The 72,089-nt window shown below is 41.1% G+C and overlaps 1 protein-coding gene across 1 annotated transcript; it reads right to left on the reverse strand.

Moving 5' to 3' along the window:
* Positions 1 to 19,986: 19,986 nt before the first annotated feature.
* ERCC4 (ERCC excision repair 4, endonuclease catalytic subunit) lies at positions 19,987 to 44,453 on the reverse strand. Its single transcript, XM_054042831.1, has 11 exons — positions 44,277 to 44,453; positions 42,333 to 42,513; positions 40,090 to 40,285; positions 38,534 to 38,741; positions 34,502 to 34,682; positions 34,002 to 34,130; positions 32,859 to 32,969; positions 29,441 to 30,029; positions 26,822 to 26,914; positions 25,945 to 26,057; positions 19,987 to 22,889 (listed from the first exon to the last, which is right to left on the reverse strand). The coding sequence occupies exons 1-11, from the start codon at positions 44,448 to 44,450 to the stop codon at positions 22,156 to 22,158; spliced, it is 2,709 nt and encodes a 902-aa protein (XP_053898806.1). The 5' UTR covers positions 44,451 to 44,453; the 3' UTR covers positions 19,987 to 22,155.
* Between the last annotated feature and the right edge of the window lie 27,636 nt (positions 44,454 to 72,089).

Genomic DNA, 72,089 nt, shown 5'->3' on the forward strand with positions numbered 1-72,089 from the left:
GCTAGGGACACCATCCATGCCCATCCTGGCTAATAGCCATTGATGGACCTATGCTCTATGAATTTATCTAGTTCTTTTTTGAACCCTGTTATAGTCTTGGCCTTCACAACATCCTCTGGCAAAGAGTTCCACAGGTTGACTGTGTGTTGTGTGAAGAAATACTTCCTTTTCTTTGTTTTAAACCTGCTGCCTATTAATTTAATTTGGTGACCCCTATTTCTTGTGTTATGAGAAGGCGTATATAACACTTCCTTATTTACTTTCTCCACACCAGTCATGATTTTATAGACTTCTATCATATACCCCCTCAGTCGTCTCTTTTCCAAGCTGAAAAGTCCCAGTCTTATTAATCTCTCCTCATACAGAAGCTGTTCCATACCCCTAATAATTTTTGTTGCCCTTTTCTGAGAAGTACTTTGCCACAGAAGCAGAGCGAGAGAAATGGGCTTCAATCCTGAAGGATGCAGCCCATTGATTGCAAAGAGTGTTGTAACACTCAGGGATAGCTCAGTGGTTTGAGCATTGGCCTACTAAACCCACGGTTGTGAGCTCAATCCTTGAGGGGGCCATTTAGGGATCTGGGGCAAAAATTTGTCTGGGGATGGGCTCTGCTTTGAGCAGGGGGTTAGACTAGATGACCTCCTGAGGTCCCTTCCAACACTGGTATTCTATGATTTGCATCTTGAGCTACTTATTTATCCTCTTGCAATAATTCAGTTTTCCACAGTTACCAATAATGGATTTCAATTTCAATTCAGGATTTCAATTTTGCCATTTTGCATAAGAGTTGTGTTATCTTTTAATGATTGTGAACATTTATAACTTAAAATGTTGCTTACATGCTAGGCTGAACAAGGGTCACTCTGAAGGTCAAATGTATTGTCTCCCTCTCTCTTTCTGCAGCAGGAATAAAAGGCTTCCAATGGCTAACATATTGTAGGGGACTTTTGCCTTCTATATTGCAAACAAAAATCATGTATTTCTCATTCATTTTTAATTTTCCTCTTAACAGTTACTGTCATTGAGACTTTAAAAGATCAGAGGATATAGCTATTTAAGTTTTTTTTAACTCTTTTGTATAAGTATTTTAATACAGTTTCTCAAACCTCACATCTATAAAAACTTAAAATGAATATTAGTGAATTCATAACTTACTGATTATACCTGGCTGCAACAACAGAGACTCCTCAAATTAAGTTTCCAGCAACTGCAATGGGGAGGAAAGCTCAGACCACTACCCCAAATGACCCTTGTGTACATGATGCCGTCTTATATCCAAAACTGCTTCAGGGCTAAAGGCTAGCTAAACAATTGGTTCTTTCACTTTGACCCGCACATCAGTAAACATAGGCTGTGATCAAACCACCATAGGAGCAAATCGTAAAGACATGCAAACTCTACCAAAAATGTCCTGCTCCGTAATATCCCAGAATTAAAATCTTGGGGCTGCCAATAAAAGCACCTCAGCTGATGACAGTCTGTCAGAGGCAGTCTCAAAGGTAGCCACATAGATTTTTACAAACCAAAGCCAAAAGTTAGAAATAGACTTGGAAGCATACTATTTTTGGGTGGTTTACACCTTGTTGCTGTCTGTCAGCCATAACGGTCACGTTACATTCAAGATAAATGTAAAGAAGCTGTTGAAATCAGGTGGCTGAAAGGGTTAAGTGGCCTCCACCACCACAAAAACCAGTCCACATCTCTAGCCAAAATAGAGGCACATCCAAGACCACTCAGGCATTTGACTATGTGGGCAGAGGCTTAGCTAGGTGACTCTTTTGGGGTAAGAGGGTAGCATGTGTTAATGAGATGCAAGCCAGAGAGACAGAAGCAAAAAGAAAGCCAAGCAGAAACAGCCTGAAAACACGATGTGTGGTTGGGGTGCCAGCTGAAAGAGGTTTGGACCTGTGAACAAGGACACAGTCTCCCATTGTTTAATTCCTCCTGCATTCAGGGGAAAACAGGGACTTTGTACATTCTTGCTAAATAAACAAAATTACACCAAAGAAATACCTGACTCACCAATTTCTCCTCCTAATTGGAACAACCTTCAACCCCTCAAAGCAGACACAATTCCACCAAATTTCCTATCAAATACTCTTACAAAGGACCACCTGTCTTGTCTAGATTTAACTTCAGTCAACTCATCTTTCTTTATGTCTCTGTTTTAATCAGTTTCTGAGAAAATAGATGACTACATTACAGTAACTCCTTTCTTAACACTGTAGTTCTGTTCCTGAAAAATGTGACTTTAAGCGAAACCACGTTAAGCAAATCCAGTTTCCCCATAAGAATTAATGTAAATGGGGGAGGGGTTAGACTCCAGGGAAATTTTTTTTTTTGCCAGATAAAAGGCATTATATAAATTTTAAACAATTTTAAACAAGCAATTTAATACATGTATTAAACAGGTGGACAGCCCCCCCTCAGCTCCCCTATGCCCCCCCTCAGCGCCTCCCACCTGGCAGTAGACCCTGCGGATCAGCGCCTTCCCCCTGCTCCCCCCCCCGCCTCCTGCCTTCAGCAATCAGCTGGCTTGTGGTGTTCAGGAATCTAGGGGAGGAGTGAGGACGCAGTGCGCAACCTCCCTCCTGCCCGCGGCCATCAGCTGGTTTGCGGTGTTCAGGAGGCAGGGGAGGGAGGGGAGAGGCTGTGCGCCGCATCCTCGCTCCTCCCCCCAGCCTCCTGAATGCCGCAAGACAGCTGATTGCTGCGGGCAGGAGGCGGGGGGGGGGGCGGAGCAGGAGGAAGGCGCTGATCCGTGGGGTCCGCCGGCAGGTGGGAGGCACTGGGGGGGTAGGGGGGTGTAGGTGAGCTGATAGTGGGACTGCCAGCCGTGGACAAAGCAGGCAGTCAAACAACGTTATAGGGGAGCATTGCACAACTTTAAACAAGCATGTTCTGTAATGGAGCAGGGCCGTAACATCGAAACAACGTTACGTGAGAGAACGTTAAGTGAGGAGTTACTGTATTTGGGTATGATGGAAAAGATACAGAGACAAGTCTCATCAGCTTAATGGTGGCAGTGGATGTCCTCAAATCCCTGGACATCCAATGGTAGAGTTAACCACCTCCATTTACAATAAACTAACATTCTGGGCCCAGTTTTCAAATATTAATACATTATAGGGAGGGGATAAAGTAAGAACAGAGCAGAGGTGGTGAGAGGCACTACCCCCCTCTTCTCTGCTGAAAGAAGTGGGAGAGCTTCCCTTCTTCTTCCTGTCTTGCGTAAGCAGCTTTCCCCCAGGGCTGGCTCTGGCTTTTTTGCCCTAGGCAAAAAAAAGCCACCCGCCGCCCCCTCCCCCCTCCAGCAGGGCAGGGGAGGGCGCCAAGCCTGGCCGCGGGCCCCCCAATCCCCAACCGGCTGAAGCGCCGGGGGCAGGGCAGAGAGCCCCCGGCGGCCAGAGTGCCGGGGGGGAGGACAGCGAGCCCGGCCGAGGCTCTCCCCTCTCCCCGGCGGCCACAGCGCCGGGGGGAGGGCGGCGAGCCCGTTGCGGCTCTCCACTCTCCCCAACCGGCCGGAGCACCGGGGGGAGGGCGGCGAGTCCGGCTGAGGCCCCCTTCTCCCCGACCGGCCGGAGGGCGGGGAGCCCGCTGCAGCTCCGCTCTCCCCGACAGCTGGAGCGCCACGGGGAGGGCAGCGAGCCCAGTCGGGGCCCCACTCTCGGGCCGGAGCACCCCGCCGCGCCGCCCCCCTCCAGGCGCTGCCCCAAGCACATGCTTGGTGGGCTGGTGCCTGGAGCCGGCCCTGCTTTCCCCTACAGGTCCCCCTCCTCCTTAGCTGGTGATGAGAGCTCCCACTCTTTTTCCAGTCTACTTTAAACCCTGCTTATAGGATATCCAGATTCCTAATTTGTTACGTAGATTAATTTAAAAATAATTCATTATGTACCTAACCGCTGATCTGAGTATCCAAATTAAGGGGTTTCCACTTATTTGAAAGTTAAGCATTACATATTAAAATCCCTATGTCAGCTCTGGAAGTTGAGTTTATAATCAAGTAAGACACTTTAAAATTGACGAGATAATTGCATTCTCTCTTCCTCATTGGGTTAAATCTTTATGTCCTTGCCCAGTTTTAATACATTCTTTATTCAAGCAAATCATCCATTGTAGTCAATGGGCATTTTAGCTAAGGACTGAGTCAGAACTGAAGTACTTAGGCCTGCTTTGGGATCTGCCAGCTCACACCCCTACAGAGTTCCATTGATCTCAATGGGGCTCCACAAGGATACGTGGGTTTGTGCTGGTGGATCTTGATGAAGTATTGGAGCCTTAGTAAAACTAAGATTTAGCCCTGTAGCTGGCAATAAAGCACAGTACCCTCAAAATAAGGAATCGGATGCGGGGACAGGAAAGATGGGTTTTTGATTAAGATACAGAACCAGGAGTCAGTATCTAGGTTCTGTTTCAGGCTTTGTCACTGACTTGCTGTGTCACGTTGGGCATGCCACTTTACCTCTCAGTTCTTCAGATGAGCCATCTGTGAGAAAGAGAAAAGAATACAGGGGTGTTTGAGACTGACTTCATTACTGTGTGTAAAACACTGAGATTTTTAGCTGGAAGATGCTATAGAACTACAAAGAATTATTGCATTACATCCATTGCACAACACTACATTTCTGAATAGGTTTTCTAAAGAATTTCCAATGGTCATAAGTATTTCAGGTAAAATAAATTTGATACCTTCAATCATTGAGACTTACAAAAATATGAACAAGAACTTGTTAGCTTGTTAAAGCTTTTACACATATATTGTTCTAAAGATTAGAGTGTCTTAATTGCAATCCAGCATTCCCATGATGAGATTTTCTACAACCTAACCTGGAGGATTTCCACGAAAATTATGTTTTATAAATGGAGAGGCCTAAATTTATTTAGCCAACTAAAGTTCTAACCTGTGCAATTTTATGGTACAAGGCATATTTCTAGTATCTGCATTTCAGAGACATAAAACACCAAACCAATGTGTCCAAATGGAAACTTCAATTACATTCACCATTAGTAACACTGAGACAATATGTAAAGAGGTTTGAAGGACTGCCCAGAGAAATGAGTCCACACTCCTTATATGACTGTTGTAAATAAAGTCTAAAGATAGAATCTCCTTCAAGCTCATTACAATTGTCTTTCAAAAAATATTTGTAAAAGAAAACAATCAAATTTGGTTGCACAAGTCAACAAGCTTCACAAATGTGCAATCAAGTTACATTTAATTAAAATTAAAATTAGGATTAAAGGGACATATTAGATCCTAGCCAGAAAAAGTCATAAATATGTTTATGAAGGGAAAAATAGAGAACTTAACTATCCAATGTCTAATTAAGTTTGCAAAAATTACTGTCTTGATGAAAAATATCAACATGATATAAAGTGAACAACCAGACTGTCTACTTTTTGCAAGATAATTAATTTGTCTTCAAAGAACTGGTTTATGAAATGTATTTTTAGATTAAAATAAAATCTAAATTAATCCACAATGTTCTCAAACTTACCCTTCATTTCCACTATATGGGTGGATTCTCACAGACTTTAAAGCCAAAAGAGACCATCATGATCATCTAGTCTGATTTCCTGCACATTGCAGGCCACAAAAATTCACCCACCCACTCTTGTAAAAGATGAGTTTAGAAAGGTTTGGACATCATGGTTGCCAGGTCCAAAATTGTATCTGTCTCAGAAATGGTATTACTCTCCTTTGAAGATGCATCTAATACTTTGCATGACTTTAACTATGGTGTACAGCCTGCAGGTAACAAGTCAAAGATCTGTATTGATCACAGACATATGAATGAACATGCATTGCAAAGTGCTCTTTTGGATCCCTTCTTCTGAGCAAGCAGGCCAAGTAAAACCTGCAAGGAATTTGCACTTTAGACGTCTTGAAAATTATGAGTCCTGTAACCTTCCAAACCTATTATTTTAATAACATATTTGCATTCTACTAATCTGTTACCTCAGTGAAAACCTTTTTGGCTTGTGTAACTTCCAGCATATGCCGTGTAACAAAAGTGTAAACACTAAATAGTAATAGGCAGCAAAAGAAATACAGATATTGTACATATAGGGACCTTTCTGATGTATACTTTTTTGTCATGTGCTAAAGTCTACAGCAGTTTTAAAAGTGTGTGTGTGTGTGGGAGAGATGGGGAGTCAGAATCTGAGGTTGCTGGTGGTACCGCTTTTCTTTTTCCCACCCTCTGCAATGAAGTGGCTAGTGGCAGCTTCCTTGCAGAACCTCACTGATTGTAAAGGAATGCTTACTCACTCTGGACCCAATTCTGCTGCTCACACAGGCGTTGATTTTATTTTTCCCAGTTGGGGTTCCATTCCAGCTCTGCGGCCGCACTTCCACTCAGCCTCTTCCTCGGAGGCCCTGCTCTCGCCCCACCTCTTCCCCAGACTCCTCCTCCTTCCTCTCCCCCAAATGCCTCCCACCAGTCCCAGGGGCCACCGAATAGCTGATTGGTGGCCAGCCGTGTGGGCTGCCAGAACCACTATGGCTGGTGGGTGCTGAGCACCCCCTATTTTTTTTTATGTGGGTGCCCACCCCTGATCTAGTCTGACCTCAAGTACAACACAGACTATAGAACTTCCCTAAAATAACTCCTAAAGCATACCTGTTAGAAAAACATACAATCTTGATTTTAAAATGTTCAGTGATAGCGAATACTCCATGACCCTTGCTAAATTGTTCCAATTGTTAATTACTCTGACTTAAAAAGGTATGCCTTATTTCCAGTCTGAATTTGTCTAGCTTTAGCTTCCAGTCATTGGATCATGTTATACCTTTCTCTACTAGAGTGAAGAGTCCATTATTAAATATTTGTTCCCCATGCAGACACCTATAGACAATAATCAAGACACCCCATAAGCTTCTCTTTATTAAGCTAAATAAATTGAGTTCCTTTAGTCTATTACTATAAGGCATGTTTCCCAATTCTCTAATGATTCTTGAGGCTCTTCTCTGAGCCCTCTCCAGTTTATCAGGAACTCTCTTGAATTGTAGGAACCAGAATTGGACACAGTATGCCAGCAGCAGTCACACCAGTGCCAAATAAGAGATTTCCTAGTTTACTCATCCCAGGATTGCATTAGCTCTTTTGGCCATAGTGGTTCACTGGGAGCTCATGTTCAGCTGATTATCCATCAGAACTCCCCAATCATTTTTAGAGTCACTGTTTCACAGGATAGAGTCCCACTCCCATAAGTATGGTCTATATTCTAATATAGGCAACAGAAAGCTCTTCCTAGAGAACTGGCAGTGAAGGTGAGCTACTCACCTTTTCATAGAATCATAGAATATCAAGGTTGAAAGGGACCTCAAGAGGTCATCTAGTCCAACCCCTTGCTCAAAGCAGGACCAATCCCCAACTAAATCATACCAGCCAGGGCTTTGTCAAGCCTGACCTTAAAAACCTCTAAGGAAGGAGATTCCACCACCTCCCTAGGTAACCCATTCCAGTGCTTCACCACCCTCCTAATGAAAAAGTTTTTCCTAATATCCAACCTAAACCTCCCCCACTGCAACTTGAGACCATTACTCCTTGTTCTATAATCTGGTACCACTGAGAACAGTCTAGATCCATCCTCTTTGGAACCCCCATTTCAGATGCTTGAAAGCAGCTATCAAATCCCTCCTCATTCTTCTCTTCTGCAGACTAAACAATCCCAGTTCCCTCAGCCTCTCCTCATAAGTCAGGGCTTCATGCAACATATCTTTAAGGACAGAACAAATTAGAAAGCTATCAGTAGATGACTATTACAGAGCCATAATTTGGCTCCTGTTCCTCCTCTAAGTCAATATATACTTTGGACAGACAGGATTAAAAGTATCAGTAAGGGCTGACATGGGACTTCAGGAACTGGTTGGCAGTGTGTAAATTCAAAGTTAAGAAACTATGAAGTGGTGGTCCTTTGTATCTGTGTGTGTCTGTAATAAATGGACTACTTCCTATAGCCAATCAAATTTGCTTATATATTTACTTTACAGTAAGTAATGGTGCATTTTGAGAAAAGGTTGAGTGGGAAGAGTCACATGCTCCTGGCCTGGCTATTTGAGTGATAGAGACAACTCTACAGTCCTAGCCAGGGCCAGATTCTTGCTGAATACAAAGAATACATTTCTTCAGGCTTTTACAGATTACTGGCGGTTGGGGCTGACTTTGGTCCTGATTTAGCAAAGTACTTAAGCATGTGCTTTACTGTAAGCACATGGAGTAGTTCTACTGAGTCTTGCTTACTCAAGGAGTCTCACTGACTTCAGTGGGATTGAAGGTGCTTAAGCATGCCAAGTGAATAGTGCCTTTCCCCTTGAGGGGTCTGATTGAAGTCAGTAGATCTACTTGTAGAATAAGGTGCTACTTAAACGAGGGGCATCAGAATCTAGTCCTCCAGCCTGGCCTATGCACAGTTTTGTACTGGTATAACTGTCAGTTAGGAGAGTGATTTTTTACTGATATGGTACAACTCCTAGGGTGGGCGCAATTATACTGAAATAAAGGTACTTTATATTGATATAACTTATTACCTTTCCTGTATGGTAATAAACTAAACCTATATACGCAGATTTATACTGGTATAACTATGTCCATGCTATGGGGGTTGTACTGCTTTAAATATACCAGCGTTGTTTTGACATGAGTGGCTAGTCGAATTTTGGGGCCCTGGGGATGTTCCAGGTAGAAGCAGAATATTGATGGAGTCTGGTATTTTCTTTGATGCCATCTTGTTTATTTACAAATAATGTACAGAATCCTGTCTCTCTGAATGCAGAAGGAACCAAGAACAAAAGGACCAGTTTCTTAGCTTACAGCCCCCAAGCCTCTTTAGCCAACACCCAGCCTAAATACACTCTCTCTCTCTACTTTATTTCCAGGGTCACACTGTGCTTACAGGCTCTTGCTTGGATTTCTTGCCTCTCCTTCTTGCTCAGTTCTCAGCTTCCGTGTGATCTCTTTCCCCATCTGCCCTCCCCCCCCCCCCCAACAAAGCAATAAGACAACAAAAACTCCTGGGCAGTTTCACACACACAACTTATCTCTTATGCAGGGGCTTATGCTTACAGTTATGTTAATTGAAGGTCAATCTCAATGGGGTTATAACTCAACCCTTAACAAGGTTTCACCCAGCTCATTACACCAACATATTTAAAGAGATACAACTTTTGTGTGCATGCAAGTCATCACTGTCTAGGAAGATTTTTAATTAAAACAGATTCAGATGGGAGAATGCAGCTGTCCTGTTCTGTGGATAGAGAACTTGAGTCTCTATGGCTGCCAATCCAATATCATTCAACACCAATAAACTCACATAAGAAAAAGTTGTATAACAAGCCTTATATAAAAAAAGGACAGTACATGATGAAGTTATGAAACTGTGCTATCACTTCACATCCCACCTCCCTTTCTATATATGCCTAAAGTATCTAAAAAGAAGTCGGTTGTAAAGATACAGTAATTAATTTTAATTAGTTTGGTAAGCGGTTGGGGGAGTTAGGGGGTTCCTTTCTGGAATGGTAGTATGTTATGGTTCAGTAACTTGAGCAAAGGATTAGAAGCCATGTTCTCCTGAGTTCCAATGCTTGATAAGCTCTGATACTAACTCCGTGTCTTGGGCAAATCGCTTAGTGTGATTAAGGAGTGGCAGAACTGGCCCCTAAATAGCCCCCAAGGATGACTACTCATTTGAGCAGGGACTACTCAATGTACCAGTTGCAGAATCAGGGTCTTAATACCTCTGTTTTAATTTCCCCATATGTAAAATGGGATCATCAGGATTCGTTTATGTTTGTAAAACGTATTAAAAGTCAAATTCTGCTCTCAGCAACACCTGGGTAATTTGGTTAAATTATGTCACTGAGAGGAGATTTTATACCAATCACTGTGAAGTACCATTATTTAGTCTCTTAAAATTAATTTTTTATCATCAGGACATTAGAAAACTTCCAATCAAATAAAAAAATAACCCCAACACAGGTTTTTGAGTGACCTACTCAATGCTGCTCTGCAGTGGAGTTATCTAATAAGTCTCCCTGAGCTACGCACAATCCTGATGAGATCATCTTTTCTGCTTGTGTACAGACCAAGACAAACAAAAAGAAAACCATATAAATGTCTGATATATTAGCTGGAACACAGCAAAATACCACAGAGCAAAGTCAGGAGGGAAAGACCTTTTATCATCAAGCCCCTAATGGGCTATTGCAGCCAATGAAAAGTAAACAGAATAATTCTAAGTGATAAAAGGGATTTGACTGTGCCCAAATAAATCTTTTTGTCAGGCTTACTATGTAAATAATGACATGGCTTATCAGATTTCTAATTCAAATAAGTCTTCAGTTCTAACTGTAGTCACATAAAATAAACATATGTACAGTACCTTGAGAAAAATCTGACTGCAGGTTCCACTAATTGATTGAGAATACCTGAAAGAAAGTATGTTTTTCTCTTCTGTATGGAAGGAACTTCTTGTTCAATGTGGTTTGAATCCTGAATCTGGCCTTAGTATTTCAATGTTACCATGTTTTACATTCAATAAACAAAGCATTCAGGAGGACCTTTATATGCACAATGTTTTCCCTCATGCTTCTTCCCTGAAATACTATACTATTCCTAAACTTACATTCTACTTTGGACAATTAAACTACTTCTAAAAACAAAGGAAAAAAGATGGCTCTGATTTGCAGGAACAGTCATAAGCTGACTGTTCTGGGATCATCTTCAGAATTACCTCATTATTTATTCTTGGTGCAGTCCACAAATTAAACAAACAGTTTCTATATATAAAATGGGGATGGGCTTAGTTTACATTATCAGGGGTAGCTTTCACAGAGACAGATGCTGAAAACACACAGGCTCAAGTTACCCAGCACAGCAGATTGTGTGTTTGTGTGTGTACTCTTGTGAATTATTTGGTAAAGTAAAACAAAGTAAAGGTTGATAAATAAAGGGAAGTCAAAGAGCCTGCTGGATATGAGTTAGAACTCATGGGTCTGTGACAACCGTGCGTCTACTTTTGTAGACTTACAAACCCAAACCACTTGAATTATCTGTCAGATCAGTGGAAAACTAAAAAAAAAAAAATTCCCACCACTTTAAACTTCTATTGAACTTTGTGTGTCAGCATCTCAAATCCCTTTACGAACTTTAAACCTTACAAATATTTGTTTAAGGTAAAGTATTATTGTTACATACAGAAAGAAAAGGCTGGCTCTGACTGGCCACCTTAAAGAAGAATTTCTGGACAATTGCACCATGAAACCAAGGATATACTCAAGATGCATCAATGATATTTTCATCCTTTGGACGGACGACTTAAACTCCCTCACAGATTTCCACCACATATTCAGCAACCACCACCCATCCATTAAACTTTCTCTGGGGAATAGGTGCCGAGTTTTATTTTTCCTAGGGGGGTGCTACACCCCCTCTCTGCCCTAAGGCCCGGCCTCCACCCTGCCCTTTCCCCCGAAGCCCCACCCTTGCTCCACCTCTTCCGACCCACTCTGCCCCCTTCCTCAAGGCCCCTCCCCTGCTCCCCCGCAGGCCTTCCACTCACCGCTCGCTGCTCTCCGCCCTCCCCGAGTGCCTCCCACCAGCTGCCAAACAGCTGATTGACGGCCCCAACAAACAGTTGTGACTGGTGGGTACTGAGCACCCCCTATTTTTTTTCTGTGGGTGCTTGAGTCCCAGAGCACCCCTGGAGTTGGTACCTATGCTCTGGGACACTCCCACACTAGCATCAACTTCTTGAACACCACGATTAGCTTCAGCAATGGAACCCTACAGACAACTATATACAAGGAACCCTTGGATCATCACACCTACCATCATAGATCCAATAACCACCCCAAAAGCATAAAGAAATCTGTTATATACAGCCAGGCACTCAGATACCACAGAATATGCTCCAAGGAGAAAGTCTGGGATAGACACCTTAACACACTCAAAACAAGTACATTCCACCAGAGAAGTAGATCACATCATGAAATGGGCCACCCAAATACCTCGACAGAACCTGCTTCGATACAGAAATAAACCCTCCTCTGACTGCACATCCCTACTTGTCATCTGCCACCTCACACTGGAACCCATATGGGGTATCATCGAACAACTACAACCCACACTTTATGGGGACCCCATCCTGTAACAAATGTTTCCCAACTCCTCTCCACCCCTTTCTGGCCTTCAAACAATCCCCCAACCAACTTCTCCAAGCTCTTCATCAGAAGCAAGTGCCTCACAGACCAGGATACACCAACTCAAAGCAGCATCAGACCCTGCCAGAACAACACCTGCAGACATCTCTCCACTGCTACAATGATCAACATCACAGGAACCGACTTCCTTCTTTATCCAGAGGTGCTCAACCCCCACTCCACCCCTTTTCTCAAGTCCCCACCCCCACCCTGCCTCTTCCCATCCAGTTCTGACCCCTCCCCCAAGCGCACGCCATCCCTGCTTCTCCCCCTTTCCCCAGCGCCTCCTGCAAGCCGCGGAACAGCTGATCGTAGCAGGCGCTGGGGGGGAGGAGGAGGAGTTGATTGGCAGGAGGCACTGTCGGGGGAGCTGGCTGCCGGTGGGTGCTAAGCACCCACTAAATTTTTTTCTTGGGCGCTCCAGCACAACATCCACCACAACACAGCTATCAAGAGCCATGAGTCCTCCTACACTTGCCTATTACAACATGTGGTGTACCTCATTCAGTGCACTAAATGCCCCAATAATCACTATGTTAGTGAAACCAGACAATCACTATGCTCTCAAATGAACTCACACAGGAAAATTATAAAAGACAAAACCACCACACTACCTGTGGGTGAACACTTTGCACAAAGTGATCACTCTATATCTTATCTCTCAGTCCCCATCCTCATAGGGAACCTGCACAACACTTTCAAAAGATGATCCTGGGAGCTTAAATTTACAATTTTGCTAGACACTAAAAATCATGGTCTTAATTACAACAATCTGTAATCCACTAATCTCCCTTTTTGTCCTATGACTACAGGGATGTTAACGGGACATTTCACCTTAGAATATGTGCTAACTACTTATGCTAAACTATCTGTTCCATCTTGTATTTAGCTATGACAGTGACTGCCTTTCCCAGATCTGAGGAAAAGCTCTGTGTAGCTCGAAAGCTTCGCTCTCACCCCAACAGAAATTAGTTCAATAAAAGATATTACCTCATCCACCTTATCTGGCTGAAAACTGCCATGTCACCAGTTTCTACTATTTACCACTTCTGTATGGGTTCCCCATTGGCTCAGATGCCCTGCTGCCCTCTGTAGGCATTTCCCCAAACCTATTCATACATTGTGCCAAAATGAGCTATCATGTAATAAATTGTTCATAATACGATCCTCTCTCTTCTATCTTGCATGCTTTGAGGAGCAGTGAAATAGTTAATGATATTGACACTTAAAATATCGAAGTATTAATTTCAATAAATGAATGGAATAGGTCAGACCTCTCATAAGTATTGTTTCAAGTTCTGCAAATGCATGCAGCTCTCACTGCATCACTTACCCTCAAAAAACATGAACAAAGTGTATCTTAGCAACAAAAACAGCTAGAGACTAATTTAAAACACAAAAAGCAAACTTAGATTTTGGAGAACAAGGTGGCAGTATAACTGAAGTAATGCTAGTATGCTGTACCACCACATACCAGCCTAGTCAGTGTGCTGAAATAATTTTTTATATAAATTTATAAAGGAATACTTCTTACTGCTGACATTGAAAACTGGTTTATGCTATCATATTGCTCCAGTGCATTAAATGTGAAATAGATCCCCAGAACTTTGTTATACGTAGAAGAATGCTTTGAAGGTTTGATTATTTCTAGGGCTCTGAATACTTTATACAGTTGATTGTAATTCCATTATATCCAAGGTCAGTCTGGTTTCACTCTATTTTCAAAATAAAAAAAATCAGAAGTACAGTTTGCAAGAATTGCCAACTTGCTGTTGTGTTCTCTCTATGTCAATTTTCCCCACTGTGATTAGTCTCAGGACTATGAATTAAGTGAAAATGAAGCATAATACATTTTTGATCCATGCCTCAAGATGCTAAATACTGGAGACAGCTCTATTGAGGCTGAACCCCGTCTGTGAGTGCTTGTAGGAAGCAGTTTGCACTTCGCAAGATCAGCCAGTTTGACTTTTGAATTTCTAAACACTGTTCTATGATGGCTAATTGGCTGCTTTATGTGTGGATTTATCATACTGCTTACAGTGGAATAACGTGGACATAGAAGAGGGAGAATTTGGGGCAGCACACCATCTCCATGATTCCTTACAAAAGTTCCTTTCAAGACCTTCTGATGGAACCTATAGTTAAGCACTGAGCTCAGTAGCTGCCATTCCACTTTAAACATTTTGCTCCTTCAGCACATGGTGAAAGAGTTTTCTAGAGATCACAGCAATGCAGAAGCAGCATTACTAAGGGGAGACAACGGGACAAGGAAACAGGCCTTGCATCAGGACTGAACAGAAAAATTGGGATTATGGCACACAAAAGTAAAAATGTAAGAAAGATGAACAAAGTTTAGGAAGAACATAAGCAGAGTCATCAGATATAAGTACTATTAGAGAAACTGTAAAATATTACTTCATTCAGTGCTAAAAGATGTTCCAGGGTGTGACACACAGCAGGCCGCCAGTGCAGCTGCTGCATCCTGTTACTATGGATCCTTGTGACATTCCATTAATCTAAGTGGACATTCTGTAGAAAACAGCTGACAGAACATATATGTCCCCTGTGGGAGAATCAAAAGGACTGAATAGGAAAAGTAGAGCTGAACAAAAAATTAGAATAATTTATTTAAAAATTTTTGCTTTTTGGGGCCAAAGGTTGATGCACAAAAGTGCCTGCACAAACATTATAGTATTTTCAAATTTAGTCATCGTTTGCCTATTTCTTCAGTATGCAAATAATTCAGTACAGATTGTGGCATACATTTGAAATTTGAATCCATGTGTGTTACAAAAGACACATACGATACGATTTCTGTTCCTTGACAGGAAGATGCATCAGTATGTCACTAAGAAAGCCTGGATCAGAATTATACAATTAAAGATACAAAATGAAATTCACTTTTTATTCTTACTAGTCAAGTTCTACAGGACTGAAATACGTGCTTAAGTGCTTTGCTGAATTGGGGTTTATGAAAACAGAAAAGTGATTAAAATATAGTTATTGATGAAAAATTTTAGACCTTGAGGAACTGTACCTTTTTAAAACTAGTTTTACAGAACATTTACATGAGATGCATTTGGTGTTACGGTAGGATTTTTAAAATCTCTCACAGCACTGGCCGAAACTCTGCTCCCGTCAAGTGCTTTTGAAAAGCTTACTTTAAAGACTGAGGTGTAAAATTTGATTTCATGTAGAGATATCATCTAAAAAGGCTGTACCTTCTTCTTTCCAAAACTTGCTTCACTGGTTTTGGAACTAATCCTTGCTAAATATAACCATTTACTAAACAGAAAGGACATGAATGATTTTCTTTTGAATAACTATAAACAGAGTAGTGCATGCACTACTAAGATACTGTGGCTTACTATACAGACACCTATTTGTTTATAGTGAGCGACAACAAAAGCCATCTTTTTAAAAAAAGTTTTCAAGCAAGAACCAGTTGCAGATCTTTTCCCTCTCCCTACTGCCCCCGCCCCCACCTCCAGACACCACACTTCCACCTAATTCGCTGTCTCAAATTCTAATTCTTCACTTGTGTATATTTAGTTCTGGGAGAAGAGGTTGCATTGCTGGGTAACAATCCCATTTGCAAAGTAAAGAGCAGCAGGAATGAGTTAGGGAGGGGTCTATTTCTCCTTGACTAGAAGGACAGTAGGTAGTATATTTCAAATGCTGAGGAAAAAGATGATATTCAGTGAGAGGACCCTATAAGGGAAACTTAAACTTGCAAATCCAGATGGGAAACTCTTACAGATGGGACCATTGCCAAATGAATATAGGTCAAATTTGCAACCTAAATACCAGTGTCCTTTTAAACACAATTTTAGATAATAAAAAAAGCTGCTAAATTAGTAGCGCTGGGTGTTGAAAGGGTACCTTTGCCATGTTTGAGTCACAGTAAAATTAACATATATACTGCCTATTTTGATACATTGCAGCACCATTTTCTGTTTAGACAATAACAAATCACCATAGCAGCGCAGTAGCCCTGGTTACCGTAAGATCAGTACAACGAAAGAAGAACACTCTTGGTTGAGGATTGGCTGGCTAAACTGCTGAACATTTGCTCTCAGTTTCCAAGACAACATTGCTGAGCACATTTTTTTACCTCATAAATTTATTGCAGAGAAGCTTGTAAAATGCAGATCAAAACTGAAATGGAGATGGTTAGTCTGCTCATTAGAACCAACTTATATCAAGGACTCAAGAGCTTCAAAACAAAATTCAGCGCTGAAGCTTTAAAATGCATTTGAATATTCCCTCATACAATTTTACCATATCACAGCTGTCAATGTATACAGCTCTCTCTCTGTTTGCCATTCTACTTTAAGTGCAATTAACTTAGAAGAACATATCTTTTGCAGACACCTCTATTAGATGGTATTAATATAGCAAATAAAAAAAAGGAGACAATAATGCTAAGCAGCTTAATTTCAGAAGAGTTCCTCTCTATTTATTTAGCACCAGCTTCTTTCATACATATCAGCCAAGTTAACTGCAGTAAATTAGTGAAAACACATTAAACTTCCATTGCCTTATGCAAACACTAGCCCACAAGCAAAGACAGTGTGTTTTTAATCATCCCTAAAAAAGCCAAATAGCCAAACGGTCCTTTCCTTTTTCCTTGTGAGAGCCCCACAGAGCTTTACACTAGGAAATAAACAAATTAAGAGGTCCACTTGTGTTCCCATTGAAGCCAATAAGAAGATAACTAGGCCTAAACTCACAGCTGACTTATCAGTCAATTAAATTGCTCCTGGAGCCACAGGTAGTCTCAGTAGGTTTCTGGGTGAAATTTCATGGAGTGCCTGAGCTCCCTAACTCATCCCCTCCCTCTTTGGTCTTGGGGTACATCTACACTACATGTCAGCGGACTCACAGCCATTGGGCTTCAAGGATGTAAAACTGCAGTGTAGGCATTCAGGCCCAGAGTCCAGGCTCCAGCTCGAGCCCAAATGTTAACACTGCAATATAGCCCCACAGCCCAAATCAGCTGATATGACCCACCCATGGGTGTTTAATTACAGTGTAGACATACCCTTATTTAGAGGCCAGAAACAATAACTTGGGATCTTCTTCCAATATTTGGGGATTTTGCCAGTCTGTTTTCTTTCATATTGTAAAGTATGTGACACTTGATAATTTATAAATTTTCACATTTAATCTTGACAAAATATCATTACTGCTTACAGGAGTTACCTAATTATTCTATGCTACTAGCCTTACAAGACTTACCTTTAACACTGTGTCAAGCTGTCATATTTATTAGTTTAACAGATGAAAAGCTAAGAGGTGACTCAGGTTTAACTTTTCCCTCCCCTCATAGTCGAAGAGAAAGGCTTCCTGTCAATGAAATTTGAAACCAAAAAGGAAACAGAAGTAAAACATTAGAAATTAGAAAGGCCATTGCCAGGGATAGTGAATGTCCTCTGTGTTTTATTCCCGGCTTTTTCATTAACCAACTGTGTGGGAGGGTAATGGGTTCACGATTTAAGCTGTGTAGCTTCAGTATAAATGTTTGTAAAATAATTTGAGATACAAGAATAAAAAGTGTTCTACAATTGCTAATTATGAAAATATGTTCCATACCTAGACAAATTAGATTTTCATTGTGAAACACACAGCTCACAGCTATTTAACATCTGGAATTTATATGAAAGAGAAAGTGATTTAATTCAATTTGGGATCATGTTGGCAATCATCCAAATTATGGCCACAGTGACTGGAGTATAAACGGGGCAGCATAATTACCTTTTATTTTACACTACTGAGTTCTAAAGGACATCATGGCCTCAGGACCTTGCAAAATTTTCTAAAGTTGAATATTGTGCAAACCCATATTAATCAATTAAAATTAATTTAGGCTCAGACTATGCATCCAGCTTTTTATAACAGCACTTAACAGAATTATTATGAAAGGGTCAGAATTTTCTTTATAAACCTTGCTATTAATGATTTTACACTTAACTGTAAAAAAATTAGGTCTGAAGACAGGCACTGGGAGGTAAGAATGGTCATACTGGCTCAGACCAATGGTCCATCTAGCCCAGTATCCTGTCTTCTGACAGTGGCCAATGCCAGGAGCTTCAGAGGGAATGAACAGAACAGGCAATATCAAGTCATCCACCCCCTGTCATCCACTCCCAGCTTCTGGCAAACTGAGGCTAGGGACACTCTTCTAGGAACTTATCTAGTTCTTTTTTGAACCCAGTCATAGTTTTGGCCTTCACAACATCCCCTGGCAAAGAATATGAGCATACAGGCAAATTCTCTAACAGTCCTCTATTACTTTTGCTTACACAATGTTTTTATTTAACACATGGAGAATGTATTCTTTTAATATCCCTATTTCTTTAACAGATATTTGATTTATGGCCCACCTTATAGTCAAAGAACTGGAATTCTGCATGACTGAAGTAGTTTGGCGAGACAAACTCCTCTAAAAAGATCTACTTAGCTTTTGTTTATACTATTCTGTTTAAAACAAGATCTTGAATCAGACAAAGGGGAACACCTTTATATTTGAACTTCCTATTCTTTTTCTCTTTGGCAATGTCACTCCCTATGCAGCTAGGAGGTGACTGCATATTGGTAACTAAAGGCAAAATATTAAACAAATAATATTAAGCTTCAGACCAAGGTCTGGTCTGCACTTAAAATTTTTGCCAATATAGCTGTCAGCTAGAAATGGGGCAGGGAAAAATGACACCTCTAGAGCCCTGCGTGGACGCAAAATTTGCATCTGCATCCTATCCGCAAGAATGATCTGTTGACGCAGATATCCATGGATATAAAGTGGATATCCACAGATTTGCAGGACTCTAGATTCAAAATTTGTATTTGCATCTGATCTGCAAAAATGGCCCATGGATATCTACAGCTATAAAGTGGATATCCGTGGATTTGCAGAGCTCTAGACACTGCTAACCAGCACAAGTCCTAATGTAGACACAGCTATACCAGGAAAAAAAAGTTCTTTTGCCAGTATAGCTCATTTGGGGAAATAGAATAAGTTATACTGCAACCCTCTCAACCTCAAGGCAGGGGCTTTGTCTGGACAGGAGAAAGGGTAGTGGGCTCCTTTAAGAACTCCCCCTCCTTACAGACTAGGAGGTGATGGCTGGGAGTGGGTGGAAAGTATCACTGGGGGCAGGGGGGCACTAAGCCATTGGCCTCTGCACAGCTGGGGGAGGTTATATAAACCTTATTCCTCAGCCTGAGCCCCTCTAAAACCTATACTGACTAGGTACTTATTCCATAGGGTTTCTAGTTCCCTGATAAACTGGATAGGAACCAGCTGCGGAGGCCAGGGGTGGGCAGCTGATAGCAGGAAATGAAGAATCATTGAAAAGCACTGTATGAGTTGTTGCCAGATGAGTTAAATTAATAAAGCTGCAGTGTAATTAAACCTTGCATCTTGTCTTTTTTCCTGAATGTCCAGGACAATGGCAAAAGAACTCACTGGTATAAGCTGTGTCTTCACTAGAAAGATTTGCTAGTATAGCTTACCAGCAAACCCCTTCTAGAGACAAATCCTAAATCAGACTGTAGAAATAAGATTACAACAGCCAGTTAATAGCTCATCTCCAATTGACATATTCTTTTAGAAACGTGTTATACATTATCACCACTTCTAGATATATATAGTCTTCAAAAATGTGGAGAGTTAGAACTCAGAGATCCCCAAACTAAAGGTAAGTTTGACCATTGTAAATGCACAACATAAATAGAAAGAAAAAAAAAGTCAGGCACTGGTAAGAACAACTGCACCAAATTAATTCCTTTAAATGAACACATTTAATTAATTTGTGGGGAAATTACAGAATAAGATCTTCAGGGCAGGGAACATGTCCTAAGGATATATCTAGACCTTAATACAATTGGGCCTTGTATGGGATCTTTGGGCGTAACTATGTTACAAATAATAATGCTGTATCAATACTAAATGCTATTTTTCCTTAAAAAACACAGAAGTCCAGTATAAAGTAATGCTAAATTTACTCTATAGAAACAAAAAGCAACTTAAATATTATACTTGATTTACTTATACCACCTTTATTGTATCACTGTCAAAGTCACATTTTCATGCCCTTCACTTTCACCATGTGCAATTCTGAGAAACGTATGAGGGAGCTGATCCAGCTGACAGGCAGTACAACTAAAATGACAGTTCTTGTACTCCTTAGTGATCCAAACACCAGAAGATACAGATGTGCATCCTGGATTTGTTCCACTGTTTACTTTTCTGAAGGAGTCTGCAGGATAAACGTTCATGACAGCCATAATCTTTATAAGAAGATTAATAGACATGATTTTTCTTCTCTTCTTACAATCACTTGTGTGATTTATGATACTTAACAGCAGCTACTTATGATTTCTGGCCTAAAAGCTTTACATTTAGCCATGAAGCAATACTTTTTTATACAAAGGGGAAAAGAGTTAGACTGTTAGGGTTCTAAAAAGCTGAGAAAAGCAAGGAAACGGAGGATCACATTCCACACTTTCAAAAATCCTGCAGACCTCTGTAATAACTAGTCAAATGGGGTGACAGAAGCACAGCATTACAGCTGTAACTGCAAAGCTTTTGTTTTTGGTCTATTTCACCTAGAACCAAAACATATTGAATTTGGTTTCTGCAGAATAAAATTTTCTATTTGAAGGCCTGCCATAAATAGTACACTTAGATGAGTCCCTGAATGAAGCATTTAATGACAAATTCATAGGTAATTTAAATACTTATGTATGTACAGTAAACACTAAAAGACAGTGCACAGTAAAAATCATGAGGCCAAAAATGTCAAACTCAAATACAGCAAATATATACATTTTTTCTGTACTGTAGTACATGCAGGTTTCAAATCAGTGAATTGCTAAAATACGTATTACTCTTAACTGGTACATAGTCAAGACTTTGTAAATGTCAAGTGTTAATCCATTAGTGCTTAGTGACTGGAAGCTGCATTTATCCCCATTGGCAAAAGCAGGCTCTGAGAGGCAACTGTCCTTTCAAAGTTCTGCACAAAACGTACCTTTTATAACAAGTGACAGAAATTATTGCAGAGAAATTAGATTTCTACTCCTATTCTGTGCTACCTAAAAATGCTAAAAGTCAGCTCTCAGGTGAAAAGAAGCAGCAGCACTGAATCTATGTATGTATCTTCCATTCAAGGCACTCAAGTGTCAAGTATTAAGACATTTAATAGATTTCAGGTTTTAAAAACTCTTCACTTTTCAAGAAAACTTCACTTTTGCACAATAATTTTATATGCTAGAAAAAAATCCTTTCATACAACAGAAAGACCAACAAACCCAAGAGGGTGCCACTTTTATGTAGTCATATTTCTGACCAAAACAAAAACTTCTGATAGGAAGGAGGATTGTCAAGTTAATGAGTCATCCACAGTTATTTTTCTTTAAACAGAGGCAAAGAATTATGAGCATTTTAACAGCTGCCCCACTGTCAATGGAAGAGCTGTAATTTAGGGAATTCATATCATGTTGACAGAAAGGGTGGTTTATGGATATTAAGGGCAAAAGCAACATATTATGCAAAATGGCACCCGTATTCCACCAATCTGAAATTTAACACATCTTCACTTATACAAGACAGTGTACATGTCTATAGCCAGTTTCTCTTCTTTTAAGAGATTCTTCTTCATCCTTTAGCACCTGATTTTGGTAGGTCCTAAGACACCCTTCATTTAAAGCTGAACTACTCCAGAGATGGCAAAGACACTAGGAAGAATAAAATGATGCACTAATTAATGCTGTTTAAAGACAACTTGTCTTTTGTACACAAAACTTGTTTTCAACAATAAAGACCTTGGAAATGTTGAAATATGGTGGAATGACATTAATAGGACACAACTGTCTATACCAAGAGAAAATTAATATCTAATAAACTTTACCAAAGTACTATTTAAGGCACATTAATATGGCCTAATTAATCATCTTTTGGTTTTCGCTTGAGAAATGGCCTCTGCATAGGATATGTGAATGAAGTCATAAAGCTGCTTAGCATTGACAGCATTGCCCAGAATTTCCGAGAGTTTGTCCTGTGACAGAGTTACCAGCTCTGAAATGCTCTTAACATGGCTCATTAAGACACGGCAATTTTTGGCATTTACACCTGGTATTTTTAATAAGAAGTCCTGTGGGCCAGGGTTATACTTGTCTGACTCAGGAACGATTTCAGAATCTGCTGTAATGGCCATTGCTATTGCTGCATCAGGCTGTGGCCTGTTCTGTTTCAACTCCTCAAACAACTCAGCAGTGGCATGGGGAGACGGACACCACAGAATACGTAACCTTGGGAAATGAAGAGTAAGAAGCGTGAGTTTAGAAGTAACATCGTTACTGGAAATCTCTTGATGTAGAGAGCCTCGTGAAGTGAGAGAGAAAGATTTGCTAGGGTCGAATTCAATCAGAAGAATTGGTCGCTTATAATAACGAGACATAGAAATGCATTGGGAATAGAGCCTCCCATTATTTAAGGAACCGATCAAATCGCTGATACTCTTCCGCTCTATGCAGATATCAGGGGTGAGAATGTAATCTCCAACTTCCAAAGTAACAGGTTCAATGTCAATGCCACGACGATGAATCAGAGATGGAAGCTCACTGCGAAATTCTCGCATATCCACTATTATAGTTTGTTGAACGCTCTTCTGTTCCTGTCCACCTAATGAATAAACAATTTATAGTGAATCTCTTTCATATGAGTGACCGCTGTATTTTGCATAAGACCACACATTTAAAATTCTGCAAATACTTTTCTAAAATCTCAATGTTCAGGGTTGGTCATTTAATTAATGAATTAGAAAAATCCTATAACCCAATATGTAGTATAGTTTGAATATTAGGGCACTAACATCACATCCAGAGTGTTGGGTTTTTTTTAAAACCTCAAATTGAAAAAACACCTTAAAGATATTTTCATTGCTTTCATAATGGATGCATACCACCCCTTCACCCCAGAGAGCCTTAGTATGGGATTTACTATACCATTGAATCAGCCTATCACTAATTAAAAAACAAACAAACTAGCATGCACCTACTAGACAAAATTTTAAAATGCGGCTGTATTGAGCATATATAAGAATTTACTAAAAAGGCTTTGCAAGATCTGTGAGCCTTGTGAGAGGAATTTAAACTATAGTAAATGGCTATTGAGTAATTATGATTCAACTGCTGATCATGAGAATTTTAATCCATTTGCAGACAAAAATCTATTTAAACACATTGGGCAAATGTAGGCAAAAAAAGTTGTACTCAAAGAAAATTATGCTTACCTTAAACTCTAAAAAGCAAGGAACACTGACAATTTGGTATGAAGCTGTTCATATTTACTACCAACCGTCCGCCACCCAAATGGGATAGTTTATCATATTATTGATGTATCTGGGCCTTTATATATTTGCAGGACAAGATTCCACCCTTGAATATAAACAAGTTTGGCTCAAGAGCTGGTATAGATGGGGCTGGGAAAGATATAAGTGATGGAAAGCTAAGTGAAAGTAGCAAGTTTTAAGGAGGGATTTAAAATATAAAAGCAATTTAATTTGTCACACAAACTAAAGTTCCAGGTGTGGGTGGAGGGTGGTCAGTATTAAACTGAAAGTGGGAGGAGACAAATGGAGCATAATGGAGAACAGATTAGGTAGAGCATATGGCAAGAGAGGAATGCTGAAGGAAATGAGAGCCAAGATGTAGGCAGGGGCAGAACTGTGAAGATGATGGCAGGGGCAAAGATGAGAACAAGGAGTTTGAATTTCTAAGGAAAGGAGAGAAAAAACTGTGAAGAGACTGAAATAAGGACAAACATTGTCAGAGTACAGCAAAAAAAAGATGATTTTTTTTCTGCAGTGTTTTGGATAGAAAGCTTAGAAGAGACACGTATTGAGGATGTATTATGTATCTCTTCTCTGCTTTGTATCCAAAACACTGCAGCAAAAATCTTCTTCCTTTTGCAACCACTCTGACAATATTTCCCCCTTATTTCAATCCCTTCACTGGCTTCTTCTCTCCTTTGAAGAAACTATTTGTGGAATACCCAAAATTAATGAATACATTTGCTTTTGAGGTTGAAAACTAAACCTTAATCTTCCATCAACAGAGCTGTCTGTTGGCTGTATTTGCACATTTGTTAGGTATTGGCTGAATTCTGTTTACCATAAGAACAGTCCTTTCTATCAAGTTTTTGGATATTCATATTAGTTTTCCAATATATGTTTATCTTTCTACCTTCTAAGTAGTATATTCTGTGTTCAGTTTGCAAATGAAACCTATTCACTCTATAAGTCAATGGGAATTTTGCACATCTATCAAAGGAACAGAAGGCCCTGATGGCCCAACTTTTCTGCTTTAAAAGGACTGCATCACTTTAAACTCTCCCCCTTCTTAAGTCTTCACACAGCAGGCACCATTCACTCTGGCTGAGAAGAAATAAACAGGCCTCCTTACAGAGTCAGTTAATACAGCTACTTTATGAGTCAGAGGAGTTGGCAGTGTGTGCTGCACAGTACTGCTTCCTGCCACCTTCCAAAGCTTATAGCACCGCTTCTGCAGCACTTCCAAACATTACTGGCCTAGGCAACTAGACTTTCAGTCAAAAGAGATTTTTTTATAAGGCAGTGCAGGACATTTAAGCCACAGTCCTGGCTTTGCATGCAAATTTGACCAAATTTAGTCCCAGAGCAAGTGATTTCAGCTCCCAATGAAGATAATGGGAATTGCACCCACTGCCAACAGAGCTGATTTTTGCCCTATGTATTTTTAAATGCTCTGACAGGTATCTTGGAGCATTATGTCAGGCTCTGTACGAAATCCTTTTAAATTGCACCCAAAGGTGTGCTAAGCACAAAATAAGACAGATTCTTGTCCTGAAATGCATGTGGTCTAAGTAGATAACACATTCACACAGGTGTTCAGAGAAAGGATATGACACAAGATGACTATAAGCAAGAATTTAGTTATACTTTAATCATATTCTAACTTGTTCCTTTTTTATCCTTATTAGCTGATCTTTTAGACAGTTAACGCCTGCATGTCTTTTATAAATTTGAGCCTTTGATTAGTACCCTAACCTTCTTCCTACTGCTAAAAAAAAAGCCAGCCACTTTCCCTCTTACTGCAGCACATGTAGCCTTACCCTGAGGAGTCCACCCCTAGACCTCTTTGTGTTCACTCTCCTCTATACCTTGACTTATATAAAACAGTTGCATCTTGCTCTTGTGGAAAGATATTGCTGTCACTCCCATTCTCTTTCTGCCTTAAAATCTCATAATGAGAGAGAAGGGACAAGTTCTTTTGCCATTGAAATCAATTGGAGTTTTATTATTACTTTAACAGGTGAATGATTGAGCTCTTATCAATCAATTTGAAACATTAAACCAATACACTGCAAGCCATGACATCTTCCCTCTAATCCAGGAGTGTAGGATATGACTCTCTACAATACTCAGCCGCAAAGATGGTTAGATTTACTACATGACATTTCTACAGTGATCCAAGGTGCTCCATTTTCACCTCTAAAGGGCAGGGTGCACTGATTCTGTAGCACTTCCTAGACTCTGAGGACAGAGATCTGAACTCAAATGCCAACGTGCTACTGCTAGACCATTAAGAGCATGCATGACAGATTTCTGAAATAACAATATGCTAGATATTTCTGTCAAACACTTCTCATTATATAACCCAAAGCCCTACAAGTAGCTCCAGGAATTGCTAAAACTCACCTGCTTTGCGTGTGTCAGTAGAAACAGTTGCAGAAGTAGAATCTCTTACGAGATCCAAGTTTGTTTCATCTCTGCCTTCTCTTTCCTCAGGGATAACCATGCTGGCCTTCTCTCTAAAGAATTATTACCAGAGGAACAGAAGCATTTGGAATTACTTGCATTATATTTCGTAGCTATTTAGGCCTGGGTTTTCAAGGATGAAAGTATGACAAATACTACAAAATATTTTTTATCTGGCTAAACAGCAACAAAGAACTCACATAGATTAGTATATTGCCTGCAAATCTGATCAGAATTACAATTTATTTTATCTTCCAGATCATTAAGGACCAGATTCTGCTATCCTTATTCATTATGTACTTTACTCTGTGAAGGAGACTCATGTGATTTGTGTGGGATTCCTCCTGAAATAAGGGACTAAACACATGACATTAGCATAATCTAGCCCTAAATATCAGCACAAACACTGAACTCTGTGGTGCCATCCCAAAATTTAATGCTCTCTCCCTCCCATGAAACTACTATATAAAGCCATTAAAACCCACACAAGTTGCTCGGTATCTTGCAAAACTTACTATTCTGGAAACCAAGAACAAAATTTAAGCTAGTTTCCCATACAATATTGGTACACAGCTGTGAATATCATCCAAAAGGCTGCTTGAGCCTGTCAAATTTCTGACTTTTTGGGCAAACAGATGTTTCAGAAGAGGACTGTGGAAGACTCTCTGATTAATGTTGAAAAACTAGTAAAACTGGAAGCTTACACAGACATTTTACATAAATAAGAAAAAACCTATATTTAAGAAGTGGACATTAAAAAACAACAACCATGAAACAGTTGATATACTAGAAAGCTGGCAAGCCCACTTTAAATTACCGAATGAGTTTTTCAAAAGCTTCTTTTTCTTTTCTCAGCACAGTGAGATAGCGCTGTTCTTCTGTCGAACCTCCATATATAAGGAAATAAACCCTGTAGGTCAGGAAACAATATACTTCAGGTCACAACACACACAATTTTATCCTGAAACCAACATAAACATCAGTATTTGAGATAAGCAGCTTTAAGTGCTTGAAAAATAAATATTTGACTAAAAATAGACTCCATTATTTACACTTCTACTAAAGTTAAACTGATCAAAATTCATCTGTTAGAGTTCTTCTATCCAAACTACTTCCATTTTTCCAAAAGAAGGATAAGTATTAAACTCTGGAATGCAACTGGAGTGGATGAGACAGTTTCCTACTCAGAGCTGGTTTACAAGACAAGCTAGTCCTTTTACAAAAAGCAAGGAGGAAATAAAAATTGAGAGGTCATGTCTTCCTTGCAGTTACATCCAGTCTTCACAGAATGATTTTTATAAAATAAATGAAGAAGTGGGACTACTTTAAAGAAAGCACTATGAAAGAACATAAGTTATGAGAAAAACAACAACTGAGATTTAGTATAACTTCTCTGTAAAGGGAATCATCGGGTCCCCTTTTGCAGGTAAGTATCACATTCACCACAGCCATCATGTATTTTGCATAAACATACACATGTGGACAAGTTAAGTTTCTATTCTATAAACATGCACATAAACAACTCATATGGATTCTACTGGGATACCTGTAATTAGTTTAAAATATTAATAAAACTATCAACAAATGTCTTCAGCATGTCTTCAGCAGAACCGTGTTCAATTTTTGCTGTATCAAAATGTCAGACAATTATGTCAGTTGATATTCTTCTGCACCTCTTCCAAAAATGTGTGGGAAAAGCTATCGGTTCTTTCGCCCATGTGATATTTACTGCATCTGGCTTTCCTGCCCTCTCCTAAAGGATTGGGGTTGACATTATTTGACTGCATGCAACTCCACAAACAGGTGCAATAAATTGGATACTTAAAAATAAGATCCATCAACTAATGGTCCAGCAGCTACACATTTAAAATATCTTGTGATTGCTGCAATTTTAGATACACTTTTAACCCCATCCTCCCCAGTTGGACCTTAACTCAGTATTAGATATAGATTACTTTCTCTATAAAACTGTTCTTTCAACTGCAAGGTGTACACATATTTATACTTGTATACCGATTTGAAAATTACAAGCTATACTGCTAGCTTTACAAATACAAGGTGAAAACTGAATTTTTACATAGCTGAAAAGTGTTTTTTCCAGCTAAATATATAATTATAATCAATTACACAGAATATTTATCCTAAATCAAATTAATGACACCACATTGATAGCAATGTATTTATAGAAATTAATGTTGTAATTTCATTGTAATCCCTTATACATGCCAGTATATAATGCTAGTGACTGTGCTACTGTACTTCTTCTCTAGTATGTAATGTACATTTAATGATTTAAGTGATTCTCATGCACTGCTATACATAGAAGAAAACCTGTGAATCTAAGGGCTTGTCTACATCGGGAGTTCTGGAATAGCTATTTCTGATTAACTATTCCTGATTAATTTGGAAGTGGATTAAGCTAATTTTGAATACGCCACTCTCACTCTAGAATAAGTGTGTTATGGAGTTAATCAGAAAAAGTAAATCCTCTTTAAAAATCACACTCTACCTTATTGTAGATTAACTTCCAGTAAATCATAGCCTAACCTTGCATGTGAGAAGTCAAGCAGTCATGCAAGTCAAGACTATTGCACTAGTTCAAGGGGGCAGAGAGTTAGCACTGTGTTCAATTTTAACTTTTGCATTTCCTGATATTTTTGCATTTAAGTTTGTATCCTTTATGCTGCAATAAATGCAAGATTTGTATTTTATCAATTTATCCAGAGTGAACAACTTACATGGAGCTATTTCCACCATCTCTCCCCACCATGTTCAAGATATATCCAAGTGTTGTTTTCTTGATGACATATTTGAAGTGTCATTAACATTAGAAAACTTGAAGCAGAATGATCCTAATTTTCTAATCATGTTTTCCTGTACCTGCCCTAACAATATGTTTCAGAATAATCTGTCCAACAGCAGGGTTAGGCTTCAGGATGAGTGTAAAGAATAAACTCTCAGAAGGAGCATACAAATATGAAAACAGAGGAGCTTGGTTGGGAAGCAGAGAGAATTTATACGTACAGCCAACATGAAACGTTTTATACATACCTAGTACTAAACCTCCCCTACACCACCCAAGAAGAATATCTACAAGATTTAATGGGAGGTCTCTAAAGCAGGGTACAATATATGTAATTGATTACTGGTGTATTGATAAATTGTTAAGGGGGTTTGACATCCACTGGAGAAATAAAATTATATATATATAATTTTTTTTTAAGAACGGTAAATTACAGTCTACATGTTTTTCAATTTTTAAACTGAAAAAGAGACAGATTAGGAATTAGATAGAGGAAAACTAAATAAAGCCATTAATTGATTTTCTGGGTTCACTTCCAAAAGACCTCAACAATGAACATTTTGTTTTTGGTTTTGATTTTTTAAAGAGCTAAAATTAGAGCAACTGCATTCTGTTATTACCAAGTCAACTTGCCTCAAGGGCTTTCCAGGCCTGCTTGCCTTGTAGATTTCCAGCTGCCGAACAAAAGTTAGTTCTGCATCATATAGCACTACATATCTTGGTTCCACTTCATGCAATACGCGAGTGAGAGCATAGGGGTCACTACAACCCTGCAATGGATGAATAATAGTTAGGGGGGTTTTGAAGATACCATAATAAGCATCTGATGCTAAGTTTAGATGGAAATCTTCAGGTTTGGTTTCCTCTATACTGATTTCTTCGCTGCTGCTTAATTCCTTATAGCCCTCCATCTCCTCTCTTATGTTTTCCTCCTCTGTTTTTCCCATCATTTGGGTTAGAGTCAAGTCTTGTTTCTTCATGATTTTGTTTTGTTTTGAGGAGGCCTCTACTTTGGCTTTTTTCGCTTGAGGTCCTTTGTCCGATCTGGCATTTCCTTTGGACTTGACAGCTTTTCTATCCTTAATCCATGCTTCTCCAGCTCTTTCATCCTTCCCAAAAGTTTTGTTATAGAGCCTCATTAAAAGTGCCTCTGCTCCAGCAATAACATACTCTCTCAGTTGTGCACAAGTTCGGTCATCACTGGCACAAATAAGAACTTGCCCTGCAGTTAAGAAATAATATTATATTTATAATTTGTTACACTGCACTTTTTTATATCCAATTACAAGAATCCTCTTGGGCAGAGATATAAATTGTTTTAAAATGATCTCAGAAGTACGCTTGCCAAATGTCTTTACACTTTTTACTAGTAGTTGCTCTGGAATTTTGGGGACAGTCTAAGTTGCATGATCTTTTGTTTTGAACTGAACAAAAATCAAATCACAGAAAGTCAATGAAAGTTCATTGTTCTTTACTCCTAAACTGTCAGAATCAGAAATGTTTTTCTTCTGACCAATTGAAATGAGACAGATGTAGCATATAGTGTAACTTCCCCCCCCCCCCCCCCATGGAATGAAATGAAAAACAACACATTAACTGAAACTGTTCTAATTTTCAACCATTTCCATCTGCATTAATGAGCCCAGAACACACAAAAGCACATAATGCTATTGTCCTTTGGAGTCCCTGACTCTCTTTTTGCAGACTGAAGCTTCCCCACAAGCTGCTTCAGGTAGACTCTGACCTCAGCGGGGGGGGGAGGGGGGGCAGCTGATGCTACCATAAGAGCACCAGGGGAGGGGAGAAAAGAGTACTTGTGCCCCCTCATTGCCTCCCAATAGAATTTGGTACAGTTTAGGGGAAGAATAACTCGACAAAGAGGTGAGACAGTAAAGGAGCTAGTCAGGAGCAACTATGCACCACCCCCACAATCCAGCATCTACAGCACTCAGAGAGTAGAGGGGTGCCAAGTAAGGTGCCACACTCTCACAATGGTCCAAGCTTCACAAGATGGAATGAGTTGTAGCTCAACTCCACCAGATTTTAAACCCAGAGCAAGATCATGGTGTCCCCCCAAACCTGGAAAGGAAGCTACACTCCTAGGAAGTGCAAGTAAGTCACACTCTTGTGTAGCGCCTATGGTTTTGGAGGTTTTATTGAGGGGGAGCTCTACTTGTCAAGTGTTTAAAAGTGCTGTAGGACTTCCTCTTCAGAAGGCTGGAGTATGTACAACTAATACAAGCTTACAAATAAGGTATACTAATTGCATTGGTAATTGATATGACCATGTAACAATAGACAAATATAGTTATTTCAAATATTCTAGTTGTTTTCATGGTGGTACAATGGGCGCAGAGTTAAGGGTGCTTGGGTGACCTTAACTGAGTATTGGCATCACTTGAATGTTTGGGTCTGGATTTTTTGAGGATAAAATGGAAGGTTAACACTGAACTTCCAGGGTAATGTTCGTCTCTTTTTATATTTTTTATTGAGAAAGCTATTCTCAAGGATTTTTGGGATGAAGTTAGAGTCTTTAATCCTTAAATACAGGTTAATTAAGTGCTTTGTCTGGGAAAAGTTATTTTCCACATATGGCTTAATCATATATCCTCTACCTCACACTTAGCAATAAAGAGGAGAGGAATGTTTTCACCTCAGGAGCCTTTGTCAGGACCAGTACCCTCTTTGAAATATAGATATGCTTGTATGCAAGAGACTTAATTAAGTTTGCAGAGACTACACACCTATTCAATCCCTTCATTGATATTTCACTATATACAAGCTACTAGAGGGGTCTAAACAAAGAGTCTGCCTGTCCAGGAAATATCTTAATCTAGGTAGATTATGGGTGGGATTTATAAAAGCACATGATTTAGGAGCACAAGTTCCATTAAAACTCAATGGACCTTGTGCTGCTAAGTCACTTAGGATATGTCTACATGACAGACTTCTACCAATATAACGGTCATTCAGGGGCTCAAAGAAGTGTGAGCCCTAACCAGACTTTTGCTTGCACAGCTATGTCGTAGCATAGAGGCAATTATACCAGCAAAACTGTGCTTTTACCAGTATAGCTTTTTTCCACTTGTGCAGGAGATTATACTATATTGTTACAAACCACTGCTTTGCTGGTTTAGCAGTATCCACACTAGGACCAATTTGCTGATATATATCTCAGCATTCCTATCCTGGCAAAACACTCTTACAGTAGACACATCTGCAATAGTGCTACCTCTAGAATCTAATTGATTAGGAATATAGGCTCCTAACCTGTTTCACTTCACAGTTGTCTCTAATCAGAAACCATAAGAGATGAGTGAAGGTGGTGGTGGTGGGAGGAGAAGACAGTTGCGGTAAAAATTTTAATAGTCTGTACTGTTTTATCCACTTGACTACCATAATTATGTTTGGTTGGCTTAAGAGATACTTTTTTAAGGCAGGCATGCTCCCAACTTGTAGGTATTTCCACAAATTAGAGTCCCTGTGTGCATTCTCGGCCTCCTCCAGGTGATACTGCATACCGTTGCTCCTTAAAGTACTGTGTGGCAAAAAAGAGTGGAAGAGGGCCTGATAGGGAGCAGAGAGCATCCCTACCAGGTCAAACAAGGCAGGAGAAAGGAAAGATTGGGGGAAGCCACCAGGGCTAGAGGGGCATGGGAAAAAGAGGCATATCAGAAATGAAATGAGAATAAGAAAATGGACAGTGAAAAGATAAGATGGTGGCAACCATGGCACCAGGGGATAGAGTGGGAGAGGGCTAGGATGCCCACATGCCAATCATAAGGAGTAGTCAACACAAAATGTTGGTTGCAACACTGATTTTAAGTTATGGACTTTCATGTGTTAATGTGTTCAAAGGCACATTTCAAGCTCATACATTTACAGTGCTTTCAAAAGCTCAGACCTTTTTATTTTACACAGAACTTCTCTCTCAAACTCATAAATATTACACATCTAGTCCTTTGGTAAGATATATTTCAGATACATAATTGCAGTTCTGTTCTCTTAAAAAAAAAGATTAACCAATGAGAAACATTTAGTACTCTCTTACCTGGCCCGCCAAGATCCTCACTGTTATTGTTCTCAGATTCAATTTCTTTCAATACTTCTCTTAAGGCCTCCCACTTTGGGTTGCTTTCTAAGACCAGTTCCCTTTTCAGTTCTGAAATACAATAAAGGAGAATTAATTTAATATAGCAGCTTTCACATCAACATACTCCTAAGAGCTTCAAAATAATGGGTTAGATGCTGATAATGTAATGGCTCTTGGCAAATTCAACAAGAGCCCACATTTGCAACTTGTTATGCTGGGGGGTGGTATAGCTATCATATAAACCTATTTATGGATAGGGACGAATGCTATTTTGAAACAAAGATAAACATTCATATTTTATTTGTTTAATTTAAAAACTCTTAATTATAAGATTGCTTTTATAACTGTGACTATACACACATTTATATAAAATGAAAATAACATCAGACTAATATTAAACTAAACATTTTAGTGGCTCAAGAACAATTCTACAGGACCTCCATCAGTGACCTGCTATGCAACCTGGGCAAGTCACTTTACCTCTCTGTGCCTTTGCTTCCCCTCCCATTCTTTGTCTTGTCTATTGTAAGCTCTCTGGAGCTAGGACTATATCTCAATGTGTTAGTACAGCACCTAGCACAACAGGGTCCTGATCTCAGTTGGGGTATCTAGGAGATACTGTAATACAAATGTACAGAACATTAGAAACAGCATAGTTTTGTAAACTGAACTAACAAACCAGTGAATTCATGCCTTCTTTCTGAAGTTATGAACCTATATTTTTAAGTGTACCAGACTAAGAACTTTTGATTTATATTTTGGATTTATAATTAGCAACAGCAGATAGTCCTGCATGGAGTAAATTCATGCTTCTAGGTAGTCGGCGTGTGCTTTGCCCCTAGACCTCCTTACAAACTACTAATGTTACCTAACACCTATATAAGGCTTTCCAGTAGTAGATCACAAAATACTTTAAAAAGTGGCTAAAGCACAACTATCCCCCTTTTACAGATGGGACTCTGACATTTAGAGATGAAGTAACTTGGCTGAAGAAGATTTTTGAAGGGATCTTTTAGTAAACATACTTCAGAATAAAGACAAATTCATTGAATTTGAGTTTTTGGTTCACAAAGAAGTCAGCATTAGAAATGCTCACAATACCTTTTTCCTCTTTTATATCCATTTTTTCAGATACTTTGCTTTTCTGACTTATTTTGTCATCTGAAATGCGATAAACTCTCGCACGAGCATTTACAAACATTGAAGTACTCGAATCAAGAAATAGCCACCCTAAGAGGTAGAGGAAGACAATATTAATAGTCAATTAGACATTTGCAACATGCCCACTTCAACCCCCTCAAAAAAAGAAAGCCCCAAATCTTCCATCTGAAACAGTTGCGCTACATGCTTGTTATATAATTACTGTCCTTGCAAGATACAAAAATGTAAGTTTCTGATATATTTCATACATTAAGTAACAGCAGTTAAGTGGGAGGGTGAAAGCATTAACTGTCAATAAAACCTCCGTCCTTATGGCTAAGTACATAAGCTTAATTAGAAACTTTAGTATGGCTAGTACGGGTTTTTGATTATTCAAAAATAAATCAATCAATCGAGGTTTCACTCATGTATTAACTTCTAGGATGTTATTCACCTCATACCTGAATTCTGACCAAATGCTTTTTCAGTTGCTCTCAATGACTCCACAAGGTTAAGAAAAGTGACACAATCATACTGAGTTAGATACTGCAGCAAAGTACGTAATATCTTCAAATCCTGAACCAAAGATTTTGTCTTAGCTCCAAGTTGGTGCCAAAGAGGATCTAAATAGTGACGAATTGTCTAGAAATATAAATTGGAAAGTTACGTGTTGCAAACACAAACTGCAGCAATCTATGCTGGAATGCATCAGTAGAGCCTCATGAAACTTTTTAAAATATTTTTTTGATTTATTTTTCAGGAATTTATTGTTCATTCTTCCCTCTCCCCCATAGGGAGGGGGTATGGCTCCAGCCCCCTGGGGGGTGGGAGGCCCTGGGGGTGTGTTTGGTTCCTGCCCCAGGAGGGAGGAGAGGAGACCCTGGGTGTATGTGTGTTGATTCCTGCCTCTGTGGTGTGAAAGGCTCTTGAGGGGGTGATTGCAAAGCAAGCCTATCCCCCACTCACCCTGGAACAGTGGAACCTGTGTTATGAGGCTGGGCCTGGCATTCTGCTCCAGGTTTTGTTACCTGTAATACGGGGTAGCAGTACCACTCACTCAAATTTGGCCTGACCTCCCTTCTGTCATGATGATAGAAGGGTGGCCAGGCCAAACCCCAGTGGTGCTGTGGACACGCACACCAGGTCGCAATGCCTGGAGCAGGGAGCTGTGCTCAGTCCTGCAGGACAGGAGTTGCCACTGCAGGGTAAATTTTTCATTTTCCTTTGTTTTAATCTTTGTTTTATTTTGTGTTATTTCATATCTGCAAAAAACCACACGGGCTCTACACATCAGCCCCTTTTCTTTGTAATAGATTTAGGGCCTGAATCAATGTCCACTGAATGTTTCCACTGACTTTCATTGAGATTAAACTAGCTAGAGACATAAAGGGTAACAAGAAAACATTCAATACATACATTAGAAGCAAGAGAAAGATCAAGGACAAGGCAGGCCCGTTATTCAAGGGGGGAGGGGGAACAACAACAGAAAATGTGGAAATGGCAGAAGTGCTAAATGACTTTTTGTTTCTGTTTCCACCAAAAAAGTTTAGTAGCAATTGGGCATCTAACTTAATGAATGCCAGTGAAAATGAGGTAGGATCAGAGGCTAAAATAAGGAAAGAACAAGTTTAAAATTACTCAGACAAGTTGCATGTTTTCAAGTCACCATGGCCTGATGAAATATATCCTAGAATACTCAAGGAGCTGACTGAGGAAATCTGAGCCATTAGCGATTATCTTCAAAAAGTCATGGAAGATGGGTGAGAGTTTCCAAAGGACTGGAAAAGGGCAAATATAGTGCCAATCTATAAAAAGGGGAATAAGGACAACCCAAGGAATTACAGACCAGTCATCTTAACTTTAGGACACAGAAAGATAATGGAGCAAATATTTAAGCAGCAATCTGCAGACACTTAGAAGATAATAAGGTGATAAGTAACAGTAGCATGGATTTGTCAAAAAGAATCATGTCAAACCACACTAACAGCTTTCTTTGACAGGGTATCAAGCCTTGTGGATAGAGGGGAAGAGGTAGATGTGGTATATCTTGTCTTTAGTAAGGCTTTTGATACTGTCTCGCATGACCTTCTCGTAAACAAGTTAGGGAAATACAACCAAGATGAAGACAGTATAAAATGGGTGCATAACTGGTTGGAAAATCATTCCTAGAGAGTAGTTATCAGTGGTTCACAATCAAGCTGGAAGGGCATATCCAGAGATCAGTTCCATTCAATATCTTCATCAATGATTTAGATAATGGCATAAAGTACACCTATAAAGTTTGCAGACGACATCAAGTTGGGAGGGGTTGGAAGTGCTTTGGAGGGTAGGATTACAATTCAAAATGATCTGGACAAACTGGAGAAATGATCTGAAGTAAATAAGATGAAATTCAATAAGGAAAAATGCAAAGTACTCCACTTAGGAAGGAACAATCAGTTGCACACATACAAAATAGGAAATGACTGCGTAGGAAGAAGTACTCTGGAAAGGGATCTTCGGGTCATAGTGGATCACAAATTAAATATAAGTCAGCACTAACCCTGTTGCCAAAAAAGCAAACATCATTCTGGGTTATACCAGCAGGAGTGTTGTAAGCAAGACAAGAGGTAATTCTGCTCTACTCCAAGCTGATAATACTCCAAGTAAAGCCTTGTGTCCAGTTCTGGGTGCCACATTTCAGGAAATATGTGGACAAATTTAAGAGACAGTCTAGAGAAGAGCAACAAAAATTATTAAAGGTCTAGAAAACATGACTTATAAGGGAGGATTGAAAAGATTGGGTTTGTTTGGTCTGAGGAAGAGAAGAGACGGAAGAACATGATAAAAGTTTTCAAGTACATAAAAGGTTGTTACAAGGAAGAGGAGGGAGAAAAAATAGTTCTCTAACTCCTGAGGACAGGACAAGAAGCAATGGGCTTATATTGCAGCAAGAGGAGTTTAGGTTGGACATTAGGAAAAACTTCCTAACTGTCAGCGTGGTTAAGCATGGAATAAACTGCCGAAGGAGGTTGTGAAATCTCCATTATTGGAGATTTTTAAGAGCACGGGACTGGACTAGAAGACCTCTCAAGGTCCCTTTCAGTCCTATGATTTTATAGGCATTGTATCAGGCCCATAGTGTCCAAGTACAGGTATCATTACAAGTGTACAGAAGTTTTATAACAAAACACATTATAGTTCCTTTGCCAAAAGTACCCAAATAAAAACATATTTAATAGTTATAATATTTACAATAAGTAAATGAGTATCTTGGAAATTTAGTGAAATATATGCAATTTTATATGAAACACAACTGAACAATTAACAGATATCTGCATCCTCTACTGCATTAAGTGTAGATTTTTACTTCAAACACAACTGCTGGGAGAAGGAAAGAGACAAACATACCTATCTAATTTCACTTGAACTGCCCTGTGGCCTTAGTATTCAGTACACTTTATTCAGTGAAAGAAGAAAGCACCATAATATCATCTTATTCTCAGAATAGACAAGTACCCTAGAGATGGGCAATTTTGGTATTTTTATAAAACAAAAACATTTTCTACAAAAAGCCAGAAAGCCTCATGTTAACATAAAAGCAGAGATAATGAATGTAAGTAAACTGTGTCACAAAGTGAATGTTGAAGTATGTGGTTGTACTCTGCAAAAGTACATCAACCAAGTTGCAGCTTTACTACCAATGGCAATATAAAACATTGTTAATGACATATAGCAACTCGATACAAAACAAATACACCAGGGTATATGCTGCTTTCCATGCATAGGAAGAGATCCTACTAATAAGAACATGAGCATGCTGTCAAGAAAGAAGTACTGTATACCGTATTATCTCTTCTTTAATATTAAGGACATATTCTGAGCAGAAACTGTATAGCCACCTTAAATCTTTAAAATGCTATTATGACACAGTGAGTAAGATAATATATTTTATTGGACCAAATTCTGTTGGTGAGAAAGACAAGCTTTTGAGCTCTTCTTCCCCCTTTTCTCTCTAATATCCTGGGACCAACCCAACTACAACACTGCATACATTAGTACCCAGTAACAGATGGTAATTATAAATCTTATTTTCCCATTCGATATAGCTAGCTACAAAAAATAAGGAATTAAACATAATAAAGACTAAATAGCTAAGCTACATAAAAATAATTTAGTCTTTAAAATGTTAAAAATTGCCTCATTATTATTGTGTTACCATAGCCCTAGTTATGGAACAGGACCCCACTGTGCTAGGTACTATACAAACATAGACCAAAAAGATGGTCCCTGAGATTACAATCTAATTTTACAATGGCAACTACACACAATCAACTCTACAGATTACTACAATTCTCAATTTACAATGGCAAGGAGCATGCTGAAAGTGAGGTTTTAAATTGCTTCTAGTTATTTTTCGGAATTATAACAGTACATTATTGTAGAGAATGCTAACTAGTAAAATTACCTGCATTCTTTACAATTACATCATAGCAAACAAAAACAAAATTTACCTTGTCAAAAGGTTTTCCAATAGCATTTTCCAATGATAAGTCTTCTACTTCAAGAGCTGGGTTATAGCGTTTGAGTTCTCTCAGACACACATTCAGGATGTCCAGTATAGAGGTCTGGATGGTGAGCATGGCAGGGGTCATGGATACATGTATTTCCACCACTTCAGGTTTGTGTTTCTCTAAAAACGAATTCACTGCTATATGAAACCTAGGGAGAAAATAGCCTATGAAGATTTATATGAGCAGTACAGAATCCTTACAGGCTTAGTGCCACAATTATTTAATACATTCACATAAAATGAGGTTTAGAATCAGTGTAAGTTAAACCACCAAGCTAACCAAAAAGTGCACTGTGTTCTATAGAAGTGAGGGTAGTTGCCAGTGTGTACGATCAGCCTCAAGAAACTATGCTTTGATCACACCTGTATTAGTCCTTGTCAAGTATCAATAGAATAACAAAGCTCATACACATAAGGAGATGGAGAATTACAATATTATATAGTAGAATCCCATTTATCTGGTCTAATTGGGACTGGGGCCAGATCAGATCATCAAAACTCCAGATAAATTGGAGAATAGGAAAATGCAATGCTGCAGCACCATCTATGGGCCACAGGAGAGATCACCCGCTTCTGGCCCTAGTCCTGGTTGTTTGGTAAATACGGAGAGATGGTTAAGGGTGGGTCAGATAAAGGGGGTTGTATTGTATTCAACAGAATAACCATGGATAGGCCAAATCCTGCAGTCCAGTGGAAAGGAAAAATCCCATATAGCAGGCAGAAGAATAGGGTCTAAATCCTGTGTAGCCCAAGAATCTACCAATAAATCCTGTAGACCCCCAGCCCTCCATACAAGTATCAGGACCCCTTTATAATGCTCCTCTCGGCTATTTTATACCCCAGTACATACAAGGGAATTAATGTTGATAATGGAGTACGGCATAAGGAGCAGTTGCTCGTCTTGTCTGCCCCCTCCAAACTTAAGTGCACATCTTCCTGACCCACTGAACCTCCAACTTGTAGAGGGGATTTCATGATTTAGAAGCAAGAGAGCATTGTGCACAGCCCCTGTTCACCCTTTCCTGCCCTAATTAAGCCCACTTCTGCTCCCTTCTACAACTAAAACAAAAGCTTCTGAAGTTACTGCTTACAGTGGCATGTGACAGACCACAAGAGGAAAAGGTGAATGGACCACTTGACAGAGTGGGCTAAAGAAACAGTAAAGTGGGATACATCAGATGACTTTCCTATCCAATGCAAAAAATGTTCTCTGCATTTTCAATGTTCATTGTCTCACCTGGAGTAAGACAAGAGATTTCGATCCTGTTCCAGGTTTTGCTCTGACTCATTATGAGACCTAAAGCACATCAAACTCTGTGCCTTAGTTTCCATCAGTCAAATGCAGATATTCTTCAGACGCTAAATACATTTAAAAGAAGATCTTAGCTTTTGATTTAAAGCTGGATGTTGAAGACATAAACCTAAGAAAAACTACCACAATCCAAAAAATAACACTCTGTTAATAAAAATACATTGTGAAGTAGCAAGGCATCTTACCTTGGCCAAAGATAAAGTTTCCGTACAAAGAGATTTCTCATCACTCTTTCCACATGACAAAAGCCAGTATTAAAGGCAATGGCATTGTCTGTAAAAGCTTTGATGAACCCTTTCTTGTTCTTCTGGCGAAAGAGTCGCAAGATAAATGCTTCCTGACAAGACTCAATGATTCTGTGCGCTTTGTATACCAAAATGCCTAGCAGAAGAAGAGGTTTTCAAGTTACACTAATGGAAGAAAAAGTTAAAATATTGTGTCTATTTTTCCACAAAAATGTTTTATTCTTTTAACATTCTGCAAATATGGAATCATGTAGGACCAGACACCACCCTTGACGTTGCAGGGAACTGAAGCGTCTCCTGAGCGACTCGTGTCTGTGTGTGTGTGTGTGTGGGGGGGGGGGGGGGGGGGGGTTGACACGACTGGTACCTTGTCCCCGGTAAGCCTCAGTGTGTTTCAGTAGGACCCCCCCGCTGAGCCAGTGGCAAGGTTCTACATTGTTGTTGGGGCCGTCCGCCGCTCCGCCCTGCAACCAGGGGCGGTTCTATAGACTCTGGCCATTGAGCCGTGCTGCCCTGTAACTAGGGGCAATCCTATGGACTCTGGCCACTAGGTCGTGCTGCCCTGTAACTAGGGACAGCTCTATGGACTCTGGCCACTAAGCCGTGCTGCCCTGTAACCAGAGGCAACTCTATGGACTCTGGCCACTAGGCCGTGTTGCCCTGAAATGAGGAGCGTAAACCCTCACAGACCTCATTTTAATGCCAGGGCCAGCATTAGACTTGCTGGGACCCAGGGCTGAAGCTGAAGCCCAAGCTTCATCCCCACCCAGGGTAATGGGGCTCAGGTTGCAGCCCCCTTTCCCCTCACCCAGGGTGGCAGGGCTTGGGTGCCAACCCCCCTAGGGTCATGTAGTAACGTTATTGTCGGGGGGGGGGGGTCGTGGTGCAAAGAAGTTTTAGAAACCCTGATGTATACACTTGACACAATAGTCTTTGAATATCTCATGTATTCATAATATCTATCACAGAGGTTTCTTCAGTCTAGCAGACAAAGGTATAACAAGATTCAATAGCTGGAGGTTAAAGCTGGACAGGTCCAGATTAGAAATGAAGAGCAATTTTTTAACAGAGAGCAATTAACTATTAGAACATATTTCCTTGGACGTTTTCTCTAAAAGACTTTCTCTAGTTCAGCCATAGCTATTGGACTTGAAATAGGAATTAAATTCAAGTAAGTCCTCTGGCCTGTGTTACGCAGGAGTTCAGACTAGATCTCAACTGTCCCTTCTGGCCTTATAATCTATGCTTAGATTGTAAAATGTAAGATTTTTTTTCATAAAAGAAATGGATACATTGTTTGCATGTCTAGAGATATTAGATACATTTAAAAAGGAATGAGAACTTCACATATATTTTTTTCTAGAATTATTCCATCCTTTCCATTATATCCAATACCATTTCTAATATTCCAACCAATGTGTATAGCAGGAAATTAAACTATAATAGCTATGGTCACACTGACATCTAGTGGTAATAGCATCAAAAGAAAAGACGAAGTTATAAATGACCTGCAAAGGATTTTTTAAAAATTGGTTTATGCCTTTTTTGTTATTTCTTTTGTACAAAGGCCTAAAAGATGGGAGTTGGGAGGTTCTTATTTATTCTTCGAATTAGAAATATCAAGAATGTCAAGACTCATCTACCCCGGTTTTGCTGTAGGACCTCTTAAAGGTTCTAACATAGTGGGAGCTCTCACACATTTATTGAAGGGATGGAATATTGGATCTGTAACAAAGATTCACTTTCTCCAAAGTGTGCATTTATCAATTATGTTTAAGCATTAAATAAAATTCTGGATTTTGTTTCTGGCTAAAAATTCCTTCCTCTTCCAATTTTCAATTTTGGGGGTCTTGTGTAATTATTGTACTAGCTCTGCAATCACTAGTGTGTCTTCTAGGCTAGACAAGATCTAAAATTCTAATATTAATAAAACAACTAGAAAAACACACAACAGCTTTCAAGTCTAATTCATATAAAGCAGAATAAAAGGCTACAAGCTTTTCACATTGCCTTTAACACAGGCATTGTTACTGCAACTTTCACAAAGGCCTAATTCTTCAGTCCTTAGACCCATCAATTGGACTACCCATAAGTAAGGGTTGCAGAACTAATCCCTGTGTGTATAAGTGAAGTAAAAGGAGTATAAATAGAAAATTCTTAGCTTGCTTTCACTAAACTCTTACCAGTTATAAGATCTGAAGGAATTCTATCCGTCAGGAAATCCACCACAAGAATTCGACTTGTTGCGAAGAGGACACCACCTTGTGTGTAAACTTCATATCTACAGTTGCTTGTAATTTCATTGGTAACACGCCGAGGAAGATGAACAACTCCATCTGACCTCAGCTGATCAATAAAATACTCCTACACCAAACACATGATTAGAACACAGTATTTCACCAGGGTAAATGCTTTGATTAAACAGACACAAAAAATTACAGATTTCTATAGTCTTTGTTGATTTTTGGGGGGCTGCCATCAAAAATCTACAAAGTAGTAGCCATGATTACCTACATAGCTAGATGCAACAGATATTTTTCTGGTCAAGTATTATGGGTAACATTTTCAAAAGCATCCAAATGACTTAAGACCTTAAGTCTTATTTTTAAAAGTAACTTAGATAAATAGAAGAATGAAGGACTGACGGTCTTTCTGTTCTGTTTGTACCGTGATTAGCACAATGGGGTCCTGATCCATGAGTATGGCTACTATCACAATACAAAGAATATATTTCACCACATAGCTGCATTTCAGCAGAGAATAAAGTGACCCATGTGTGTAGCCTATGTATCTGTCTTTAAAAAAGTTTTAGGATCATTAGGATGAAAAGCCCTATATAAATAAGATCATAATCATGTTTTTCTGTGCTTACGTATTATGATATTATATTTGTCTGGGGCCCTTCATCCTAAAGGATCTTAAAACTCTTAAAAATAGACACATATAGACTCAGGCTTTGTCTACACTACCACTTTTGTCAGTCAGGGGTGTGAAAAAAACATACCCCTGATAAACATAAGTTTCAATGGCAAAAGAGCTGGTGTGGACAGCACCATGTTGGCAGGAGAGGCTCTCCTGTGGACACAGCTAACGCTGCTCGTTGGGATGGTTTAATTATGCTGGCAGGAGTGCTCTTTCCTGCCAGCAAAGCACACCTACATGGGAGACCTTACAAAAGTACAGCTGTCCCGCTGTAAGGTCTGTAGTGTAGACATAGATTGAAAACCACTGGTTTAGGCTTTTTTCGTTTGCAGACCCCTAAAACATTTTGAATGGAGGTGTGGACACCTTTGGAAACCTTAAACATAGTCTGCAGACCAGTAGGGGTTCGTGAACCACAGGTTGAAAACTACTGGACTAAACAAAAGGGTCACTTTATTCTACACGGAAATCCAACTGTGTAGTGAAATGTAGTAACTAATTAATAGCAAGTATTTGCTTATACAAATGTTTATGGGTAGTTAATAGGTCAGGTTGATAACAGTAAACAAAGTTTTTATTTGATTGACTGTTCACTAGTACTTGTGTACAGTATTTGCCCAATTCCGTTCAACATACATCTCCATCAATGAAACACAATCTTTAATAACCACTGATCACGATCTAAGTGTATCGGCAACTTCAGCAGCACCGTATCTCCTACCATGTTGCTGAGGCATTGGTTCAGCCCCAACACCTCAAGGCAACTCCCCCACCCCATCACAACTAGTTCCAGGTACCAAGATGATTGACATACCCGCTCTGGAAAGTGGCCACCACCTGAAACTCCTGAGGAAGGAGAATGCCCTCTGAATATGAGGAAACACGGGGGTAGGTTTGGGGGGAGAAATCGCACCCCGATCCCTTAAAGGGGGATTTGGGGCAGGTAGGTGTGTATGTGAGGGAGGGATTTAAATGGCATCCCACTCGCCGTGGGAGTGATTTTGGGGACAGGAGCGCGTATCTGTGTGTCAGGACGATCATATCCCTCGCCCCCTGGCGGGAGGAAAGGTTCCCACCCCAGTGAGAGGCGGTTGGGGACAGGTCGGGGGAACTGACCCCCAAGGAGAGACTGAGGGACTGTCCTCCCGCCCAAAGGAGCCTAGTAGGCAGTGACTCTCCCCACGCCGCGGACAGCCGCCCCTCACCTCCTCGGCCGCGCTGGTGTTGAGCACTAGCACCAGGCTGGCCGGCTCGCAGTAGAGGCGGAGGAAGCGCAGCAGGATGCGGTCGATGCCCAGGCCGCGGGCGCAGATGACCAGCCCGTCTTGGTGGAAGAGATCCAGGAAAACCTGGTTCTCGTGCTCCAGCGGCGCCGCCATGACCGGCTGGGCTGACAGACCAGCAGCCGTTGCGCTCGCACGCCCCAGAAGAGCAGAGCATGCGCATTAGCAGCAGTGAAACCTCTGCCGTCAACCCAAACGCCAGGCGAAGGCTCCTCGCCCTAGCGACGGGCGCCAAGCCGCGGCACTAGCGCCACCTGCAGGATGCAAACGCTAGAGGGGAGGGAGCCTCTGGGGGGGGGGGGGGAGGGGTGAGGAGCGGCTTCGCTCTCCCGCACCGTGGGGCGTGTGTCCAAGGGTGTAACTCCCACCCCTGCCTGCTTCTTAGAAGGGCAGGAGGAGGCAGAGGTAACTCCCAAAGCCCTAGCCGTGTTCGCGCGCGAGCAGAGAGAAGGGGAGGAGCCGCACCCCCATCCCCAGTCCATACAGGAGAGGAGAGGAAAGAGATTCAGTCCCTCAAGCCTCCCTCAGGTGGGGGAGCTGAGACCCTTCCAGTCCCCTTGCAGTGTGGCGATCCCCGACCTGCAGGAGACAGGTCCCAAGGGCATGATTGTTTGAAAGATGAAACCTTGGGTTTGGGTTTTTGAATAATTACAGGTAGGAGCAGGTGCCTCACAGCTTCCCTCCTGGGGAGAGGGAGAAAAGAGTAAACAGAGCCACCCACAGCAAGGGAGGAATTAAGGCGATCTGGAGACCCAGGTATGCCCCTCCTGAGGAGGGCAGCAAGTTGAAGAGTTAAGATGAATGAGAAAGTTCACAGCCCTTGAAGCTATTGTTTCAGGCTGTCTGCAGACTCAGCCAGGCATCTTGGGTCATGTTTTCAAGTTTTTCTTTACATGTATGGGGGGTAGAAATATTTTTAATGAAAGCTGAGATTCTGTTTCTATCATGTGACCCCGGTATATAGGGCCCCGGGCCAACAGTACTTGTGCCTTAATCCAGCCCTGGCCTCTCAGTCTCTGATCTCGGGAGAAAAACTGCTCAGATTGTCCTTGAAGTGTAAGAGAAGACTCCCAGACAGCCTTTAGGGGTGAGTGAGTGGGGAAGGAGGCATCTTAGAGTTGCCACAAAACTTAACATGGTAAGAGGCAAGGGGAAGATACAACCTTGCCTCCAGACTCCTGCAATATAAGTGCAATTTTCTAGACTTTACCTGAATCTGCCTCAGTTGTGAAGGCATCTTCTCCAGACTTGCCCAACTCTCCCTCTGGGAGTGTGGAAGGACAATTGTGACTTAGCATAGGATCATCACGCAGGCTCCTTTGGGCAGATGGACAATCAAATCACATTATCCTACAGCTTCTTCATTTATATGAAAGTGTAGGAGATGCCCCAAATCTTCCATATTTGAAGTGGGAAGTAATCCCCCAAACTTGCCCCAGGTTTAGCTCTTTCTTCTTCCTTCAGGTGGCATTCATTTACCAGACCTGCTGGAGCAGTAGTCTGCTGTGATCTGGCAAATCCTCTCTAGAATTGTGTATTCTATGCATCCGAAGAAGTGAGGTTTTTACTCACGAAAGCTTATGCCCAAATAAATCTGTTAGTCTTTAAGGTGCCACCAGACTCCTTGTTGTTTTTGTAGATACAGACTAACACGGCTACCCCCTGATACTTGTATTCTAAACTGTTGCATATTACCAGCTCTGTGGTAAGTGGGATTTTTTTTTTTTTTTAATTAAACCAAAAACTGCTTGTGTAACACCGACAGCCTCTGGTCGTCAGCGGGCAGGATGTCTGGAGCAAAATGCATGAGCCTCTATTGCATAAGCTAAAAGCCATATAGCCCTTAGCTAAAGCTGTAGAACAAACTCATTAATCTCTAAGTGGTCTCGGTGCCACTAGATGGGACAGAACACCACACCCAGAAGGTGTGTGGGTTACACTTGATTGTCTCAGATTAGTTCCCTACCATACTCCACTTTTATAATTTACATATTAATACAGATGTACTTGCTCTTTATTACACCAGTATTAGTATGTTTTGTTACCAGGCCTATGCTGCAATACATGATAATTTAAATTAAGAAATTTTTAAAATTATTTAAAAAAAATCAGTCTTATGTTAACTTACATTGCCAAATCATTTACCACAAGAGGGAGGGAACTGCAAAAAAGTTATTTCCCTCCAATTGTGCAAGATTGGTAGATCCATAGTACAGATCTTCAGACAATGATTATGTCTGTGACATATGGATGAGTGAATGAATTTTAAACTAAAGATTATCTGCTGTTAGGGTGAGCAGATGTCCTGATTTTATAGGGACAGTCCCGATATTTGGGGCTTTGTCTTATGTAGGCACCTATTACCTCCCACCCTCTGTCCTGATTTTTCACACTTGCTGTGTGGTCACCCTATCTGCTGTTGTTGAAGGAAATGGTAGCTGCATACCTTTCTTGGTTAAGAAAAGAATAGGTTGGCCTGTACTGTAAGGTCACTCATAGCACTCATACACATAGTCACACACACAGTCTCTCTCACTCACATAGTCACTCATAGCAAATATCTGGAGAGTTCCACAAGAGTGCCGAGAAATGTCAGTTTAAAATGAGTGAGACCATAAAAAAGAGTGAGATTTTAAATGTCTCATTGAAATGCATTACAAATGTCTTCATTAGCAGCATGAGATCAGGGCTGTCCTTATGCATACACGGCTGCATAGGGCAACCAAAAATTTGGGGCACCATTCCCCTCACTGGCTGCGGCTGGAATCCTCTCTTCTCCAGGCCCTCCTCTGCGCTGGGCTTCTCTCCGACCCCAACCCCACCCCCTCCCTCACTCCTCAGCCGGCCAGCCGAGGGCTCCAGCCTCTGGCTCTGCCGCCCCAGCCCCGGGGAGCCCAGAGTGGTGCGGACGGTCACTGGCAGCGCGGTGGCCCGGCCCACTGCTACCTGGAGCGTAGTCCCTCCCTGGACCCTTCCTGCCTACGCCACTTGGTCTCCGACAGGACAGGACAGGACAGGACAGGAGGAGCCAAACTTCCATGTGAGTTGAGGGGGAAGGAGTTGGGCCGAGCGGCGGGGTGGGGGCGACGTAAAGTGACAGTGCGCTCACTGTCTCCCACACTTCCCTAACACACACGTAACCCTTCTGCCAGGCCGAGTTGACAGTAGCAAGGGCCGGGTTCAGTACATAGGGGTACCCTTTCAACAATAGAATGCAAAACCGGCTCGAGCCCCCACCCAGTGACCTCGGAAAATTACACACACACCCTTGGGCACCTCAAAAAGGCAATACTTCCCCTCTCGCAAGCACAGAGTCTCGGTGTAGCAAAAATCTTTAATAACATGAGGTAAACAACTCAGCATTAAATTGGGAAAACACCAAAACTAGGGTTCATAAACACAAACCGTGAACCAGAAGATCCACCCCCAAGCCGACTGAGCCATGTCCTTTCCCTTTGGTTCTTGAGTCCAGCAACCCAAAGTCACCCCTCCCACAGTTTCTGTCCCTGGTCAGTGCAGCCCCCCCCCCCCGAGTTCAGAAGTTCCTCTGCAGAGTTTACCTCCGAGCCTGGGTGGAAGCCGGGAGAAGGTATGGAGGAACCTTACATGCTCCATGGCTCATGTCAATGGCCAATTGCCATGCCTCTCCATGGGGTTCTGCTGCAATCTTCACCACAAACCACTCCTCCCCGCTAGCTACTCACCAATATGTCTTCAGACCTCCCCTACTTAATACAGCTTTTAGTTATTTCAGCCCTTCATAACTTCAACTTTAGTGATTTCAGCTAGTAATAGGGGAGCCTCAGGGCTGGTGCACCACTAGGTTTAATGCTTAAATCTAGATATTAGCAATTTCCACTCTATAGCATATAACAAGACTCCTAATGGAATCAAAATTAGCTCTATTATTACACAGTAGAAAGGTAAAAGTGGTGTTTAAGACCCTTAAATATGCCCCTACCAAGTACATATACCTATCATTAGCCTCTCTCAATTCACTGGCTTTTGGAACCCATGTCCCTTGCCTAGCGAGTGCTACTTAGTTGAGGGCAAGTCCCTCTGTCATAAAATGCCAAGTATAGTTCTACTGTCCTTGATTCACATAACCAGGATAAAAACACTTTATTACTCCTCTCCCAATAACAAAGAGACTGGGGATCCCACAACAGCCAGAGTGACCATTTGGGCAAGCAGTCCCATCATGCTAGGGAGGGTGGGTGTGCCCATGCAAATGAGATCAGCCCCTGAAGTCCTTTTCTACAGCTCACCACCAGATGTCAGGGTAGAGCCCGTTCTGACTCTGCTTACACACACACACAGAATCTCTCTCACACGCAGACTGGCTCTCATACCCACATACACTCTGCCTCTCACGAGTCACAGTCCCTCAATACAGATTGTCTCACACACACACACACATAGTATCACCACACACTGTCAGACAGTCACACAGTTCCCCAACACACAGTTAATCACACACTCTCTCTCACACACACACACACATACTTACTTGTATTATTGTTATTGTTATTACTGCTTGGTACTTACTATCAAAATGCTCATGGTGAGCCAGGAGTGGCAAGGGGCTGCAGGAGGGCCGAGGGGTCTGGCAAGATGCAGCCCCCATGTGACAGCGTGAAGCCCACCTTGAGCCACTGCCACAGCATCTGCTGCGTATGAAGCTCGGTGTGTGTCAGCAATGGTGGGACTCTGGGGGTCTGCGGGTGGGGGGTGGTGGCTGTGCCCCCTCGACACACTGGGGTCAGTAGCACCGGCTGGGGACTGCTTTCAGTGGTGCATAGGGGCATCAGTTTAATAATACTGCATAGGGCCCCATAAATCCTAAGGACGGCCCTGCGGGAGATTCTTAAAATTTACCATACATTAAGCCAGAATAAGTGATAAGTGGTAGGTCTGCTTATTTGCTCAGGGCAAAGCTTCACATAACAGGGCATTCTTTCTTATGAAGAGTAAAAGCTACACAATGAATGACTACATTTTTGTTGCAAGTGATACCGGTTTCATGGATGACCTTTGAGTGTCATTAACTTTCCTGAGCATATTCAAAGTTTTATTACGGCACATGGTAAGACACCAGAAAGTTTATATATGTACCTGTTGCACCTCAGCTTCTAAACTGATTTAGATTTAAGTTGCAAAACCTAAAACTGCAAATCACAGAGCTGTCTGCATCCATGTGCCTGATGCTAGATGCAGGATTCTTGTACAGAGTAATCCTTGTGTCAGGTACTTGAACTGTGTACATGGAGGCAGAGCTAATTTTGCTGAGATACTCTGAGGCTAGATAGTCAGTGTCCAACTTGCAACACTCTAGGAGCATAAGAGGACTTGAAATGTGTCTCTGAGACACAGGAATCGCACGACAAAGACCAAGAAAAAGGAAACCCTAGGAACTTCCACATTTGGGAAAAAGTTAAGGCCGAGGTTTATATTTTATGATTCAAAGACAAAGAAAGGGGGGCTCAGTTTATGGCTGTGCTTATTTCAGAGCATTTTGGGAGCACCACCTACTTATATTACCAAATCAACATTTTAAATGTGAGCCTAGGCCCCCTAAGATGAGCAAGTGAAACTTTAAAATATTTTATTCTCAGTCACTGCATAATAAGGAGTTCTGAATTACTGTCTCTTTATTCTTGCTGTATTGTCTCTTTACTACAGGCTGGATAACAATGGATGATTAAAAAACAATTTATTTTGTATTTAAATCATATTTTTTTAAACTTAAATCAAATACAGGTTTATATTTTAAAAAATACACCTATTTAAAATTAAATTTGAAAGTGATAACCTATGTTAAGTCCTAAACTTTTTATAATCTATTAAAATAATTTGTTAAATACAAAAATAGTATTAAGTGGTACATGTTTCCTGCTAGAGTTTTTTTAAAAAAATCAAACCAACATACTGGTGAAGTCACTGGCTAAGTACCTGGAACCAGAGTTTGTTGAAGTGTTAAATGAGCTTTTGAAAACCCATGCTTTCTCTGCAGGTACAGAGAAATATTTTCTTAAAGTCAGTTTATTCAACTAGTTCAGTTCAATGACTAAGTTAAGAAATCAACTGGGAGTTGAAAAAGCAGGAAAAGTTGTTTTTCCTCTTCCAATCTATGAATAAAAACTAGGTGTGAGAAGAACAGGAGTACTTGTGGCACCTTAGAGACTAACACATTTATTAGAGCATAAGCTTTCATGGACTACAGCCCACTTCTTCGGATTTCTACTAGTTCTAAAATCATATGTGTTCAAACAGTTCAATTCACTAAGGCTAATACTTCCTTTGTTTAATAATTCAATTAGTTTTAAATACAAAACATGTTTTGATAAACTATCTTTGTGTTATGTATCAAGTACATTGAAGGTAGTTTTATTTAAAAAAAAAAAAAAAAAAAGCTGAATTTCAATTTCCATCCAAACAGAGCTTGACACAAATCACAGGTAAAAAAAATCATCATCATCTAGTAAATAAGAAATGCATCATTCACCATTTTCTAACACAATAAAAAAGTAAAATTTAAGAATCTGAATACATGTAAATTAAGCCATATAGTTTCTTAAATAAATGTGCATAGATATAGTGTATCCAGCTGGTTAGCAAAAAGTAGTACTAAATTTAGTGTAAAGGGTATATTTATTTGCAAATCAACTAATGCTTACCAACAAATGAGAATGTATCTAACTAAAAAGTACAAAAGCAAAACAATATTAAAATTGATGATTTAAACCATCATTAAAATCTGTGATTTAAATCGCTTTGATTTAAATCAACCCATCCTACTTTACTAGTCTCAAAGTTCAGTATTGCTTAAATACAACTAGTGCTGTTGGCACATGTAGGGCACATATTTCAGCCCTGCTTGGGGGAAATCTCTCTCTGATTGGTTGCTTTCCATACTTCTCTGCCTCCTGGGGTGTAAGCAGCCAATCATGCCTGTTACAGGAAGGAGGCAGAGCTCTCCGGAAGGGGGGAGGAGGGATCAGAAAGCTTGGCAGCTCTTCTTCCCCTTTTCTTTCTGAGCAACTGGCCCAATCCTCTGCTCCTCCCCAGTCCCTAGCTTGGGAAGGGGGAGCGGAGATCTTGCTGTAGCCTTGCCCAGTAGGCCTGGGAACATGGCTGAATTGTGGTGTTATTCTATCTACACTGCAATGTCAGACTATTGTAACTGTCAGGAGGTATCTAATCAGATTTCCCATCCCAATATTTTTGCCAGGACTCCAGATGAATTTAGAAAAACCTCTATATAACCAGAACTTACCAGAACTTATTTGTAGATCCTGATTTGGCTTTTCCTGTCAAAGATATGACTGTACAGAATATTTGCCAGTCCATAGATAGCATTTTTCTGCTTCAGATAGGATGTTCCATGAAACAGAAAAGCCTATTGACACACATCAGGGCTTTCCTAAGTGTGGCTGGACAAAGAGAGGGCTTTGTCACAAAACGCCTTTTCTAGGCTCATCTGGAATAGAAAAACATATTTGATGACCTATGAGGAAGGGAATACATGTTCACTGTCCTGGTAGGGCACTGATTCTGGTCTGGTTCTAGCCAGGGAAAGTTTTGGGTGGAGTGACTACATGTGTATATAGAGCCATAAAATCCATCCTAATCTATTATAATTTCTATATTCATACTTGCTAATATCCTCTAACCAAAAAACAAAATATGTTAATTTAGGATTTTATGCTGCCCATCACTAATATTTGAGTGCCGTCCACGTAAAATCAATAGTGATAGCTAATGTTATACCAATAAAATAAAAACCAGCAGGATCTTATTAAGAGGGATAAGGCAAAGATGCCACATTTATTGTAAATATAATGATAAAGCAAAAGATAAAAGTAAACAACGTTGTTTGACTACTTATTTCTATCACTACTTATTCCTTACACACACACACACACACACACACACACACACACACACACACACACACACACACACATTCATTCACACAATCATTTATTCAAGTTCTGTATAGGTGTTATAGTTACCGGCCTAGAAGTTGCTCATGCCAAGTTACTGGCCAGGTATCTTGTCATGAGGATGGAGCCGAGTCTGTGTCAGGTGCACCTGATGCTCCTGGAGGTTGGCAGCAGAACCAGAGACTCAAAGTCATCAGTCTTGAGAGTCCATTTTTATAGGAATTAATTCCTATGTTAGTCTATGGGAGCTGTTTCATTCTGCTGTTGCTGACTCAATCAGCAGATGGCACATTCCTGGATACATTCCTGGTGGCTTCAAACTGTCCAAAGTTTGTGTTTCTCATCCTTCCAGGTGATGGGGTGAATTCCAGTTTACCCTCCGGGGGTTGTCTGGTCATCCACTTGACACATTCTTCGGCCGATGGATACTCCCTTTCTAGGCTGGCACCTCCCTAACCATTCATGTATATCAAGCATTCATCAGCATACATTCCATATCTTAACCATATTTTAATTTACTGTCTCCACCACTTTCGGGGTGTGTGCTAATTCATTTGAGACTCCCGGCCCTTTAATCACAGAGGGTGGGGGTCTGTCCTAGGAGCCGTTGCTATTACAATGAAGTGAAAGTCACTTAACGGCTTATAGTGTTTGTTTACATTGTATCAATTACTTCAAGAACAAAGTCAATTAACTTGTTTGTAAGTTTTACATAGTAATAAAGTATCTTTCACAGGATAGATACAATCAATGGTTTCTACAGACAGTAGCTTACAAGTTTTAACAGAAGACGCAAGAGATTTTTGTACTTGGTGAAACTGTTGGATTTTAAAGTGTGGGGGATAAATTATGAGGGGGTCACTGTCACTTGGGGGAATCACTGTTAGTACCTTCTTTAATATCCCTACACTAAATCCTTTGTGGACTCCATGGACCTTCTGGCACTTCTCCCTTTCCAGGGTAAAAACTGTGCTTTTGTAGGGTTTTGGTTTTGATACTGATATTTTAGATTATTATTATTATTTATTATTGATCTAATTGATTATTTAATGCAATATTTTATTTTATTATTATTATTTTTGATTAGATTATTAATTTACTTTGTCTAGGCTGATTTATTTCAGAGTAATTTTTTAATTTTGATTGGTTGGGGGTGATTCATTGGGTAGAAGAGGGTGTTAATGTTGTGTGTGTCAGACTTGCCGGGGGAAGGCAAAATGTTCAGAAGCAAGAGTCTTCCTTTTTTAAAGATATGCTGGGAAGTTAAGAAAACCACCATTATAGAAGGATAATTGCATGCATCTGTGCAGAACCCAGAGTGTTTGATAGGTGCCACATAATATATACATCAAATAATAAAAAAGTAAACTTCAAGCCATTCTTCCAATATTGTTTTTATCTCTTTCTATGGTGAAGAGGCCAAAGAAAATGGGGGGAAGGCTTGTTGGTAATTCTACCTTGCCAGTAAATTATATCTAGAAAAGCCAAAAGATAATGTATTAAATCATATGATTTTAGCAACATTTATTAGTGTCCTTAGAAGAGTTGGTGATGGTTTTTTTTAGGCTGAACACTGAAAAGTGAGACACCCAAAAATCGCATTCTTTTTTCCTCCCGTGTGTTTGCTGACTCCAACTTAACGTCAAGAAATTTTCATATCACGTTTCTAACTTGAGTTGGATCATGTTAGAAATGTAGAAATGTTTGCTTCGAGTTACACTTTCAGAGCATCTGCTGAATCCTTGGGTTTGGATAATCTAAACTGAGAAAAGTCTTCAGATCAGAAGATTACTTTGAAACAGCTTTGTTCCAGAACCGTTACTTAAATATACACAAATTACTTACAAGTTTCTCATGAAATCATTCCCAACACTGGACCATCATCATTACAAACACTAGATTATAGATTTTTTTATAGCTGCCCAGTTCATTCTGGGTACCACCCACAACCATACAGGACAACAGTACAGGTTTTAAATACTGCCTTAATGTGTGTACATGTACGTGAAAGAGACGTTGTTCTAAATATGAAGAAGTGAGTTTATTCTTCTGCCACTGAAAGTATTTATGCTAAGTGTGTAGGAACTTTATATTTAGTCTACTCAGCAGGCCACTAATGATATCTTTTTCAATATAACATAATATGGTGGAGAAATGTGGGAATATTCCTCAATTATAATTTAGGACTTATATTCAGCCATTTCCCTTGGTCTGTCTGTATTAGAAATCAGATACATTCCTAAGGGCCCAGATACAATAGTAGACTAATTTAAAGGCATGAGCATTTGCTTTGATCTATATTAGACATTACATATTCTTTCTTAATTAGACCAAGTACAGTACTAGAGTATGGTTTGTTCGTACATTATAGCTTGTATGCTCATACATGCATTTAGCCACTAGAGGGCTGTCATTTGCTAGATTTGTTGGAGTAATATCTAGGGCTAAAATATTTTGTGGTGTTCTGTTTTTGTGTAATTATTTTAAATTAAATTAATTATATTAAAAACTTTATATTTTACTTGTTTTTAAACTATTACTATAATGCATAATTGTAAGAAAAAGAAGTAGTAGGAAACAGAACAGATGAAGTGGCAAGAACATTATATTAACTGTGATGTGCAAGTAAGGATTCAAAGACAAGGAAAATATTGGCCAAGGGAATACAGAGTTATATAATTCTGTATTTTTCAGCAAATTCTATATATATCAAACACTGAAGCCTCTAAAGTAAAGCTCATTTTGTATGCAACCAGTAAACATATTCATTAATAGCTACATTAGATTCATTCCACATAAAACTTATTTGCAAAAACTAATTGTTATTTTGTTGCATTCCAACTTCAGAGTGGCAAAAATATTTTGTCAGGTAGAGACAAGACAAGTACCAAGAAAAATACCATACTGTTGTATTAATTCATATTTGCACATATATTATAGATGTATGCAAAAATAGCTGAACAGAATTTCAGTACATTTTAGTGTTTATGTAGTTTTAACTACATAACAGAGGTGCCTAAGCTTGTGAATCTTCCCATGGGGAGTGATATCCCTGAAGTTAAATGTGGTACTGTAAAGCCTTACTCTTGTAAGTATCAGGTTTTATATTTCTTATTAGCATTAAATTAGTAGATTTCTAGCAATTAGATGGTATCTGACTAATTAACATGTTTCTAATACAAATACAATTATTTAGGAGCTTTAAAATGAAACAGTTAGTCGTATTTCCACTTTAGTTTCAAAATTTCCCTGACATTATAAAGTCTCCCCCATTTCATACTCCCCCACTCCCGGTCTAATGTACTTAGATACCACTAATTAGCACATTTATCTTCATGACATTCCCATTTTGCATTTTTCCCTAGGGTCTTCAACATAGAAGTGATTGCAAACATCACATCTCCAGAGGTCTGATTCAGAGCTCAGTGAAGTTAATGGGATGTGACGTTGTGCAGTCTATATGGTCTTATAAAAACTTGATAATAAGTCAATATAATGTAACTGAGCTGGTTTTAGAGAAAATACGGTAATAAGTGAATGTAACGTAACTGGGATATGCTTCATGCAAAAGGTCTCTTGTAAGGTATCATTACAAAGCTTATAATCTACTGAGTATGATCATCTGATTTGTATAAATGTACCACTCTTGTAGCTAAAACTAGAAATATAAAATGTAACTCTGAGGGCCTATTGTAATTGTGTAAAGTGTGGACCATTAATGATGGTTTGGAATCTTGATGACTCCCATTGTCTGCAGATGGCTGTATTTACCTGTGAGTCTTCCTGTATATGTGTGTGCTGGCAAATGAATAATGAAGTCTTGCAGTGACATGTGATCATGTCACCTGAACTGGAATCCATCTTTAACCTGGTGCTTTTCCAGTGAGGGGGGGTGGAAACCCAGAGAGACAAAGAGTTCCCGCCTTATGCAAAAGATATATAAAGGGGGGAAGAGAAGAGAGGGGGGGAGAAGCCATCATGAAGAATCCCCTAGCTACCACCTGAGCTGCAACAAGAGCTGTACCAGGGGAAAGAATTGTGCCCAGGCCTGGAAGGTGTCCAGTCTGAGAAAAACTTACTGAAACATCTCTGAGGGTGAGATTATCTGTATTTAGTTTGATTAGGCATAGATTTGCGCATTTTATTTTATTTTGCTTAGTGACTTACTTTGTTCTGTCTGTTACTACTTTGAACCACTTAAATCCTACTGTCTGTATTTAATAAAATCACTTTTTATTTAGTAATTTACTCAGAGTATGTATTAATACCTGGGGGAGCAAACAACTGTGCATATCTCTCTATCAGTGTTATAGAGGGCGAACAATTTATGAGTTTGCCCTGCATAAGCTTTATACAGGGTAAAACGGATTTATCTGGGTTTAGACCCCACTGGGAGTTGGGCATCTGAGTGCTAAAGACAAGTACTCTACTGTGAGCTGTTTTCAGGTAAACTTGCAGCTTTGGGACAGGAGATTCAGACCCTGGATCTGTGTCTGGAGCCAGACGGGAGTGTCTGGCTCAGCAAGGCAGGGTGCTGGAGTCCTGAGCTGGCAGGGAAAGCAGAAGCAGGGGTAGTCTTTGCACATCGGGTGGCAGCTCCCAAGGGGGTTTCTGTGATCCAACCCGTCACAGGAGTCTTTCCATTGACTTCTGTGAGTTTTGGATCAGGAGTCAAGTATTACAATCCCATTTTTCCCTTGACAGCAAGGACCTATTTTGCATTAGGCAGTAATTTGTCCTTGTAGAAAAGACTATGTAATCCCCACAACTCAATTTATTTTTCTCTTTGAGCCCAAACTTTTACCTTTTAGAAGATTTAATGTATGTTGTTTGATGTTTTAATAAGGCTGTCAAGCGATTAAAACATTAGTTGTGATCAATCACGTGATTAAAAAATGAATTGTGATTAATAGCATTGTTATGTAATAATAGAATACCATTTATTTAAATATTTTTGGATTTTTTCTACATTTTCAAATATATTGATTTCAATTACAACAGAGGATATAAAGTGTACAGTGTTCACTTTATATTTATTTTGATTACAAGTATTTGCACTGTAAAAAGCAAAAGAAATAATATTTTGCAATTCACCCAATACAAGTACTGTAGTGCAATCTCTTTATCATAAAAGTTGAACTTACAAATGTAGAATTATGTTCAAAAAACATACATTAAAATAAAACAATGTAAAATTTTAGAGCCTGAAAGTCCACTCAGTCCTACTTCATGTTCAGCCAATCGCTCAAACAAGTTTGTTTACATTTGCAGGAGACAATGCTGCCTCCTTCTTGTTTAAAATGTCACTTGAAAGTGAGAACAGGCATTCTCATGGCATTGTTGTAGCTGGCATCACAAGATAGTTACGTGCCAGATGCGCTAAAGATTCATGTGTCCTTTAATGCTTCAACCACCATTCCAGGTGACATGCGTCTATGCTGATGACTGAGGCCTGGTCTACACTAGGCGTTTATGTCGAAGTTAGCGCCGTTACATCGAATTAACCCTGCACCCGTCCACACTGCGATGCTATTTAGTTCGACATAGAGGTCTCTTTAATTCGACTTCTGTACTCCTCCCCGACGAGGGGAGTAGCGCTAAATTCGACATGGCCATGTCGAATTAGGCTAGGTGTGGATGGAAATCGATGCTAATAGCTCCGGGAGCTATCCCACAGTGCACCACTGTGTTGACGCTCTGGACAGCGGTACGAGCTCGGATGCTCTGACCAGCCACACAGGAAAAGCCCCGGGAAAATTTGAATTTGAATTCCTTTTCCTGTCTGGCCAGTTTGAATCTCATTTCCTGTCTGGACATCGTGGCGAGCACAGCATCACTGGCAACGATGCAGAGCTCTCCAGCAGTGATGGCCGTGCAGTCTGTGAATAGAAAGAGGGCCCCAGCATGGACTGATCGGGAAGTCTTGGATCTCATCGCTGTGTGGGGCGATGAGTCTGTGCTTTCCGAGCTGCGATCCAAAAGACGGAATGCAAAGATCTACGAGAAGATCTCTAAAGACATGTCAGAGAGAGGATACAGCCGGGATGCAACGCAGTGCCGTGTGAAAATCAAGGAGCTGAGACAAGGCTACCAGAAGACCAAAGAGGCAAACAGACGCTCCGGATCCCATCCCCAGACATCCCGTTTCTACGAGGCACTGCATTCCATCCTCGGTGCGGCCGCCACCACTACCCCACCACTGACCGTGGACTCCGAGGATGGGATAGTCTCCACGGCCGGTTCCTCGGACATGTTAGGGGACGGGGAAGATGAGGAAGGAGATGAGGAGGGCGAGGCAGTCGGCAGCGCTAACAATGCTGATTTCCCCGACAGCCAGGATCTCTTCATCACCCTTACAGAGATCCCCTACGAAGCGTCCCCAGCCGTTACCCCGGACACAGAATCTTGGGAAGGATCAGCCAGTAAGTGTTGTAAACATCTAAACATTTATTTTTAACACAACAGGAATATTAACAATTAAAAGAATGGGTTGTTCATGATTACTGTGCCCTAGGAGCTTAACGGTTTAGTCATGGGCAGTGCAAGTTTTGAAAAAAAATCTAGCAATGTCCGGTTTTCCGTGATTGTCCTGCACAAACCGCTCTACTGTTTATTCCCTGCTACTGCAGCTACAGTAAAATGCGGTCTATATGTCCGGGGATAGAGCAGTAATCCTCCTGGGACATCTCGATGAAGCTCTCCTGCAGGTAATTGGAAAGCCGTTGCATGAGGTTCCTGGGGAGAGCGGCCTTATTGGGTCCTCCGAAGTACGACACGTTGCTGCACCACGAGACTATCAAGTACTCGGGAATCATTGCTCTGCACAGCAGGGCGGCATACGGCCCTGGTCTTTGGAGGCTTTCCCGGAGCATTCTCTCTCTCTCGCTCTCAGAGATCCTCATCAGGGTGATGTCGGCCATGGTGACCTGCTTTGAATTAGGTAGGGGAATGTTAGTGTTGGGACAGCTTGCTCGTTCCTTTACAGAACTGTAACCGGTGGTTTGCAGCCACGCGGTGGAGGCGGGAGAGGGGCAGCCGAAAGGGATCGTTCCCGGGGACAGCCGCGAGGGGGTGGGACAGGGGCAGAGTTCCCGCTTGCCGGATTGCTGGCAGCAGGGACTGACATTGCTTTAAATGTTAACTGAGGCCAGTGGTAATATAAAAGTTTTAAACTGCCACAAGTCTACGGCTTACCATGTCAGCCTGCAACAGCAATTCCGTTGTGCTGACCCGCTTCTCAAATGTGCTGTGCAAGACCCCAGGCACTGAATGCGAAGGCCGAGAATTCGACCTTGTGCTGAGTGCGCATGTGATAGGTGCTGTGCATGGTCTTGTTCACAGAGAAAGACTATGTTCTTTGTTCACAACTACATTTATCTTTCTGAGGAATTCACTCCCTTTTTCCCATTTCCACAGCCCCATCTGCGACTGTCTCACAACCTAGCCTGGCATCACACTCCGAGAGGCTAGCGCAGATTAGGCGTAGGAAGAAGAGGACACGGGAGGACATGTTCTCTGAACTTATGGCCTGTTCCCAAGCCCAGGCAGCACAGCAGACCCAGTGGCGGGAGAAATTGACCCAAATGCACCAAGCAAACATGGATCGGGAGGAGAGGTGGCGGCAGGAAGACCAGCAGGCGACTCAAACGCTGCTTGGACTACTGAGGGAGCAAACAGATACGCTCCGGCGCCTTGTAGATGTTCTGCAGGAATGGAGGAAGGAGGACAGAGCCCCGCTGCAGTCCATCTCTAACCGCCCTCCCCCGCCACCAAGTCCCATACCCACCTCACCCAAAGTGCAAAGAAGGAGAGGCGGCAGAGTCCCTGCTAACTCTCACTCCACCCCTGCAGAGAGCTCTAGTAGCAGAAGGCTCTCATTCCCCAAAATTTGAAAAATTCTTTCCTTCCCGCCTGACACAAGCCCCCGTCCAAGTTTCACCTCCCAGTTCCATGTGTAGTTGATAATAAAAAATACGTTTCTGTTAACTACTGTTTCAATCATGTTCTTTTGGAGGAGGAGGAGGGGAAAGGGGGTTGGTAATTGGACAGGACAGTCACCTTTGGCAGGGTACATAGGCGGGGGCAGGCACAGCAGCAGGGCACATACACAGTGCAGTGATGCAGTGACTAGTTACCCTGGTTAGTCTGGGAGGTTGTTTTCATGTTATGTGATGGGGGGTGGGTTGCTCTGTGACTTTGTGGCGGGGGAGGGCAGTTACAGATCTTAAGCGGCGGTCCTTATGCAGGATCACAGAGCCACGCAGCAGGGGATCTGTAACCGTCCTCCCCCTGCCACAAAGTCACATAGCCCCCCCCATACACACAGTCCCGATCAGGAGTGGTGACAGGCTCCGTTGAAACAACCATCCCACCGCAGCGGAGCCTGTCAATCCTTGAGTTTAGAAGCTTCATTCGCGTCACTACACTACACCCGCTCCGCACCACAGTCTGCGTCCCAGTTTTAAAAAATTCCCGCGAAAACAGTATTAAAGAAAACGGTGTGCATTAACAAAGTAGAACTATTTTTATTTCGAAACGTGTGTTGGAAGGGGGGTGAAGGGGGTATGTAACTGGATAGGATAGTCAACATTAACTGGGTAAAGAAACGGGGGCAGGTTCAGCTTCTCTGTACACAAAGTTTAAAGTCACAGGTTACCCTGCTCACTCAGGAACTTTGCTTTCAAAGCCTCCCGGATGCACAGCGCTTCCCGCTGGTCTCTTCTAATCGCCCAGCTGTCTGGCTGTGCGTAATCAGCAGCCAGGCTATTTTCCTCAACCTCCCACCCCGCCATAAAGGGCTCCCCCTTGCTCTCACAGAGATTGTGGAGCACACAGCAAGCTGCTATAACAATGGGGATATTGGTTTCGCTGAGATCACAGCGAGTCAGTAAGCTTCTCCATCTCCCCTTGAGACGGCCAAAAGCACACTCCACCACCATTCTGCACTTGCTCAGCCGGTAGTTGAAGAGTTCTTTTTCAGTGTCCAGGGCGCCAGTATAGGGCTTCATTAGCCAGGGCATTAGCGGGTAGGCTGGGTCCCCGAGGATGACTATAGGCATCTCCACATCCCCAACAGTTATTTTGTGGTCCGGGAAGTAAATACCTTGTTGCAGCCGTCTAAACAGACCAGAGTTCCTGAAAACACGAGCGTCATGAACCTTGCCCGGCCATCCCACGTAGATGTTGGTAAAACGTCCCCTGTGGTCCACGAGTGCTTGCAGCACCATGGAAAAGTAGCCCTTTCGGTTAATGTACTGGGTGGCCTGGTGGTCCGGTGCCAGGATAGGGATGTGAGTTCCATCTATGGCCCCACCGCAGTTTGGGAATCCCATCGCTGCGAAGCCATCTATGATCGCCTCCACGTTTCCCAGGGTCACTACCTTTGGCAGCAGTACATCAACGATTGCCTTCGCTACTTGCATCACAATAACCCCCACGGTAGATTTGCCCACCCCAAACTGGTTCGCGACTGACCGGTAGCTGTCTGGCATTGCAAGCTTCCAGAGGGCTATGGCCACTCGCTTCTGGACAGTCAGGGCAGCTCGCAACCGGGTGTCATTGCGCTTCAGGGCAGGGGACAGCAACTCACAAAGTTCCAGGAAAGTTCCCTTCCGCATGCGAAAGTTTCGCAGCCACTGGGATTCATCCCAGACCTGCAGCACTATGCAGTCCCACCACTCAGTGCTTGTTTCCCGTGCCCAGTATCGCCGTTCCACGGCATCAACATGACCCATTGCCATCGTGATGTCCTCGGCGCTGGGTCCCCTGCTTTCTGAGAGGTCTGTGCTACTCTCAGACTTCAGGACATCACCGCGGTGCCGTAGCCTCCTCGCCTGACTTTTCTGCATCTGCCTCAGGGAAACCTGTATGATAAGCTGCGAGGCATTGAGAGCGGCCACAACTGCAGCGATGGTCGCAGTGTGCTCCATGCTCGCAGTGCTGTGGCGTCCGCGCTGTCAATGACTGGAAAAGTGCGCGAACTGATTTCCCACCGGCGCTTTCAGGGAGGGAGGGCGGGAGTGATGGACGGATGATGACAGTTACTCAAAAGCACCCTCGACACATTTTGTTACCCAGAAGGCATTGCCGGCTACACCCACAATTCCAATGGGCAGAGGGGACTGCGGGAACTGTGGGATAGCTGACCACAGTGCACCGCTTCGAATGTCGACGCTTTCACCGTTAGTGTGGACTCACAAAGTCGAATTACTGTCCTTAGTGTGGACACACACGTTCGACTTTGCAATATCGATTCCAAAAATTCGATGCAAGTAAATTCGAACTACTCTCGTAGTGTAGACAAGGCCTGATTCTGCTCGAAAACAGTCCAAAGCAGTGCGGACTGACGCATATTCATTTTCATTATCTGAGTCAGATGCCACCAGCAGAAGATTGATTTTCTTTTTTGGTGGTTCGGGTTCTGTAGTTTCCACATTGGAGTGTTGCTGTTTTAAGACTTCTGAAAGCATGCTCTACACCTCATCCCTCTCAGGTTTTGGAGGGCACTTCAGATTCTTAAAGCTTGGGTTGAGTGCTGTAGCTATCTTTAGAAATCTCACATTGGTACCTTCTTTGCGTTTTGTCAAATTTGCTGTGAAAGTGTTCTTAAAATGAACAAAATGTGCTGGGTCATCATCCAAGATTGCTGTAACATGAAATATATGGCAGAATGCGGGGAAAACAGAGCAGGGGACATACAATTCTCCCCAAAGGAGTTCAGTCACAAATTTAATTAGTGCATTATTTTTTTAATGAGCGTCATTAACATGGAAGTATGTCCTCTGGACTGGTGGCCGAAGCATGAAGAGGCATACGAATGTTTAGCATATTTGGCACGTAAATACCTTGCAATGCCAGCTGCAAAAGTGCCATGCAAATGCCTGTTCTCACTTTCTGGTGACTTTGTAAATAAGAAGAAGGCAACATTATCTCCTGTAAATGTAAATAAACTTGTTTGTCTTAGTGATTGACTGAACAAGAAGTAGGACTGAGTGGACTTGTAGGCTCTGAAGTTTTACATTGTTTTGTTTTTGAGTGCAGTTATGTAACAAAAAAAATCTACATTTGTAAGTTATACTTTCATGACAAAGAGATTGCACTACAGTACTTGTATGAGGTGAATTAAAAAATATTATTTCTTTTTTTATCATTTTTACAGTGCAAATATTTGTAATAAAAATAATATACACTTTGATTTCAATTGCAACACAGAATACAATATATATGAAAATGTAGAAAAACATCCAAAATAATTAATAATTTTCAATTGGTATTCTATTGTTTAACAGTGCAATTAAAACAGCGATTAATCATGATTAATTTTTTAGTTGCTGTCACGGGGCAGAGTGGCCCCGCACTGGTACAGCAGGGGTTAACCCTTCTCTCCTAGCAAAGGAAGCCACGCCCCGGAAGCTCTGCTGGGCATGCTCCAACTGGAGCACAGATATAAAAGCCTGCAGACCAGCTCAGTCTGGGCTGACTGCCGGAGGAGAAGGACGCACGCCACTAGCTCCTGCAGAGGGAGGGCATGCAAGCCAAGACCCGGGAGGCAGCCAAGCCGAGGCACTACCTGAGACCCAGACGGAGGGCGTCACCGGGGAGGAACAGACCGGAGGACCCCCTGCCGTGGAGGAACTGGTATTCACGGTAGGAATCGACCCAGGGGAACTATAAAGATAAACGGTGTTAAAGCTGTATTGACGCTTGGCGTGGTGTGGGTGGATCCCCGCCGAGTGAGTGGCAAGGAAAGCTTGCCGCTACCAGGGCCCTGGGTCAGGGCTCAGTGGAGAGGGCGGGCCCGAGTCCCCCTACCCCATCACCCCCAAACTGTGAGGGATCTTGTATGGACTCCAGCTGCTAGGCCATGCTACCCCATTCGAAAGGGGGTTTCTATGGACTCTGGCCGCTAGGCCGTGCTACCCCATTCGAAAGGGGGTTTCTATGGACTCTGGCCACTAGGCCGCACTACCCCGTTTGAAAGGGGGTTTCTATGGACTTTGGCTGCTAGGCCGCACTACCCTGTTCGAAAGGGGGTTCCTATGGACTCTGGCCGCTAGGCCGCGCTACCCCGTTTGAAAGGGGGTTTCTATGGACTCTGGCCGCTAGGCCACACTACCCCTCTCGAAAGGGGGTTTCTATGGACTTTGGCTGCTAGGCCACGCTACTGCTCCAGACAGGGGGGCAATAGAGAGGAAGGCCGAGAGGCCATAACAGACCGTCCGCAGAGGGGCGGCCACAAGGACTGTAGAGTGGTGAGGCGCCGACACCCCATCCTACCCCTGCCCCAAAGGGGGGCTGCGGTAACAGGCCTGGCACAATTGCGATTAATTTTTTTGAGTTAATCATGTGCGTTAACTGTGATGAATCGACAGCCCTAATTTTTAATGTGCATTTCTTGCTAATTGAGAAATAAGAAGCATGTTAACTAATTCTGACTTTATGCTGTATCCATAAATAAGAAAATTCAAAGCAAGGCTAAGTCAGCAATTAAATTTAAAAGATAGTTTTTTCTTTTCATGTACTGGTCTTATTTTCTTATCCATCCCAGTACATACCTTTTCCTCATGTTTTTTAAAAAACTGCACTCTTTAAATAGTGAAATTATGTTTAATTAACTTGAGTTTCATGCCCGTGAAAGGTACTAGTTTGATAGCCGTGTGTGCTGAACTACTCATTTTAACTACATAATAAGTATGCGGTACAGAGAATGATAGCGCAAGACTGCTCAGAATGTCCTGACAATGTGCCTCACATCTTACATTTACACATCCATTAGGTTTTTGGCTTCTCTGCTGAGATGGCCAATGTGGTTGCCTACGAGTGAAAAAAATCTGGCAATTGTTTTCTTATGGGAAAATTTGACCACTGGGCTAAGAACACAGAATTCCATTGACATAGTGTCTTAATGGTGGCCTTTTTAGGCCCTGATCCCCTAAGAAGCCCCAGGAAGACATGAAGGCCTATCTGCACGGTGTTTTGTAAGACACTAGACTGGCTTCAAACTGATGTCATAAGCGAGGCAGGCAGTGTAGTCCATTACCAATGTATCAAGGCAGGCATCCACTTACTCAAACAGTGATACCTTAAAAAATGCATAAATAGCAGTATTTACCTCATGACTTTCACATTCTATGAAAATGAGATCACCTGCATAGTAATGTGATATGAGTCAGTTGAAGATATGCTTATTATCTGGATCAGTAATTACTAGGGGAATCAAAGAAAAATGTTAATCTTTAACACTAATCTTCTCTTGAAGATATGTGCTTTTGACGACTAATTGTTTTTATATTTTTGACTTTTGACAAGTTATTAATCATTACGAGAGGAGAGAAAAGATGTAAGCAAGAAGCTGAGAATAAAAGTCAATTACCTGTGTAATGACAACAGTTTTTCCCGAAAACTGATAACAGTTCTTATATATTATGCAATTAACCTTTTGTTACTGATTTGCAAAGAGCTGAGGAAGGCTTCCAATAAGAAAAATAATACTTTAGTCAGACAAGCTTTGCAGAGCTTATTTCATATTCTTTTTAAATGAGTAGACATTTCTTTTGTATTTCCTTCCACCGCCCTATCTGGGGAAAATTCACTATCAGAGCTCAGTACATCCAGCAGAGAGAGTGGGGTGAGTGGCTCTCTGTGAAGTTAGTGACAGTGTGAGCAGAATCCTCAAAGCTATCCACACATTTGGACAAGTGGCCTTCAGGTGTGTATCATGAATGAATTGGAGAACTTGGAGTGAAGAGTGCTTCCCGTGTGGCAAAATGTGATGGGTGTTGTCCAATTTGACATAGAGGTCTTTATCATTGATGCCCGAACATTCCCCAGGTGTCAGCATTTGGTGAAGGTCCGTACAATAGTCCAAGAGTATTTTCCTATCCGATGGCAGCTTACTAAGATCATACAACCCCTTCCCTTCCCCCCAGTTTGCTTCATTTGTCCAAACCTTTCTTCAGTGGACACTCGAGCAGTGTCAATGAGCAAGCAAAAAACCTCCCTTTTGCATTTTTCTTCTGAGCTTCCCATCACCTCATCTCTGCACTTGTAACCAAACTGTCTCTTCTTCCAATGAATACGCGTTTCCTTGAAGACAGGCTCAACTCCTAAGTTTTCCACCATTTCTTTGGCAGCAGTGATGGCATCTTCAAAATCCGTTGCCCTGTACGCCACAATAAAATCAAGGCAGCTTCTCATCAAAGTAGTAGTGGTTGTGATGTCCATCGACTGAGTTGTAAGCAAGGCATTACAAATGTTTACATGGAACAGGATATCATGCCAAACCACAATTGAGACCAGAAATTTGAAGTTAGAGATCTGGTTTGCCAGGCTTTGCGCCTCTTGTTGGATTCTAGCCTCGACTTTACTTGACTGCGCCAGTTCCATCAGGGCATTATAAACCTCTGCCACTTGGTACTTCACTGGCCTTATGCTGTCAATGCGGATCTCCCAGCGAGTGTCACTTAGTGGCTTCATGATCAGATTTGTAACATTATCCTGGAGGATCTTCTACCTGATAGTCGATGCTGAAAATAGGACATATATACTTTGCAGTACTCCCAAGAGAGATACTGAATCTAAAGAAGATGATGTTGCATCTGACACAACCAGGTTGAGGGAATGGCAGCCAAACAGCACAAAGAAAGCTCTTGGATTCAGCGCAAGGATTCTTACCTGGATGCCACTGTTCCTTCCCTTCATGTTTGCGCCGTTGTCATAGCCTTGGCCAGGGCAGTCTTAAAGCTTTATTTTATTCTCACTCAAAATGTTTATAAACAGTTCTGTTAGGCTTTTCCAGTAGAATTGTCCACTGAAACAGATAAAGTGATCCTTTACTTGGATACAGCCATCCTCATCAACAAATCGTACTGTAAATGACATGTTTTTACTGTGACTTATGTCGGGAGTGCAGTCTATTATTATGGCATAATACTTCACTTTGACAAGATGTGTCAATATGTTATCAAGCACCTTCCTTGCATAAGGTCAGTCAATTTATTTTGAATTATTTTGCTTCAGTAATAGTCCATAGCTTCTTTATAAACTACTCAGCGTAGATGCTCACACATGACATCGTCGTATTTCCCAAGGAGCTGTACCAAACCAATGAAATTACTGTTGTGTTCAGTGAACAACTTATCATCTTTTCAAGGAAGAGGGTAATTGAGATCAGATGCTCAATTCCTCCAGTGCTGGGTTTTTACATTAATAATGAACTGGTTTTCTGTATGTATGCATTTATTCAGCTTGAGCCTGGACTCGAGTTCCATCCATTTGGAGTAGGCCGTAAAATGGCTGGGTGACTTCATGTTGCTTCAGAGCATCAGCTAAGTTATGTCAGTAATTATATCAAGAAAGTGCAAGCAACGATTTGGCATTCTTGTCAAATATTTTGCAACAAAAACAGAACACTTTGTGAGTTGATTTTGAGTAAACTAGCAAATGCCAATTCAGTTTCTCACCATTTTCGAGCACTCTTTTGCAGTGTGACTACGAGAAGTGTTGCTTCTGATCATTTACTGGAAATGTCATATCCTTGATTTTTTGCCTGGCCCATTCAAAATTGTCCAGTCAATATCAGCAGAGTATAGGATCACCAGCCATAAACCAGGATCTGATGTATTGATTTGTGGTGTGCAGTTTTTCTCACTGTGTTTCTGTCAACTTGTGAGGCTGATTCTTCTTTATCGTTTCTCTCCTTTCATGTAGATAAGGGTTTGATAGCTATCTCTGGGATCTCATTACATATGTCTTTTATTAGTTACTACTTACACTCTTCAAGTCTTAAAACACAAGTACACTTTCGCAATTACACAGTAAAACAAGGTTGACAGTATCACAGCTGGGCTCTCACTTCACTTCAGTTCCTTCTTATATCTCATTAACTGACTGGTGACGTCCTGCCCCTTATATACCCATGAAGGCATGACTGACAACATTCTCGGAGGTTTGAGGAAAATGTAGTTCTCAGAAAGTCTGGAAGGTTCCATGAGATTCTACAAAGGTCCAGAATGTTCTAGGAGGTTAATGAAAAATGAATCCACATACAGAATACCTGAAACATGTTATTTCAAACGTTCTATTTTCCATTTTGTCACTAACAACAAAAACAGCACTTTGAGCCAGGGGCCCCAAGGCCTGGCATCCCAGGCAGTCGCCTGGGTCACATGCCCCTAAATCTGGCCCTGAATGTGCCTGACAACTGATACAACCACATTCTCAGGAAGAGCCAGAATAATCTGATAGGGTTTTGCAAACTGAGTATTTTAAGACTTAAAAATACAAGACACATTCAAAGAATAAAAATGTGCTTTGTAAAATGCAGGCGAATCAGCCAAATATGACACAGATGTTTCTTCTGTGAATGCACTGTAAGCAAGTCTTTGGTACCATTATTTAGATATCCAATCGTGCATTCCCTTACACAAGTAGTCCTCACTCAGGCAATCCCATTGACTTCCATGAATCACAGAAAGGTGAGTGGACTCAGCACTTCAGCATAATTCTCCCAGTCACTTCCACCTGTTTCTCATAGACTTAAACGGCTCCTGTTGGTTAGCAATTGAAGGTTACACTTACGAAAAACTCAGTGCCCAATCCTGCAAGCCTTTATTCAGGGGAGTAGTCTCACTGATAACAATGGGACTATTCCCAGCAGAATTGAGTACTTGAAGCGATGAGTTCTCCTTCATGGCTGTAGTACAATGTTCTGCTTTCAGGTCCAATAGGAACAGTATAAGCTCCTTTTTGTTCTTTTTCCGATGGTTGATGTAACTTTGCCTGTACTTTGACCTCCACTTCATTCTTCCTCTGAAATAATTTACTTGCTCTTGTACTGATTGCAGTTTGTCCCCCTGTTGCCTATTTTGATTATCTGTAGGCTCATGAGTCAATTTTTTATTAAGTCAATGAAAAGTAATTCTTATTAAGAATCCAAGATCTTATTAACTTTTTCAAGTAACCTCCTTGATTCCACTAATAACCCTCTCTGTCCATGGCATGGTTTGAAGCTACGTTTAGAATTGCTAGTAGAAAGAAAAAGTGCAACAGAGCTCTGCTCAACTCAGCTGGTGAATAGGGACAAATGTAGTTCAAAACCATCTTTGCAGTTTCCTGATCTTGCGGCCAGCTGAGGGTTGATTTGATTCATGGCTGTGCTATATAGCACCATTTGCAATGGCATCCATGAGACCATTATGCCTGCTGGGCATCACTGAAACACACTAAGCCCAACTTAGCTTGCTTTTTAAATTGGCAGATGGAGGGATAGGGAAGGGCCACACATATGAGATTACCCCATACCGGGGGAGTCCTCAGTTTGCAAGTTAGATCAGGAAGGGGATATTGTGTCCTCTTGTCCCCCGTTGCTACACAGGATTTAATCAAAAGCGTCAGAAGGACTTTACAAATACCCTTGTGGATTGAAGGGAATGGGGTACTAACTTGTTGGTCCACTGATCTACAGTGTCCCTTTAAATAAATTAGATGTACAAACCTCATATTGGTCCTTAGATTAGATTATTTTTGTACAGCACAACTCATACTACATTGAATATGACATTCAAAATAATTATACCACATCTCATCTAAATTTTATTTGCATGCCCATTAAAAACAATATTTAATCAAATGTTTGTGTGAGGACTAGGATTTAAGAAGCAGAAATATGTCAAATTTTGTACTACGAGTTATTGAGCATCCTTAGAAAGTAATTTGAAATTAAAACCATCACACACCTTTACTGCTGCTGGTCCATGGTAGCTTTGCTGTCCTGTTTCATGTAGCTGCAGATGTTGCCTCCAATTTTAAAGGCTAGCTACTATGTAATTCCAGTTAAGGCACCATGAATGCTATCTGTTATACATATGGGTATAAACTGAGCTTATTGAGTTCTCTAACTTCCTAATATAGGACAGCTTATTCTCCTACTGACTGATATTTAATCAGTGGTAGAGACTTAGAAGTAGTCCTGGTGGAGATAATTAACAGGCAGAGACAGTGAGAAGGTCAAATGCATGATACATTATCACATGGCTCCATTTCCAAAATGTTTGTAAAATAGTATTTCTGTGACATGTGGCATATTGGCATATGGAAAGTATATGATAGTGTGATGTGGCATCAAGGTTTTATTGACACTGATTTTGGATGACCTACATGACTTGTGGCTTTGCCATTTATGAGTAAGGCTAAGATTTAGTCATGGATGTTTTTAGTAAAAGTCATGGACAGGTCACAGGCAATAAATAGAAATTAATTGCCCGTGACCTGTCCATGACTTTTACTGTATAAATACCCCTGACTCCTGGGGCCCGGGTGCTGCTGCTCTAGGGGGGCCCAGGATGCCGCTGCTGTGGGGGCCCCAAGGCTGATGGCTAGCTCCTGCACTGGCCGCAGGGGCTGACTTCCCCCAGCCATCCGAGGTCCCGGGGACCGCTGCTCGGGCACTCCCCGGGGCCAGCCTTCCTGGGACCGCTGCTAGGGTCTTCCCCCAGGGCCAGCCGCCCGAGCAGCGGCTGGTGCAGCTGGCCCCGGGGCTGCCCCTGGGACTGCTGCTCAGGTGCCCTGCAGATCGGCCACTGCAGCGGTGAAAGTCACGGAGGTAGTAGAAAGTCACGGAATCCATGACTTCCGGAACCTCCATAACAGAATTGCAGCCTTATTTGTGAATAATATAGTCATTCTGAATTCATGCTGATAAAACAATTACACCACACTACTACGGATTTTCACTGCAGACACATACACACACGTTAAAGTTTAATTGGAGAAAGTTGGTTTATACAGTGCTCAGATAGTGAATATTGTTAGGATATAAAAACAACAAGAAGTCTGGTGGCACCTTAAAGACTAACAGATTTATTTGGGCATAAGCTTTCGTGAGTAAAAACCTCACTTCTTCGGATGCATTCTTCACTCCGAAGAAGTGAGGTTTTTACTCACGAAAGCTTATGCCCAAATAAATCTGTTAGTCTTTAAGATGCCACCAGACTTCTTGTTGTTTTTGTAGATACAGACTAACACGGCTACCCCCTGATACTTGACACCATGTTAGGATATAGATATTTAGGCCTGTCTGTAAAGGCCTATACTTCAAGAATTTACGTGTATTCTTATTACTTAGCTAGTTATAGAGGTATAAAAAGAATTAAAATCACTATTTGTATGTGTAAGGGACAGTTTGAGGCTTTGTTTTTAGGCTAAGTAAGGCCTTTGGCTAAGCAGCAGAGGCAGCCATAAACTGGGAAGTGAACGGTTACATTTTTACATTTTAAACTAGTTACATGGAAATAAGGTGTTATTGAGTTGTTAGGAATACAATTTTGTTTTGATATTTCTATTACCTTCAGAGAAAGGAAAGAGCCTAGAACATGTAAAAGAAAATTTAGTTTGATAGTTTTTACCAGACAGAAAACTTACTTCTCAATAGACACAGCTGAAAAACCCTTATGTCTGTATAGATGTAGTTGTGAAATCCTCATTTCTGTATTAGTTTGTATGTTTATTTGCATGGTCTTTGTCTGGTTCTGTAATTGTTTTTGTCTGCTGTATAATTAATTTTGTTGGGTGTAAACCAATTAAGGTGGTGGAATATAATTGGTTAAATAACCATGTTACAGTATGTTAGGACTGGTTAGTTAAATTTCAGTAAAATGATTGGTTAAGGTATAGCTAAGCAGAACTCAAGTTTTACTATATAGTCTGCAATCAGGAAGTAAGGGGGGAATGGGAACAGGGAAGGGGGGTGGGGAAATTGGAATTATATTTTGCTAAGGGGGGAATGGGAACA

This window comes from Malaclemys terrapin, chromosome 10 (assembly GCF_027887155.1).
Source record: "Malaclemys terrapin pileata isolate rMalTer1 chromosome 10, rMalTer1.hap1, whole genome shotgun sequence".
NCBI classification, from domain to species: domain Eukaryota; kingdom Metazoa; phylum Chordata; order Testudines; family Emydidae; genus Malaclemys; species Malaclemys terrapin.

Coding starts and splice junctions, on each gene's coding strand:
- ERCC4 (XM_054042831.1), bottom strand. CDS start 44,450: ATGGCGGCGCCGCTGGAGCACGAGAACCAGGTTTTCCTGGATCTCTTC. Junction 34,683..38,533: donor TTGGAAAACCTTTTGACAAG/GTAAATTTTGTT, acceptor TTATATTTCTAG/ACAATTCGTCACTATTTAGA. Junction 34,131..34,501: donor AGCATTTGGTCAGAATTCAG/GTATGAGGTGAA, acceptor TCTACCTCTTAG/GGTGGCTATTTCTTGATTCG.